Source organism: Augochlora pura, chromosome 6 (assembly GCF_028453695.1).
Source record: "Augochlora pura isolate Apur16 chromosome 6, APUR_v2.2.1, whole genome shotgun sequence".
NCBI lineage: Eukaryota > Metazoa > Arthropoda > Insecta > Hymenoptera > Halictidae > Augochlora > Augochlora pura.
The window spans coordinates 9,242,580-9,314,668 of record NC_135777.1 but is presented as its reverse complement, the minus strand read 5'-3'; the positions used below and the strand labels follow the sequence as shown (position 1 = coordinate 9,314,668).

At 36.7% G+C, this 72,089-nt stretch overlaps 5 protein-coding genes across 12 annotated transcripts; 1 reads left to right on the top strand and 4 right to left on the bottom strand.

Moving 5' to 3' along the window:
* Positions 1-26,073: 26,073 nt before the first annotated feature.
* Positions 26,074-36,301, bottom strand: LOC144470858 (ubiquitin-conjugating enzyme E2 Q2). Of its 2 annotated transcripts, XR_013494197.1 has the most exons (7): positions 36,023-36,301; positions 33,855-34,202; positions 33,575-33,734; positions 33,338-33,489; positions 32,918-33,215; positions 32,689-32,781; positions 26,074-29,052 (listed from the first exon to the last, which is right to left on the bottom strand). XR_013494197.1 is itself a non-coding variant. In XM_078182428.1 (6 exons), the coding sequence occupies exons 1-6, from the start codon at positions 36,182-36,184 to the stop codon at positions 32,750-32,752; spliced, it is 1,152 nt and encodes a 383-aa protein (XP_078038554.1). In that variant the 5' UTR covers positions 36,185-36,301; the 3' UTR covers positions 26,074-32,749. The 2 variants fall into 2 exon arrangements, 1 of the variants encoding a protein (XP_078038554.1); XM_078182428.1 differs by having other exon boundaries at positions 26,074-32,781.
* A 421-nt stretch (positions 36,302-36,722) lies between these two features.
* Positions 36,723-52,893, bottom strand: LOC144470829 (uncharacterized). 4 transcript variants are annotated; one of them, XM_078182378.1, is made up of 7 exons: positions 52,304-52,893; positions 42,953-44,325; positions 42,089-42,267; positions 41,490-41,516; positions 40,534-40,764; positions 40,198-40,455; positions 36,723-40,123 (listed from the first exon to the last, which is right to left on the bottom strand). In XM_078182378.1, the coding sequence occupies exons 1-7, from the start codon at positions 52,398-52,400 to the stop codon at positions 39,925-39,927; spliced, it is 2,364 nt and encodes a 787-aa protein (XP_078038504.1). In that variant the 5' UTR covers positions 52,401-52,893; the 3' UTR covers positions 36,723-39,924. The 4 variants fall into 4 exon arrangements, with proteins under 4 accessions (XP_078038504.1, XP_078038506.1, XP_078038503.1 ...); XM_078182380.1 differs by lacking the exon at positions 52,304-52,893 and adding an exon at positions 46,183-46,758; XM_078182377.1 differs by lacking the exon at positions 52,304-52,893 and adding an exon at positions 45,717-46,212.
* Positions 52,894-54,279: 1,386 nt separating this feature from the next.
* Aduk (unc-51 like kinase 3 homolog Aduk) lies at positions 54,280-62,500 on the bottom strand. Its single transcript, XM_078182544.1, is given in 11 exon segments — positions 54,280-55,825; positions 57,033-57,263; positions 58,059-58,158; positions 58,161-58,329; positions 59,581-59,660; positions 59,663-59,764; positions 59,836-59,913; positions 59,916-60,031; positions 60,246-60,333; positions 60,336-60,396; positions 61,846-62,500. Coding segments are annotated over 11 exon segments (1,137 nt in total). The 5' UTR covers positions 61,933-62,500; the 3' UTR covers positions 54,280-55,800.
* A 210-nt stretch (positions 62,501-62,710) lies between these two features.
* Ari-1 (E3 ubiquitin-protein ligase ariadne-1) lies at positions 62,711-66,651 on the top strand. 4 transcript variants are annotated; one of them, XM_078184133.1, is made up of 8 exons: positions 62,711-62,843; positions 64,315-64,587; positions 64,675-64,848; positions 64,924-64,989; positions 65,093-65,308; positions 65,400-65,957; positions 66,040-66,266; positions 66,353-66,651. In XM_078184133.1, exons 2-8 carry the CDS (start codon positions 64,381-64,383, stop codon positions 66,432-66,434), a joined length of 1,530 nt encoding a protein of 509 aa, XP_078040259.1. In that variant the 5' UTR covers positions 62,711-62,843; positions 64,315-64,380; the 3' UTR covers positions 66,435-66,651. The 4 variants fall into 4 exon arrangements, with proteins under 4 accessions (XP_078040259.1, XP_078040260.1, XP_078040258.1 ...); XM_078184134.1 differs by lacking the exon at positions 62,711-62,843 and adding an exon at positions 63,582-63,923; XM_078184132.1 differs by lacking the exon at positions 62,711-62,843 and adding an exon at positions 63,582-64,072.
* Positions 66,652-69,084: 2,433 nt separating this feature from the next.
* Positions 69,085-71,701, bottom strand: LOC144471760 (uncharacterized). The gene is made up of 3 exons (XM_078184135.1): positions 71,106-71,701; positions 70,190-70,654; positions 69,085-69,908 (listed from the first exon to the last, which is right to left on the bottom strand). The coding sequence occupies exons 1-3, from the start codon at positions 71,427-71,429 to the stop codon at positions 69,789-69,791; spliced, it is 909 nt and encodes a 302-aa protein (XP_078040261.1). The 5' UTR covers positions 71,430-71,701; the 3' UTR covers positions 69,085-69,788.
* Positions 71,702-72,089: the final 388 nt, after the last annotated feature.

Here is a 72,089-nt window from a genome sequence, read left to right as displayed (position 1 = left end):
TCTAGTCTCATCAGTCTTCATTTATGTCCAACGATATGTTCAATAGTCGCTTCATTTTACACAGCTTTCTAAAATGAATGAAGCAGGTAAGGCGAACACGCGTATCTCCAACAGTATATAAATAATAATCGTGTTATATTGCGAAGATTCTGACGAAGTCTGAAAGGAACCAGATGAGCACGAGAACATCGAATGAGATGTTAAATAATATATTTTTGAGATTTTGGCGAAGGAAGAAGAACATAAGGTAAGCACGCGTATATTGAATAATACGTTGCATAATCGCTTTATGTGTTATGAAATTTCCAAGATAAAATCGAACAAATGGGAATGAACACGAGTATACCAGATAATATGTAGAAAGATCACTGGATATCGTGAAAATGTCGAGAAAGAGTCAAACAAATAAGATGAACAAGAGCGCATCAAATATCTGTAATAATTCCATCATGTTACATCGATTTCAAAAGAGTATGAAGCAAATAGGATAAACATAGGTACATCGAACAAAATCTACAACAATCCTATCACATTACAGAGACTTCGGGAAAACCCGTAGCAAATAAAATGATCACATTTCACGGAAGAATAAATACAAATAAGACGATCGCGACAGCATCCAACAGTGCTCCCAACCAGATCGCCATAGGAAAATCTTCAAAAAGAAGCAAGCGAACCGAGAAAATGTCCGAAACTACCATGGTCATGAAAACAACGCCGAATCTCCGAAAAACCGTGTCGATCTCGACAAAGTCACCGAGAAATGTCACAGCGAACCTAAACAACGAGCCCGCAAAAAGAGCGTTCTCCATTAATTTCTCCTCTCCGCGAAATCTCCGGCTCGCCGTGCCGGGAACCACGTAAACTGGGAAACATCTGGTTGTTTACAAAGTACACCTAGGACCGCTAAATTGAACGACCTCTCCGCTCGGCCCTGTCTCGCCCCGTGCACCACCGTTAGCCACCACGAAAAATTGCAGAAATTGCATTCGCATGATCCGCGACGCCGTGAGACTTACACGTATACAGTTGACTTCGATCCCCGTTCAATCACTTCCGCGGGACGATAAATCACAGAAACGAAAACAATTCATCGCACACACTTCCGTCGACGGAGGGGAGGAGCAACGGCGGATCCGTGGCATGTGAACGCACCACAAACCAAAGCGTGTTATATGTATATGTCACCACGACGGCTAAGATCGTCGGAGTAACTTTCGAGCCGAGGTACGGTTACAAGTATGTATCTCCGAAAGGGATAGGCGTATATCGGTTCACGGCTTCCGCACTGGTTCCCGAGATTTATGATCGACGCACGATCGACACCCTCCCGTCACATGTCTCCGCACTGGTTTCCGGAGAAGGTTCGCGGATGGATCACGGTAACCAGCACTGCTGTCAGAATCCTGGGGATCGATTTACGGACACTTCTAGGTCGTCGCGGCTCGCGCTTTAGACTGATCTTTGATCGCACCTAAAATCGAATCTTCTCGAGTGATCGTCCGCGGCTCGCGGTCGCGCGACGCGGAAGAAAAAAGAAAATGTTGAAAGATCGGTAGATATCGCGTCTGGTGATCGAGGAGACGGAGATCGGTGACGCGCGCGGAGGCACACACTTGTTAAAGATCGACTGGATCGCGAGCGAGGAGCGAGGTTTCACCGAAGACGCGGCTCGCACGCCGGCTGCTCGTTAGGACTTCGCCTATGGACTGGCGGGCGCCGCGGCAAAAGCTACGGCGCAACACGCCGACGCATCTACCCCCTTAGAACCCCTTGGCCCCTTTATCAACGGGTGATACCAACCAATACCAATACGAACCGACCGCGCTCCCCGACGCGGCGCGACGCGACGCGACGCTTCCAGCTTTCCTTTCGCGCCCCCGTGAAACGTGCTCCGCGGAACCCCCCCGGTGCAACGCGGGGCTACCCCTCCTCTCATCGAAATTACGAGATGCACCTTCGTGCCTGCACCCGGCTCCCCTGAGTTTTATTGGCATTCCGATGCTCTCCCGCGACGGACCCATTGTCTCGTATAATCCGAAAGGTTTTTCGGAAATTATCGCTCTCGCAACGAGAAGATCCGCGGTCAACGGACATCGTTGTAATTGTTCCACCATACTCGAACCTTTAACACCGTTTTAACTGTTTTAACTGTTTTAACTGTTTTAACGAACGAGAGCCGTATTGTTTCACACATTAAGCGTCGAGTCTGTCTTCTCTTTCTTTCCGTTTAGCCCTTTTTACAACATTCCGTGAAATCTTTGAATACCGTGGTTTAATAGTACTCGTTAACCTGTTCTTTTAATAACAATTAATAGTTGGGTGTGCTCTTCTATGATCGTCGAGTTATTTAAAATTTATTTGCGTGCAAGAATATAATATTTTAAATTTCATATCAGCGACTGACGACGCTATACTTTCCGTCCGAAATACGTCAGTCGCCGGTGACTGACGGTATTATGGACCAAGATGTGTATTTGAATATTTTAAAGGATAATTTGGACCATAGTGCAAGAAAATTGGGACTGGATAGGAGATTTATCTTTCAGCAGGATAACGATCCGAAGCATACCGCACGACGAGTTAAAGAATGGCTTCTGTATAATACGCCAAAACAGTTGCACACACCACCTCAATCGCCGGATACTAACCCGATAGAACACTTATGGGACGAAATAAAAAGGCGTTCACAGAAACATAATATTAAAAACAAAACAGAACTGAAAAATGCGATATTACTAGAATGGAATAGTATTACGAGTGATGTGACAGAAAAATTAATTAATAGTATGCAAAAACGAATGTTTGCCATACATAAAGCTAAAGGCGGTCCAACTACTTATTAATGTTGCGAAAAAAAAAGGAAACATTCTATTATTCTATATTTCTGTCTTTTTTTAGATTCCTGTACGGAGACTTTTTTTACTCTGAACTGGTTGTGTTTGCATATATGTTTAATTTTCTTGTTAAATAATAATCGTATGACAATAGCTTTTGCCACACGAATAAAAAAGACAATTAGAAAAATAATTGCAGAAGAATTATTCATTTACTACCACGTAAAATAAAATTATTAACCATTTAAATAGTATGAGTTAGGTGTACGGAGACTTATTTTACTGAGTGTATACGCATATCTCATGGTGCTACTAAAGATTGTATCGACAGCTATTAATAATTCTGTAAACTACTGGATACTGTCGAAAACTATGAGTTTGAATAAATATTTCACGAGATAAGAGTTAATGACTCGCTAACGTCTGGCATAAACTGCTGTGCTTAACAATAGATTTACGAAGCATTGAAAGAACATTCATATTATTGTATGTTGTTATTATATAATGTTTCATATTATTATATGAAAGTAAGAACAAGACATTTATTCTGACTTTTAAATAATAATGTTTCATATTATTATACGAAAGTAAGAACAAGACGTTTATTCTGACTTTTAACTGGTACTGTAGTATTTGCCGCATATTGGCGCATACATCGGATAAACAACACGCAAATGCATCTTTACGATCCGAATAATCGTGAGTTCAAAAATTAGTGACCCGAAATTTCGACGGTTTCCGTAAACCTAGCGTTAACTCGAACACAGTTCATCGATTCGGACTGCGCGATATTGTCACCCGATCTCTCTGAATTAAAAATGATAATGAACAGGCGAAAAAGCGGTGCGAAGGGAGAACATAGCGAAGTCGATGGCGAACAAACGTCCAAAGTAAACGGAGGGCTTTCAACTTCGTTGATGCCTTTAAAGAGATCAAACAAACGATGCTAGTACAGTAAGAAAAGGGATAAGTCGTTTATTTTCAATTAGGCACAATGAAAACGTTCGCGTACAATCGAAATCGATTTAAATCCTGTAATTGCATTAATGCGCACACGCGACGAGAGGAACGTTTAATGAGGAAAATTGGAAACTTTCTTACTAAACAAGAAGATTTTCAACAGTTTCTTTTCATTTTTTTAGCAGGGTTTCGTAAATCCCGGGTAACATAATATCTTCAACGAAATACGTTTAAGCGGAAACATATTTGAAAACATTGCACAACTACGATATATCGCTTGAATCGTTCGGCTTCATGATATTTTTTAATAGTGAGACTTAAAAATTATAGAATGTTAGTGGTTCATTTTCCGTTCTCGATTATTAAAACGATTTAAATAAAGAAATTACAGAAATTCATATTTTACATTGCTAGATATATTATAGCACATCTCGTCTAAAGAACTATCACGCGAAGAATCGAAGCCCAGTGTTTCAGTTTTGAAGCATGTATTACGATGGACAACATCAACCGCGCGTGTCACTGTCATTTACAACGACACCGTCAACGTAAACATCGCCGATCATTATTGTTGTCGATAAAATAGAAGCTGTTGTCGGTGAAGTTCGGTATCGACCGAGTCCGGTGTCTATGAAATCTTGTCGCTGTACAAACAGCGTCGTCCGGTGTCATCCAGCGTCGTTCAGCGTCGGTCGAATGATACGAATCAGATACGTAATACAAATACGTAATTACAACACTTCAAAAAACATCGAAAAAGCTCAACACAACAGCCAACACGGCGCATTTGCCCCGCGATCCGCAAGTCCTGGAAAACAGGTACGCGTTTGAACATTCCGCGAAATCAACTTCACAGTATTCCATACGCGCATTAAATGAATCAATTATGACCCCGCAATCGAGAATCGAATGAAATCAATTCGCTTCCGTTTCGGTACATTAAACGTTTGAATGAAACATGGGCGAACGTTATACGGGAATCCAGTGTTCCTCAAATGAAAACGCATCGGGGCGACTTGATGCATACAGGGTCCTGCGCAATCGTCGCGAAACTAAATCTGTAACGCCATCAATGGATCGTAAATTATTGCATTAAATATTATACAAAAGGTCTTAGGATAATAGACCGTTTACTATCGCTGCTCGTTTCAAATGTACAAGTCGTGCTTTATTCGCAGCGTCGCATTTTAAGAAATATACATTTGCAGTACGAACGAAATGAAATTCATTTTCATTAGGCCGAAAGACCGTGTTGAAAATGACTATCGCGAAATAAGATTACAATGTGAAACTAACAAACCTTCTTTTACTAAAATTAATGTTGGTCAAGATTTTCATGCGACAATTTCATCCGGTTGTAGAACTATGTTGAAAATGAATTGTTGTTTTGTTTCTGGTCCAAGGTATAATTGAATCGAACGCGCCGCTCAAAACGAATTGCATTTCCTTCATGAGGACCACATTTGTACGAGTAGGAAATCTTTTGTGCGCATACGTAATACAACTCTGAAAGCATGCCCATCGTCGTTGGAATTTATTTGGAAGCACAACAGGAATATTCGTTTGAAAATTCGGTAATTTCGCAGGCAAAATGATGACACACGGCCTGACGCTGTACGTCGGGGTCCCTCACGAAATGAGGAACACGGACTTGCCGGACCAGTTATTAGACACGGCCCGTAGCGAGAGCGTTTCGATAATTTGTAGGATGTATAAAGCCTTGTGTTTGATCCTCATGGACGCAATAAGCGACGGAGCATGCTAGTATTCGGGGAGCAGAAGCGAGAGATCTGGCCCAGGACAAACCGGCGAGACCGGGGTAATAGATACCGTACCTGCAGAGTGTCCACGGATTCCCATAGGAAATTAAAGTTCACCGTCAAAGGGGAACATTAAAGAGAAAGACGAACCAAAATGATATCATTGTACGAGTCCTCGCTTTCATCTTCGCACCTCTACCTGATACGAGATCTACTTCGTTTCTTCCGAAACCCTGCCGAAACGTGTAAATGATGAATAGGGCGATGGTGCTGCGTCGGTACAGCGAAACTAAAGAAAGCCGTATCTTTCTAAAACCAGGAAAATGACAAGCATTAGGGTGTATTGAGGATCAATGATTTCATCTATCTACGGACCTAGATCGAATTTAGTAATATTTTATAGAATATATAACAATACACAATATTTTAGAAAATGTATAATAATACGCAATATTTTATAAAATACATAAAAACTGACGTAGCAGTATTACCTCTATTTACGCAGTTTTCGTCGATATTTATCACTTAAAGTGCTGTTATCATTTTTTCTACTAAAATAATAGAAAGTAAATATTTCATTGAATTGTCGAAATGAAAAGATTTGATTCATAAAGGCGAATAACATCAAAGGATAAAATAGAACTAGCGAGCTCGAGTAAATACATAAACAATAAAATAAATTTACGGCCTCGATAGAATAAAGAAATAGTAGAATGAAATTCATGGACTCGAGATGATAAATAAATGGTAAAATAAAATGAACTTAAGATACAAATACCTCGAAAGAGTGATAAGGGTGAAGTCATTTCGACTTTTCGAAACTTGTATGTAACGTTACAATTCCTTTTTATTACAATGTACGCTCGAATTGAGAAAGACAGTTAATCATTCTCTATAAAAGAGTTTTAACTCTTAAGAAATTATACTTTGACCATCCCGGTAATTTTTCGTGTCCAGAATGAATCTCGCTCAAGAAATCTGCTGATGAAGGATTGCTAAATAAAATATAATAGTAGATCGTTCTTACCAATCACGATTATATTTTTACCGAAAATAAAATAACAAGCACAATTACTGTGTAAGTTTTTACGAACGCCAAAAGACCCTGTCACGCGCGTAGCCTGAACTGCTTCTGCCTCGAAGAACCGCATGCACCGTGTACTCGATCTGACAGAAAATCGTCGTGCGGAACAAAATGAACGCGAAACAGCCTACCGGTTTCTTCTCAAACAAGGTCTAGATCGGAATCCTTTTACTAGATAATGAAAAGAGCGGGGATGAACACGAATCAGCGCCGGTCATAGAAATCCTGGAATGTAGGGGGATGGTTATCAGCGAAGATCATCGTAAAATCTCGGCGATAGGCAGCCGGGGGTTGCTCGGGGATAAAGCGTAACCGCAAAGAGCAGTCGTGTGTTCGTCGTTTCAGGGGACATAACCCGAACGGCCGGTGGGTCGTTGGGAAAGGGCATGGTCGTGTATAAAACGGAAAGAGAGAAAACCCCTAGGAAACTGTGTAGGCGCGTTGCATGCTCGCAGGGCGCGCGTTCCCTGTTTAATTAGCGGACAAATTAAACGTCGGGACAGCCACATCCGACATGGCCACGTAATTAGAGGTATTATAAATTAATTATAACGCCGAGGCGCAGCCAGTTTTGTGGGATTCAATCTCGGAATGGGCTCCGCATGGCACGCCAAATGAATGCCAAACAACTTATGCCTGGCACCGGGCTTCTTCCGCCGGCCCATTGGCTCCTGGCCTCTCCACTCTACTTTCTCCTGACTTTCTTTTATCGTTTCTCCGCTGTTACCGCCCTCCTACGATCGTCTCTCTCCCTTTCTCCATCTCTCCTTCTTTCTCCACGCGTCGCCCAATGATTGACGGCTCTGACTCGATTACGCGCCGCAGATAGGATATCAAACCGGAAGGATCAAGTAGACAATAGAGTCAGAGGTGTCGCGGGCGTATCCGTGATACGTCTGTTGTTATACGGGGGGCAAACCGAGCAGGATGTTTTCTTATTGTCCGAGATATATGTATATTCGGGAATTAATTTTCCGTGCTGATACGATTCCAGTCTGGCCAATTGTCGCGACCCGCGTAAAACGAATCGCAAATTACTATTCTCAAATTATCAACGTCGAATGCTCTTGCGAGGGAACCTTTGAAATCGTGGATTTCACCCGGCGGTCGGTCGACTTGCGCGAATCAATTCGTAGGTGTTTGCACTTTGCTTAATTAATGAAGCTTTTAATTGAAAAATTCCTCGGTGCAATTAATAAAGCCGTTTTTAAATAGTTGAAGACAAATAAAGGAAATTACATTCGGGACTCTATGAAATGTATAGGATATTTTTAACTTTGCTTAAAAGTTAAAGGGTATGTGATGGTCCAAATATTTTGAAATGTTCCGAAAAGTGGCAAATTAGTAGATAAGACAATTTAAACATTCTTTTACTAAATACGATTTTTCCAGTCATCGTTAAATAATTTCTATTGAAATGTATGAACATACAATTGCGTTCCTATAATTACATTTCCATAATTAAAATTGCATAAAGTTTATTCTAAGTAGTATAAATATAAATATTTATTTTAAATAGTATAAATAATAGTGTAAAATTTATTTTAACCAATATACCCTAAAATGAACCAAGATTTTAATATATTCCGCAGTGTCATCTTGTGTTGAACACAGTATGAAAATTAATAATGCAAGCTCAATAATGTACGTTTCTATAGAACTATCACGGAACACGCAGATATAATGTTCGAACAAAATATAGTACATTGTAACAATTATTCAGTTTCTTTCTATCGAATAATTTCGTACGCGTCAAATATTAAGATCGAGTGTTTCAACGAAATCAATGTTAATACCTGCATCTTGTAACTTGATTATATATGCATGATTGTATATGAATTTAAGAAACGCGAGGATTGCATATAATCAAACGAACAAAGACAAAACTCGATCTCCTTCCACCAGAAAAATTTCGAGGATCCACTGTGAACAAGTAGAAGCAAATAAAATAAAACAATGCGCAAAAAGTGAATCGAGTTTCGAGGTATGTACATTCGAAACTAGGGAATTCCGTGGCAATTTCCCTAGTCTCAGAATCCGTGATATCGGTACGAAGACGGGGTCTCGGCTTCATTTTCAATCAGCGCGACCGCACGTTCTGAACGATTCCAAAAGGCGCTCGGATAATCATACCTGGTCGAAGACACCGGAATCGCATCGGCCGGATTCTCTCGAGGGTTATCGCGAATTACAGGGCGGAGCTTAGAAGTCTCGGTCACAGAATAGGAACCGATTAAGCGAAACAACCGACTGACTGCACCTGTTGATATTTCACTAGCCACCGTATACTCGTGTGCCGGCGTGTGTGCACGCGGTCTATCCGTGTGACCACCAACACCTTTGCTGCACACGATCATGAGTACAGAACGGCTGAAAATTGTGCTCCACGGATTAGTGCACGCCGCGCCGTTGCGCGACTTTCGTACGACGATCGTAAACTCGTCTTCGTTCAGATTGGTAAGATCTGGTCCGGGGATGGGGTCGGATTATCGGAGACGCCGTGGGCAAAATTCACCCACGACTTAGATCTTGTTCCTGATTTTACAACTGCACAATGACGAACACTTTTTACAGATGAATTTTGTAAGCCGAGTTTTACTGTCGACACTGCTTGGGAACTTTGTAGCTTTATTTACGTAGTTATATAAAGCTATTCTGTTTTAAAGGATGTTCAAATATTAATTCGAGTCACTCTATATAGACGACGTATGGCACTAATTTTTAACTAGATTTTTAAGTTAATGTTTGCTGTAATACACTGACCAAAATGAATATTACATAGATTTGTAAAATGCGAATGAGTTAAACTACTGTTTCCTATTTTCCACTTTCTAGTATCGATTACATTAATTAAATGGCTACGAGGTTGTTGAAATTTTTGAAGTCGATATTATCGTTAAAGTTGATGTTAAATAATCCATGAAACACCAGTTTTCTCACAAATCTCCGTCCGATAATGTTCCATTTTTCTTACTGCACAAATGGAGCCATCTAATCGACAAGTTCGCTAAGAATTTTAATATAAAATGGACATTTTCTAGTCGAGTTATTAAAAATAGAAGCGAGTTAATGATATATTCCTTCTATTGGCAGTTTCAGCAAGAGAAAAATAATATAGAAAAATAATAATATAGTAATACAGATTTCATGCAAGAGCTACTAAATATAAGCATTATTAATTTCGTCTATATCGCAATAAAGATAAATTCTTCTCTTATCAAAGTCTAGAAACAAAAGTACATAAAGACGATAAAAGAAACAAAAATCGTCTGGTCCTATTATTAAAAATATTGAGGAGAAATACAGTCAGTCCCATAAGTATTCGCACCCTTATTGCTTATAAGAGAAATTTGTTGAAATGAAGGGACGCATGTAAGATTTTGCAATAAACTTTTTATTATCTTAATTAATATTTTTGGATGTGACGGAAGAGGAAAAGTATGGAGAAAGCCTAATACAGAACTAGAATTAAAAAATTTACAACCAACTGTAGTTCACGATGGAGGCTGCGTGAAGGTGTGGGCTGTATGGCGGCATCCGGAGTGGGCAAACTTGTCTTTATCGATGGAATTTTGGATAAGATAAAGTATAAAAATATACTCGAAGAAAATCTGCACTCAACTGCGATTAAGCTTGGTCTGGAAGATGACTACTATTTTCAACACGACAACGACCCGAAGCATACTGCTCAGATTGTTCGTCAGTGGATACTTTACCATGTTCCCCATTTTTTACATACACCTTCTCAGAGTCCAGATACAAATTTAATAGAAAATTTATAGGCGGAAATAGATAAAAGATTACACGAGCATGAATTTTCAATAAACAAATGCTAAAAAACAAAATTTTGAAAGTTTAGAATAGTATTGAACCAAATATCACGGTAAAACTGGTGGAAAGTATGTCAAATTGATTAAACGATATAATAAGGCATAAAGGTGGACCCACTAAATACTAGAAAATTAATATAGAGTATAAAAGCTACTTTAATATGCGATTTTTTAAAAAAATCTACACTGGTACGAATGCTTTTGTGGACTATTATTACGTACTACGAGGAGTCGAATCAATATATTTTTGTTATTAGTTAATCAGTTTTGTTATAATTTGGTATAAATAAACTTTATACATGTGTTCATTCATAATAAAAAATTTGTTACAAAATCTTACATGCATCCCTTGATTTCAACAAATATCTCTTATAAGCAATGAGGGTACGAATACTTATGGGACTGACTGTAAGTGGTAATCAACGCAGCGCAAAAGAAATGGTAGTGCAATGGGTTAAAATACATGTTGCAGCAGTCAATTGAAGGAAGAACGAGGTCGATATCTTAGTTATTGTGTTACGAGAAGCTTGTAGCACTGTTGATTCGACACATCCTGTATATTTACGAATAATCAATATATTGGTTTTACATCCCGGTGACTGACAAGAAAGGCACAGCCAATTCTTGATTGTTACATGCAAATTATGAGACTACAAAGGCGCGTTCGCTCCGACAGAGTGATCAATCAAGATTACGTGACAGTAATTGCTTAACACGTTAACCTACGACTTTCGCTGTTAGTGTATAGTGTCGCGGTATAACATGTTGCTAAGGTGTTTTACATGTCTCGGAGCATTAGTTAGCTTCGAGAACTAGTTTCATTTATTCATGTACGATTTATACTTTTCCATTTATATTTCTAATATGATGCTTTTCATAAAAAGAACTTCGTGAAGCCGTAGGCTCGAACTGTCTTAGAAACAATCGAAAAAATAATTATGTTAAATAATTTAATTGCCGTTCAAAACTTTCGTTGCGAATATTTCCATACCGAAGCAGCCACTTGTGACAGTTACACTTTATCTTCAAACACAATTGACACTTTATCGACCGGTCATTCAGCCGTGAACTTTTTTATATTTTCATAATATTAGCATTAATTAACATTTATTTATATTATCTATTTTATTTATTTTATTTATCGCGAAAGGTGCCTAATATTTTTAAAGTTATACAATAATATCTCCGTAATATTTGGTTGGGAAATAAGTTCGTAGCGTTTTTATATTTTCTTTTATTTTACAACGATTTGTTGCTGTTTGACGAAGTGTATAATATAAATTCGATAGAGCTGTTTCTGCTCTACAAAACTGTGCTAATCTTTTTTTTTAAGTCATTTAATTTGTTATAACTTTCGAGGCTGTCGCGGCACACGGTCGGCGACCACGGTAATAACCATTCGAGCTATCCGCTTGCAGATTCCAAGGATTTGACGAAAAAAAAACATTCCTTGACGTTTGCAAGGACGGAAATTACATTATTCCTTTATTTTTTTTATTACTTTCACGTAGTAAAAAAAGTATTGACTGTTAAGATTAAGTATTGACTAATAAGACTGATTTATAGACTACCGGTCGGTAAAGTGTTAAGAAACATATACTACGCACACTATTCGCAAACAAAAATAACAAATCCGAATTTCCGTGGCAAGCTCTCGCGACTCTTTAAATATATTTCCGAAGCATGAACGGAATCCACGATGCCGAACGCGCTTTCATTCGTAAAAGAAACTCGAATATAATTAATCACTCGATCGGCTCTTATGCAAATGACAGAAGTAGACGCCGGGAGAGTAAAATTACATTCCGGCGTGTAATCGACGTTCGCGCGATCAGGAAACTCTTATTTAAATGTAAATTACGTCGTCGGTTTTTTCATCGCCGCGCTACATTTCGTCTTTCGCGGGCCCGTTATCCTCCCGCGAAAGGACGACCCCCATAGCTCCGATTTTGTTAGGCGGAACGAATTCGCAACGTGTGTACCCAGGTTTTCATCGTTGTTCGGCCGGGTACGTTTATCTGGCCGCGTTATTACTCCCGCATTACAGATAATCAGGGTCACCGGAAGATTTTCAATAATCGGATCCGCCGCTGTAATTTTACTTTATGCACCGCGAGCCCCTCCCAGCGCTCCTCGTTGCCGCGGGGATATACATTTTATATTACGAAATACTATAGGTACATATTACAACATGGATATTGCCGAAGCAACGGTGCATAACGTTTCACCGCTAACAATGCTGTACGATTAACGCCCGTTGGCTTTCCGATGACAGCGTGAAATAAGAGAACTCGATGCGTACCGCGCGCGCGCACCCCACCCTGTGTTCCAGACCAGTCCCCATAATGCGCTTGGAAAATTATACAGGGCGCGCCGTGAGGAAAAGAAAAGGATACCCGCTGAAATAAATAATGTTGAAATCATTATCGAACGAAACTGCAGAACCAGATTCGTCCTGCTCGGCTGATGTTTCTTCCGGGCTGTTTGAACTCCCTCCTCCCATTTTCGGAATTACGTGGTCGGATCTGCGAACAAATGAAAATAATTAACGAGATGGATGCGCTCGAAGCGTTAATCTCGGGGAAAAACAATGCGTGGAAAATTTGCCGGTACAAGTGAAATAGATAGCGCTGTGGTGGGAAGCAAATTGAAACGGGAAAATAGCGATGACGAAACAGCGACTACGAAATGCCTGTGAAAATCGAGCTGCCAACTTTCCGATTGTGATTACGCTTGCCGCACCTAATAGTCAATTTATCGACCGTTCTGACCCAATAGTTTCTCCATAGAGACGTGTATCCGTAAAAGGGTGGCCATGAAACTGAGTATTCCACGGGTATCTGTAACATAAACAAATAATACGCGTCTAAAGGATGAAATTGAAATTTTTGATATCAACACACCTGTATAACAATATTCCTTCCGAAATAAAGTACTGATTCGAAACAATGTTTATTCATTTTTAATATACGTCAAATTGACGCATGCCGTAGAGATAGGTATATATTGTTGAATAATATCAGAACAGGGCATCTTTTACGCCTCGTAGATGTTGAGAAAGTTTAGATAACTTAACGGATCTTAATAAAAATGAGCATTCGAGTTTGACAAAGAAAATTATATCAGTCGTACAAGACCAAACCGTATTCAACATGCTAATTAAATGGTTGAGAACGTGACCCGAAACTGAGCAATGAAATATTAAAAAGTAGTTACAAAATCCGTGGAGCTACAAGGGAGCTAATTAAACAATAAGCCAAACAAGTGTTGTGTAAATTAAACCCAGCAACCTGGGATCCTTCTCTCATTGTTTCCGGCTGCTGCGAGCTCGAAGAGCTCCAGTGAGATATGCAATAGCTATACGAAAAGTTCACTCGCGTAAAACGGCGTACTCAGTCTTCGAACTAAATACGAAAAACAATCGGAAATCCGCTCGCATCAGTAATCATCGAACCGCATAATTCAATGAACGTGTAAGCTAACTTTCCACTTGTTTGTCCATCTAATCTCAGTAAACACTTGGCTAATTAATAATTTGTTACCTGTTACTAAGGACAAATGTATTAGATTGTACTCCAGCAAGCTTCCATATTATTATATATATTTTTTAAATGATAGATACCTTTCGCGAAGAATACAATAAATAAAATGACATAAAACACATCAAATAAATATTGTTTAATGCCAATTTTATGGGAATGTAAAAATGTTTAGGGCCGAACAACCGGTCGATAAAGTGTTCAAGAAGCGCTTGATTTTTGGACCACCACTGTGGCGTCACCCCTTTAAGGGGGCATTCACGGTGAAAATCAACTGTCGTTAATTTTTCAGAAAAAAAACTTTAAGACACGTATTTTGCCAGTATTTTTCACGCTGATTCAAATTGTGTACAAATAATTCGGTCAACTGATTTTTTTCAATAATATTAAAATATTTCTGTTTTACGAAAAGATTTATGTAAAGATCATTTTCGCTTGAATGTCACGTACAGAAACTTCAGTAAAAATATCGGCCCGAATACTTTATTACTGTTCGAGTGACTTAAATTTTAGTAATAATTATTACTGGGATAATAGAGTATAAACTGAATGAACTATCCCTAATTTATTATAAACGAAACAACACTAACTACTGAATATTATATACAATGGAGAAAAAAAACTGGATACGCGAGCGTTTTGATGTTTTCTATGCCGTTTCTGACTCGAGGCTGTGGTACGCAGTTACGACCTGCATATTTTTCGGGTTCAGGGTCGTTTACTGTTTTACTTGTTTTTTTTTCTCCTTTCTAGGGGTTATATCCCCCTCCAAGCGTAAATCATAAAAATCACCGAGAGTGAGAGGCTATAGAAACGCCGTTTCAGCGCCACTCGGTTTAACGCTTAAACATTTAAGAGATGTAGAGTTTAGCAAACAACAATTAAAGAAGCCTTATCTCCTTCTTGTATTTATATTATATTAATCATATTATACTAATTTCAATAAAGAGGCATAATAAATATATTAATATATTATGTAATATATTATGTCAAACGCAAAACTGTGGTGAGATTTAAAAAAATTAAGACTGTTCTTACATTATTCTCAACTTATTATTAGGGTGTCATTTATTGTTAGTATGTTATATATGAACCGTTCTGTTCTATAACCTTCTTCCATCTCTCAGGAAGCCTCATTATGCCCTCTTTCTAAAATTGTTCAAGCTTATTTGCAAAATATTCATCTAGGTGCATTTTTATTTCGCTCATGGATTTGAAAGATTTACCACGCAGAGAATTTTTTAAGGAGAGGAACAAGTGATAATCGGATGGAGCAAGGTGTGGGGAGTACGGAGGATGAGGTAGAACGTCCCAATCAAACTGTAATAATTTTTGCCTTACGGCCAACGCAACATGCCGTCTTGCGTTGTCGTGACGGGAAACGACGCCATCGTCAGCTCGCCAATTCTGGCCGTTTTTCTGTTATGGCGACTATCAATTTGATCCAGTTGATTGCAATATTTGTCAGCATTGATCGTAGCACCTGGAGGAAGGTGCTCGTAGTACACTACACCTTTCCAGTCCCACCAAACGCACAAAAGAACCTTCTTCGGATGAAGTCCAGGCTTCGCAACAGTTGAAGGTCTATTTTCCTTAGACCAAGTGCGTTTTCGATGCACAATTTGGTATAGAATCCAAGTCTCATTTCCAGTGACAAGCCTCTTTAAGAAATGATCCCTTTCGTGTCGCTGGAGAAGCAAATCGCACGTTGAAACGCGGTTCATAAGGCCGGTCTCCGTCAATAGGTGTGGAACCCAAACTTCATATCGATTCGCATATCCCATCTTGATTAAATGATTATGTACCGTTATTTTGGGAATATTAGTGGCATCCACTATCTCACGCACACTATATCGCGGATTTTCAGTGACCACAGTCTTGACAATGCCCGTATCCGTCGTTGCTGGGCGGCCGCTGCGGTCTCTATCCTTCAACTCGAAATTGCCAGCTCTAAATATTTTAAACCAATTGCGGATGGTCCTAATAGTTGTAGTACCGCCCCTGTAAACGATGCAAATCTCGTCTGCAGTGTTCTTCGCACTATTGCCTTTTTTAAAGCAATGAAGCATAACATGCCGCAAATGCTTCTTCTGGCTCTCCATATTGAACGGTGCAGAACAAATTTTAAAAGAGACTTTGTCACCTACGAAACGTACTTCGAAAGAGCTCTGGGACGACTGAAACCGATGCCATAAACGGCTAAGAGATAAGCCTGCATGTTTATATAAAAACAGTCACTTAAAGTCACTCATAGCGTGGAGCGGAAGAAACTGATGGGACAACCTAATACAAGTGCTAAAAAACGAATCTCTTAGTTTTCGTTATCAATAAATTTTACTTCTTACTTTGGGTGTCCATAAGCGCGCCACGTGGCTTGTCCTTGTTTCAGAAGTTCGCGCGCGTGTACCGCCAAGTTAATGGAATAAAGAAAAAGGATAACGAAAATGTACCTATTGCATTCTTCAAAACATATATTAGAAAGCGCGACGTGTAAATTTTCCAATTATCGATCGATCTCTGTTTCGGCGCGAACGAAAATAGAAGTTGCTCTGAGGCAACTTAATTGAAAGATGCTTTCAGTTATCGCTCGACTTCACGTTGGGAAATTAATCACAAGTGAATGTTTAAATAAATCAGTCAAGTTTACAATAAATCACTTTAATATTAATGTTGGACTAGCGAGGTAATGTTTCGAGAGACAGCGGTTCTGCGTTGTATGGTTGTAGTTGATTGAATGTGGCCTTTTATTTTTTGTCGGACCTTTTATACTAATTTAGTGGCCCAAGAGCGCACCAATCAGGGCTTAGCATTACTTTAGAATTTTGACTACGTGCAGCCGACAAAGGGTCGCATGGTCGCGCCTACGGTCGGAGTTTGCAACTTTGTTGCGCCGTAGCATGTGGTACTTTTTACCTGACATTCGAATTCATTGTTACGCCGTAACAATCTCTTCACGGCGAATACTAGAAGAAGCGCGACCGTTTCTACAGCGTCGCTTCTTAAGACGCGATACAAATTTTTCTGCTACGTCCAGCGTCCGATGCGGAAACCATGAATTTCGCGGACAAACCGGACCGATAAGACTGCAAGAGTGCCGCGCTCCACACCGATTTGCCCTGCTATTAAATTACCGCGCGCCTCGGTGACACGCGAATATCAGCGGCGATCGAACGAATTAGTCAACGGAATGGGGAGCCGGTGATAGCTGAGATTCAGCCACGAGAAAATCACTGGTTTGTTGTTGGCACGGGGTTTCAACCCCAACCCCTCGAGCACCCCCCACCCCCTCTCCTTGCCGCCCCTGCATGTCTATACGTCCGCGATAACGCGGCGTCATAAACAGCGAACGCAATGTAGCACGGTTCCGGTGAATTCTGGCGAAACTAACGCGCGAGCAAAATGTGCCCGTCGTTCCTCGAGTCCCTTTATGTGGCCACGCACCTGCATCCCCGTCCGCCACCCCCCCCTCCCCTCCCCCTTTTGTCCAATTGCATCGAAACTCGTCCGTGACAGTGGCTTCCGTTACAAATTCCGGGCCCGGCCAATTTAGCAAGTTCCAACAGCACGGATTCGAACCCGTCGCGTCGCGTCGCGTCGCGTCTCGTCGGACAAATAAGGAGCGAGTTCGGAGCCTTCGATGGGCCACCTCGCAAGCCGGTTACCATCGCGTCCTGGAATCGACTTCGCAGAAACTTTCGTCGAAATGGTATTGGTGTTATCGAGGGGTAAGCAGAGCGTGATCGATTTCGATTTTTCAGGAACGGATACGGATGCCCGGCGAACTCGATCGACAACAACGATCCGAGAACAATTTCATACACTTATGCGGCGACTTTTCTTTTAACACGCATCGTGCCTTCATTTTGGCCAAACGACGCCTTAAAAATCAATATATTATGTGTATTTATTAATTGGACCGTTTATTTTGAAAGCGATGTAAGTCCATTTTCTCTTGTTTCGAGAAAATTAAAAATCAACATATCTTTTTTTTTTTTTATATAGTATTTTACGTCGCATTTGCCACTATCTCAATTGACGCTCTACGAACTCCAAACGAAGCTACATTTATACTCCACAAAAGGCGCCACTATCTTTCGACATTGCTACTACTACAACTGCATCGATTACTACGGCGAAATTCTCTTTATTTCCAAGAATAAATAAACTCTTTTCGCGCAATACAAATGCAGGAGAGTCTTTCGAACACTTCCGTATCTCCAGAATATTTTCAAGTTATTAAATCTTCCAGATGATACGGTTTCAACTAGAACAGAGTATCGTATATCCGGCACGAACTGATTCATTATTGATACCGATTGAATATTGACCAACGGAGGAATTAAGCTACAGTTAGATCATTTAATCGACCAGCGCCGAATATTCTAAACGGTATCTTACATTGATGATATGGACCGTTTATTTTGAAAGTGGTGCAATTCCATTTTCTCTTGTTTTGAGAAAATTAAAGGTCAACATATCTGTTAATTAAAAAATTTAGGCAAATTATATAAAGTATAGCAATGTTTCTGCTGTTTTATCAATATGTAATTTGGTTATATAAATTTGTTTTATTCGTATTTTACTAAACTGATGTATACTTACGGGCCGCAAATGAACTTGCATCACTTTCAAAATTAGACAATTGTAAATATCGTTTAATTTCAATTTTGAAAAATCAAATATCACTTAAAATATGCTTCATATTAATCCAATTTTCTTTACAAATAATGACGCGACATAAAATAGAAGTAGTATTTTTAATTTTGGACGCTAATTACATTGTTAAAATTATTATATTGATAGTATTTACTTGTGCCTCGCATGTGGCAGTGTTTCGATATATACGTGATGCACCGGAGGTATATAAGATAATAACTGCTTGATGTTCTTATATTTTTCAGTATATAACTATAATAGTATAATAAATAGTAATAGGCCTGGCATCTTGGTACAAAGGCGCCAGGGCAATCTTTTCAAATTTTAGCGGTCTTCCAAGACGTGTAAGTAATAAATTTATAGTTTTAAATTCTTTGTCCTTCATCAATGTTTTATATAAAATAGTGTATGGCGCATAAGTGTATTTTAAAATAGTGTATAAGTGTATTTTATATAAAATAGTGGTGGTGTATGGTAAAATAGTGGAGGTTTTGAGAAACCTCATCCAACATATTTGCAACCAATTAGTGTTTTCTTTCTAGTGTTCTCCATTTGTGTTTTTTTTTTGTTGAAAAAACTCCATTTTTTTATTGTTTTTTTTTACTGATCGGCAAGCATCTGATAAACCACCTACCTCTGTCAATTGGACTTACACCACTTTCATAATAAACGGTCCAACTATTGTCAACATAACTATGTAACAGACTTATTATAGTTCCATTCCTTTGGTGGAAATTATTTCTTCGATTCTAACTTGTCATAAAATATCTTTTTAACGCATTACAATAGACATTTAAGCGTGTACCACCTGTGGTACACGTTGCACGGACTGTATTAATGATAATCATAATAATAACAATAAAAATAATAATAATAATAATATTTATTTAATTGAGGAGAGCATGTCCCCATGTTACAATGGTGTGACATTAAGCGGCGCAAGTAGCAAATTCAAAAAAATAACGAGAAAAAGAAAAGAGAATGATGCGATAAAAGGAAAGATACAATAGAAGATATAAAAAATGGTAACGTAGAGGATCAAAAGGAGTTTGTATGTTGCAATGATAACAGTTTCAGAGGGACCAAATTTTATTTTATTTACCTTATTAATCGCGAAAGGTATTTAATACTTATAGTACATACTTAGACGTTTATTTCGTTTATTTATTTTTATAAACGAACGAATAAGGAGCTATCAGGGGAAAGAAACCGACATATACGTATAGGCTACCGGTCAGCGAAGTATTTAACTATTGAGCTCAACAACCCTGAAGTTACAGTAGAATGAAAGTACAATATAAAATGTAGTGAAAATTAAGCGGCTTCGCAATTTGTATTTTAAACTCGTAGGAAACGATTGAGCGAATGTCTTAACCCCTTGCACTATAATAACGAGTTAGACTCGTAATAAATATTTCGTGCAACATCTGCTAAATATAAATATCATTTATTTCTTCTAAATTGAAATCAAATTGAATTATTCTGTCATCAAAGTCTAGGAACGGAAGTAAATAAAGACAATAGAAGAAACAAAAATAATCTGGTCGTATTAAGAAATATATTGAAAACAACTAAGTGCTAATCAACACATCGTGAAGTGCAAGGAGTCGCAGTGCAAGGGGTTAACGGAAACACGCATTATAATGAACACGGCAAAGTGCCCGCCTACATTCGTCTCTCCAGTCACTACCAGTGCTCGATTAAAAAGTTAAAATGACGAATAACTCGATTGATAAAGAGTTACCAATCATCCTGCGCAGCACTCTTGGCACTGCGGAACATCCATCGAAACCAATTTTCGCTAAACTCATCACTTACGGAGTTATCGAAGCGATTACAGTTATGCGCCGCAGTTATACTCGGTCCGGAAACCTCGAAACTAGTCGGTTCTTGTTCCCGCAAATTCTAGCAACTATTACACCGAAAGCCGTCTGTGGCCTCCAACGTGACGAGCGATAATACGATATCGAGGTACGAGAAAGAGACACGCCCGACGTTACGGCTCCCTTTTGTTTCTCGACCGTGATTACGGAGCGCGCCGTAAACGCCGCGAACGATTCGGTTCCGCGCGTAGACATAATTTTTTCGCGGAGAGAGCTAGAAGGAACTCGGCCGGTACATAGCACCGACAACTTTTTATGGACGATATATGCGAAGGAAACGGGAGCAATAGATTTCGTTCTGTCTGCTCTGTTCGTACCGCGAGCCGTTCCGCGAGCGTGGAAAACAAACGGCGCCGACTCGAAGACTGTAACAGACCGTTTTACTTTTACATCGAATAAACTGAATCGGGCGCGCGAAGATTCGAGTCAGAGATTCGAGCTAGATGTTTCTCGAACGAGATTAACCTCTTAGGCACGACTGGATTTTGCGCAAGTTAAGTTTTTCATTACTAAATTGCCATTTCTCTTAATCTATATTTTTTTCCGTATAGCTATGTATAGTTTTATATGTATAGTATTACATGTATTCTTTTCTTAGTATATTGTATATACACACTTTCACTTTAATCGTTTACTTTTATAATTAATAAAACAATTGAGTAAAGCACGAAACACTCACGAAAGCCACTATAGTGGCGCGTCGTGCCTAAGAGGTGTTAACCCACTCACTGTTGTGTGTAGAGAAGTTATCAATTAGCGTTGGGCTATGAATTGACTGGTTATTATTTCTTGTACGCGTAATACCGTTTTTTTTTTGTGTCCTCCAAATTGAACTGAATTCTGTCGAATATCTCAGTTTCGTCACAGTTTCGTTCGCTTTACCTTTTGCAAAGCTTCCTCCTCGAGTCCGCGTAGTTATTTAAACGAGATTGAAATTATCTGTATTAATTCCGGAACGTAAGAGCTGTTGGGGCGTCACGGCGTCGTCAGTAATAGCGACGAATTGTGACGTTATATGTGTGGACTGTATTAAAAGTAGGACCGGAATTTAGTGGTGAAAAACTTATGTATTTAGTCTCGTACTATATACACCTTTCCTTTTGAGGTCTAAGGTCCTCGAATTCTGTTCTAACACTAAGAGGTCTGTTTTCCTCGAATGCTATTCCAACTCTAGTTTCTCTAAAAAATGTTTTTTGTCGAGGTAAACTCCTCTCACGCATTTCTAACACTCGCTGGTTGGTTTTCCATGATTTTAACAATAACCAACCAGCGAGTCTGTTTCGAGAAAGCACCCTTCCCCTGCGCCTTAGCGCGCCCTTTTGGGAAGTTGCTGGTATATGGAAGGTGGGGGGGGGGGGGGGGGGGCGACAGCGATATTTCAACAAAGATTCTTTTAACAAAGCTTTCCAACGGGAAGTTCCTCCAGGTGTAATTCCGGCTGGTCACCGTTGTAAACTAACATGGGACTTACCCTTCGGAACTTTCCTTTTTTATGACACGTCTTGGCTATTGAGGCCGAGAGAAGCGAAATCCTAAAACTAGCAATAAAGTATGCGTTCTCTCGGCAGGAATATTATTTTAAATCTAGATTGCTTACCAGCCGTTAGCGAAAAATCCTAAACTCAAAAATAGCCGGCCAGGTACATCCGTGTCATAAAGAATATTAGTGCTGGGCACTAACAAGAGCCAAGTGCAATTTTTATTTTTCATAAAACAATTTTAATGAGCTCCCAATCATTTTCGATACAAGTTTTAGCTACATATACAGGGTGTCGCAAAATTATGTTACAAGCGAGAAATGAAAGGGCCGTAAGGTCATTTAAAGGAACTTTTTCCTTAGCGAAAATGCAAACCGTGGTTTTGTTTACGAGTTGTTAACGGAACACAGTGGACAATGTGAGGTGAGCGCGGATAACTGCAAAGTGGTCGATCGACCGAGCGCAATAGCTTCGAGCCGCGTTCGAATTAATGAATTGAGTCACAAGAACGTGATTTTTCAGAATTTCTTTTACTACAAGACAGTGATCATTTGAAAAAATACGTGATTCATCCTTATTTCAGAATGTTTCACGAATTTTTAGTAATTTTTCGGATCGTAAACATGTAATAAGTAGCTTAACCGTGACAGTTGTTTTAATTATTAATCGAGCCGTTCACAACGAAGATTAACAATAAGGATCCCCGTCAAACGCAAAAAATATTTTCATTTCAATAACTCCACGTCCAAACAAAATTTAAAATAATCGCGTTAAAAACAGAAAGGGAATATGTTTGTTTAAGAATTGTTAAGAATATCATGAATAATAAACTGACTCATTTAACTGGGGTTGTATTTGCTGCTTGAAAATGGAGAAGTTTACCGCTAATGATATTCTTTACAATTCTTAAACAGAATAATCCTTCCTGTTTTATAACACAATTATGTATTATTAAATTAGCTTCATAAATCGTTCGGTGAATTCTGTTTAAATAAGGAATTATTAAAACAAAAATATCTTGTGCGTAGCTTGGCGGGGTTCTTTATTGTTAATCTTCGCTGTGAACGGTTCAATTAATAATTAAAACGGTTGTCACGACTAAGCAACTTATTATTACGAAAAAGTACTAAATGTTTTTCAAACATTCTGAAATAAGGATAAACAGTGTTTTTGTTAAAATTGTCACAGTGTTATCATATAATTATCATATTATTATTATATTGTCATGTAGTAAAAAAGTTCAGAAAAATTTACACCCAGTGACTTGTTCGTTGCTTCGAGCGTGGCTCGAAGCCGTCGCGATCCGAAGTCGAAGCACGTTGCGCTCGGTCGATCGACCATTTTGCAGTTCCCGCGCTCGCCACTCATTGGCCACTGTTTTTCAAAGCCGCGGATTGCATTTTCGCTAAGAAACAAATTTCTTCAAATAACCCGCTTGTATGATAATTTTGGATCATCCTGTAGATAGCAGTCAATTGTGCCCATAATTATGAAAGTGGTCTACGTCATATATTTCTCTTTTAATTAGAATAAATCTTTTTATTTAGAATTTGATTAATCTTGATTAATCTTGATTAATGGAAATTTATTATGAATATGAGATTTTATGTGAATTTCATACGAAAATGTTGTTTTTAAAGTTTGAATTGACTTAGACCATTTTCAAAATTAACTGAATGAATGAATAATGATTCTAAAAAAGTAATGCATTTCTATCATTTCGAGTTTTTCAGATGTTTAAATTGTTCCTGAAAAAACTGGAGGAATGTATGGTAGTAAACACATAATATCTTTATGTTTTTCTTCCGATGCTGGTCTAGTGGTGGTGTATAAAGGAAGTAGCTTAATATTTCCGTATATTTTGGGTCTTCCTCTTTTAGGTGAAAGATCCAAAAAAGAGACAGATTCGCCCGCGGTATTTTTTCCTCTTCTTGTTGTTGACTCTTCTAGTGATTTCGTTGATACAAAATCCGGCTGCGACATTCGTTTTATCGAAAATGTATTCCTTCTTCTACACTTTTCTATCAGTTCATAATAGTGCTCAGGGTTGTATAAGTAATTTGCTTTTTTTATTTCCATTTCTATCAACCCAAAATCACGGTCATTCGATAAAAAGAAACGCATCAAAGAGGGCCACGCGCCGTTTTCAATTTATATTTATATAATTTCTTTAAATTTTTTACTTAGACCACTTTCATGATTATAGGCACAATTATGAACAAGAATTGATCCGTCCTTGTTAAATTAGCCTAATGTTTCACAGGGAGGCCATTTCGCAAAATGATTGCGAACGCGGTGCTATTACCGAACGAATTACTGATTCGTAATTAGACTAATAGAGTGACCGCGTTAATCCGCGGCGCGTCCAATGTTGCAAGAAAAGTGTTCGCTGTGATCGTAAAATTGACCTTGTAGGATATACAAGCGTGGATAACAGCGCGGAAAAGCTATTCGACGATAAAAAAAGGCGCATAGATAAGTTTCGATTGGAGGTTTGATGCACGGTGGACCAGAGTCATGTTATCTCGAAACTGCATGCAATAGGACGCAGTGAACATTCCCGTGGGAAATCGGTACAGATAGTAACAAACGTATAAGGCGTATTATTCCGTGCCATATACAAAGCTGATTATTAAGGCAAATAGCTCGCGCTAAGTTGCTCTAAAATGAAATTATACCGTCTGTTGATTTATCAAGCGAGCGATCCATTGTTCAACGACAATTCGCCATTGTCTTTTCTGTTTGCTCTACTGTAGAGCATTAATGAACTCATGTGCGTCGTTATGCGAGCATTAGTATTTGCCAAGGACGAATTAGAAACTTCCTACCACTTGCTGCTCTTATCGAGATATTGTCGCGAACCCAACCGTCGTTATTTATATATTCGGTCGAACAATTAATGACCGACTGTTGGAGTTCTGTTAAATTAAAAGTGAACTTATCTGGTGTTTAACTTCAAGCAGCAGCAATTAACTTATTTAACCGCGCTAAAAAGATTGCAGATTACTGTCCGAATAATTGTTTCTGCGACGATTAAAACGCGTTTTAATCATGGGATAGGAAGAATTTTCGGTGTCGATAAACTTTCGTGCAAGACTAGGGTCAAAAAAAAGAAATTGTACATAACAGAGGAATAAAAGTTTGTAAATATAAATGGGAATTCCACTTAGCAAAATACGCTGAACATTACTGAAACGTCACTGTCAAAGTTCAAAGATCATTGAATAATAAGTCTAGAAATGTAAATAGTTGTCAAATAAATTCATACCATTAGTAACTATGTCGCAATTAGCAATATCAAACTAACTTTATTTGCAACGAAACAATTGGAAAAATTGAATCAAAGTTTTGTTCAACGGAAAACATAAACTACAAAGTCCCTGATCCTTCGAAACGACTTCGTTCAAGTTTGAAGAACGGGGAGAGACAAATGACGTCGGGGATGCCTGTTTTCTATTAAAATCTTTATTTTCTGTTTTTTTTCGTAGCGTTCATCTAAATAATAATTAAACGTAACTTAATAAAAAAAATCGCGGCATGCGAGAGAGAGAAAGAGAGAGAGCGATAGAGAGGAAGAGATAGAGATAGAAAAAGACAGAGCAAGCAAGAAAGACAGAGAGGAAGAGTATAAATGTTGTTACGCTAGAATCATTCGAAAGTCACTCAAATCGCGTAAACGGTACGACGTACTATGCATGGTCAGATTTAAGACACGTAGAATCACCTTAAGATTAATAGATTGACGATAATTGGAACGAAGCAATCAGCCAATCGATCGATTAGCGATCTCGGTTAATTAACTGGTCGGATACATAGGTAAATACAGCGGATTAGGTGAGCCGAGTTTACAAATTTCGACTCGAAGAACGTCGCTTGTATAAAAAATGGACAGAAGCCGTGCCGGTAACGTTGCCGGACACGGAAAGAAAAACATATGTACGCAAACAGAGAGAAGTCGTGGGCGTGATTTCTCTCTCTCTCTCTCTCTCTCTCTCTCCCTCCCTCTGTCCGAGGCGAGAGAAATCGATGGAACAATAACAGTGGCGTAGGGTTCAATCCATGATATTTATTCCATTATTACAATTAATTGAAAAGTGTGAAAAAAAAAATGAAACGAAAGTCACTCGAAACTTAATATTTCGACTTTATTTCGAACGAGATCAGCTGTCAATGATTCTACAAAAAGGTTTTTTCACCGCTTTTAGTCGTCACTCGATACTTCTTATCTAGATAAGAGATCCCGTCCATCTCCGACTAAAAGGATCATTCGTCTCGATGCCATTTTCGATAGAAACGACGCTCTCTCCCTGAAAGTCTTCGTCAAAAAAGAAAGTATTACAATAAGAGACTTAAGTGATGTCGTAATACATAACATGATGCACAAAGTTCGTTTCAACTATATTCACTGACTGGATGGATAATCGAAGACGGGCGCGGCGGTCGCAAACGGAACCGTAACAATCGATCTTACGACGGCGATACAATAAAAAAAAAAGCTACCCGCGAGCTCCGTGTATAAATTCATTGATCCGTTACCCTCCTATCGATTACACGCTTCCCGAGCCGCTTATGTTACACGGGTAATTAAATGATGTCCGATCGACAACGATTGGATTGATTAATTCAAGTAAACCGTGCCGTAGCGCACTTCGCTTCGATCGATCCAGCAAATATCTTTTGGTTAGAACGACAGATTCTACACGGTTGCCGAGAATTATCATTCGTAGACTTCGGAACAGACTCCGAGCATTCTATCGAAATTTTTACGCCGAGGTGTTTCATCCCGTTCCATTCTTCGTTAATCATTTGTCGAATCACGCTGAAATTTCTCAGAAAAAAACTGCCCTGACACTAAAACGGTCTCATATTTGAAAACTACTAAAACTATTAATAAATTTATATCATCAATAAATATTAATAAATCTACTCATCCAAGCATCCGTTATTAAGAGGGAACAGTGAAAATCTAAATAAATAAGATTTTGTCATTTTTACAAGCGAGACAAGTTTCAGGGAACGCTAGGCTCGATGCTAATTGGCACAGATTCGCTTCCTCGATGTCAACTGAATGCAAGCATTGCGTAACACCGGATCGATAAAATTGTCGTGGGAATGAACATTTCTAGGAAAATGAAACAATATTGTTTGTCATTGCTTTATTTTCACCCGAATCGGATCGTTGTCGATTAGATTTTTTCTCGTTGACCTCCGTCCCACGACACGTGTAAAATCGTTCTGTATAAATGGTCCGCAGTCTAATTGATTCGAAGTGCCGCCGATATACTTGAAGGATCGATCGAGAATGAATCACCTTGCGGGGTCTTACCGCGGTGGAGGGCCTCGCAAGGTGCTGACTGAAAACACTCTAAACGAACTCGCAGCTATTTTTGCCACAAATACATTCGGAAAAGTCTGAGCATGTTGTTTCGGCGTATGTCCACCCGCCGCGATCAGTCGCGCGATTCCGGGGCCGACGTCCTATTCTCTGAGTCGTGTTTCAACGCCGTCTCATCGCATCGATAAGAAAAACGGTGAGCTTGAATGGCGTGTACCAGGCCGATTGCGTTCGCATCGCTCCGTTTGAAATCAGAATGGGGAGACCAGCGATGTCGCGTCTCTATTGACGATCGCGCGAAGGCGAGAAGAATTTATTAGAATTAATTAGCGACACGGAAGAGGGAACGCGGCCCGTTCCTACGTTTTTTTTTTTTTTTTTTTTTAATCAGTCTTGAAACATCGAGAGTCCATTGTAAATCACCGTGAAAAGTCGAAAGTTCGTTTAGCATATCGCGCGCAAATCTATGTTCGTCGTCAATCAAAAGCGAACTAATCGGAATGATTCGGTTGTTCCTCGGAGAAGTCAGCGATCGACCGAATCTCTCACTTGCCGTCGTTCTTTTCTTTCGGATGCTCGGTCTTTTCTTTCTTCCTTTTTTTTTTTTCATTTTTCTTTTTTACAATTGTCGCGGATCGAGAGAGATTCCTCGATCCGTTATGGAATGAACGGGACGCGCGCAATTTTCCCCTAGTTCCCTCGAAAGTTCACCCGCGGATGCAAAGAGTGGGGGGAATTTCTGTCGCGCCCGTCGCTGAGACAAATGAAAACTACCGACGCCCAGATATTGGTTGAATGTTCTTTATTGAATTGTCGACATAGCATTGGATAAAAAATACTCGATCGTTCGAATTTCCACGCGAGAAATTCCCGTTACTTTTGCATCTACGTATGTATATCATTCTTTCGTTCAACAGCTGAGAAATACGTGTTTCACATTCACTTTGTTTGCCTGTCCTCGCCTTCTCTTTCAGTGCGTCGAATTGAAATCGAATGGAGAATGGAAACGAAAGAAGAAAAAAAACAATTCTGACGGAGAGAAGAAAGTGAAACAGAGGGAACGTTCGAACGTTTTTCATTTTGTAAAACGGGGTACTACTAACGATATTTGTAGCAAAAATATACAGGCCACACGGCTGCTTACAATATTAGTCGCTTCGCGAGTCTTCGAAAAAGGAAAGATGAAAAACTTAACGTGTACACGAGAGATAACGAAAGCTTCCGATCTTTTCTTCTCTTTTTCATCCGTTGCGCGCAGTTTGACAAAGAACATAACGGTTAACGACGTCGAACAACCAGCACTTCGTCAGTGTCAGTCGGACGGGGCTGTACAAATCATCGATGTCCGCTGACAATGAGTTCTCGTTGATTGTATACCTACGCTTAAGAATCTAGACAATTGTTTTTCGTCGTCTCATTACGATAATAATGCTCGCACGAATCGCGCAAGAAAAAGAAACGATTTGTCGTTCTCAAATTGTTGTTTCCTTCGTAATGACACCGCGAATAAAAACTAGACCCATGCTGCTCCGCTCGGTTCGTTTCGATAATTAGAATTACGGATGCATCGTACAAACGTTACCGCCGATAACATATGTATCGATTCAACCTCGTACGCTTGGTTGCCAATGTTCTTCGCTCCTTGACCTCGATATTCACGATTGAACTTCGGTTTCTATTTCTTCATATTCTGTGCAACGAGAAAATCAAAAATTGTAAAACGGACCGTGCTTCTCCGACTCACCATTCTTCGGCGAAACTCGGTTCAAGCATGACCAATTAAGCTGCTCGGGGATTCATGCTCGCCGATCGTTTACGTTGCCCACTTTGTAGTTACGGTTCCGTTGACGACGACGAAAATGCTGTAGCTAGGGTAATCTCTCTCTCAAAGTGGGCGACAAGATCTGCCCAAAGGCAGCCCCGAGGAACCTAATCAGTCTGAAGTTAAACAACATTTTGCGAGAATGACGAGCTTCTGATATACGGTCCTCTTTAAGCTTTCCCTCCTTTCGTCTAATAGACTACATAGAAATGCAAACGAAAATTGAATTCCAAGCGACCAGTTTCGCTCTGTAAAGTCACGGTGGCTCGCGGAGCATACAGCGATTTCCAAGTATCAATAGGAAGCTTTCCTCGTCATCGATCCGACGTTTAATCCCTTCATTAGATTATCATCTACTCGCGCGAACAGGCCCGCGTACTCGCAACTCACAATAAGAAGTCTTTTGATTTAACATAATATCAAACACAGCATTACTCGGCACTTAAAAAACAGAACACAATTTTGGTTTAACTTTTCTTCGTCGAAACAATGTGGTCTAGGAATCTACCATAGGAGATACACATGGCATCTGTTTTCCACGTTCTATATAACATAGTTGAAAAAGAAAAACAAAACAAATATAGTAGCCGTTTCAGACCCGTCGCTTATATCCCATTTGACGTTACCAATGATACGCTTCAATTTCGTGACGAAAACTTTCCAAAGATACGATCGAATTACCGCGTCTTCTCGCGTCGGAGACACATGTTCTCTAAGAGCAAATATAGTCGTTCATCAACTGTGGTTTTTCTACTAATACTTTATGGTTCACCGATGTTTAACGGTTTCACATTCGCGTACGAAGACGAAACCACAAGAAACGAAATATGTATAATATATACAAGAATCGGACCATGTATATGAATGCATATATGCATAGATGTGTGTATGACGAATAAATTTTCCTCACGTATGCATGTGTGTGCTTGCGTGCGTGCGTGCGCGCGCGCGCGCGTGTATATATGTATGTATGCACGAAACAAGTCGTATAAACATTCTGGACGTGAAGACTAACGATTCCTCCCAGTCGATCAACTGAAGATCGTTATAAAAACTTAGAAATTCGTTCGTTTCCTCTTTTCGAACACACAAGCGACAAGTTAAGCCATCGACATTGCGGAAATCAATCTCTATTACCAACTAAGGCAAAGACATTGAGTAAAAAAGAAAGGTCAACAAGGTTCGCAAGACCGAAACAAAAACGGAAAACAAAAGTCGTTCGTAGAAGACAAGAAACGTATAGTAAGTGGAACAAATAGTATAGCGACTTTTTTATCACCCATTCAAATTTGCCGTCAAACGATACTCTTCACTTTATTTGTGAACTATCAACATACGACTTGGCATTTTATAGCATTTAACAAAGTCGCCATAATTGTTCCAATAAATACAGAGATGTGCAATTCCTAGACCCTAAATAGTTTTCCACATTTATCGGATCTTATAAAAGTAGCTAAAACATTTTCATAAGAAAAGTCTACTAGTCAGACTTAAATCTATAATGTGGACATTTAATTAAATTGTAAATTATGAAGAAATGGAGTATTTTATTTTCTACTTTCTTCACTCAAAACGTTTTCGATAATCACCAACTGTGTCATTTTTATATTTAGATATTTCCATAGAATTTTACTGTGAACTGATCTGAGCAAGTTCCAAAACTGCATGTTAAATGTTGCATCAACGTACAAATATAATAAATTTAACGTAAATGATTAAAAAAAAGTACTTAAAATACTTATACGTTTCTGGCTTCAGTCTAGATATATACAGATCTCTGTATACATAAATAATCGTTCGAACATCAAAAATATATGTGCAACGATAATACGCATAATACTAATTTGTTAAAAGGACTTGTCTTGTGAACCTAATTCTTTTGCTAATCTTAGAATTGTCCCCTTATCTCGCGTTTACTTAACTGGCCAACTAACTCCAGTTGAATTCAATTTTCTTGACATTTCAATGTTGAGACACACGTATAAATAAAATCAAATTGCAAATATATATTTGCGTATATAGAGCACTACAAAAATTTCACTTTGAGCATATACCCAACATACAGACTAAACATTTTTTCATGTTGATCATCTGCGCATCAATCACTCGACAAAACGATACAACAAAATAGTGGATCGTGCTAAACGAGTCACACAACCAAAACTAACTTCGTTCTTTTATCTTTTCATCTTAAACTTGTAAGACTCATTGGACTCTAAAGAGCACTTTTTTGAAACGTCGATATACGTACGCGTGTATGTACAACTATACAATCCTTATCTATCTCCTTCAGTTACGTTAGGGAAATATATACTACCTAATATTGCTATATGACTCCTATATGTATAAATACGATCGAAATAGTTGAAGCGGGTCCTTTGGAAAGCTGTTCGAATGTAATTGAAGTCAACTGCTCGCGATTACACACAAATAAATTACGGTATAGATTGTAAACGTGCTTATTGATTATCATAATTAAGACTGCAATAATAGTTACTTAATGAAAAAATATGTTTTTTTACAAAAGAAAATGTAGAACATCTTTGATTAGCTAAAAAAAATTTGTATGGAGTTAAGGTACTTCAGATGTTTGTGTGGTGCATAGACTTTTAAGAAGGTTAGCTACCAATATTTTTATACCCTCTAGAGCCTCTTAATTATATACTGCAAGATTAACATTCGGGGAATTATGTCTTATATCAAGGTACTTGTTGAATGACTGTTTGGTTGTGTGCTCGTTCACATGGCCGAATAATGTTCGTCAATGAGTAGAATCATGGTCGATTAATACAAAAGATGATAACAAAGTTCGCAAATTTACCTCGAGAAAAATCTCTATTCTCGCAGTTCATATTTTCTTTTTTCTCTAATCCGCTTTACTAGTTATCGTTTAACAAATGTATATACCGAACAACTTACGTTCACGAATTGCACGATGAATGAATAAAAATTAAAATTATAATAAAGATAGAATATGGGAACGAATGAAAGCTCACAATGATAAAAAACATTTAGAAAAATTCTCAATACAACTATCTAAGATGCTAACCGTCGTGTCCCCCCTGTTGAAAAGACAGGAAGCACAGATTGCGCAAACGCATCTCACAGAATGTTTCGTTCATTTTTAACACTGTTTCGTACGTACGTACAGCATATAATGTGTACTCTCGCGTAAAAAGAAAGGAAAACAAGAACTAAGATTAAATGTTATTTGGAATAATCACGATTCTTAGTTAATTCCGAACGTAGGAATCAATTCCAGATAAAAAAAAAGAGAAAAAGAAACGATCATTGCCTCACATTCACAAATGCGATTGACGATCTAATCACTAATTACTGAAAAATCTATGCATATGGAACCAAACACTTCACTGTTTGCTCGTCAGCCTTCTCAGCCATCAAAGGAATTATGCGTTAGATTAATTCAGTATCTTAAGTTACCTAGTTAATGTTGTGTTTTGTGTATTAAATCATTATCGTAACAATTATTTGTTGGGCACACACCGAATTAAAGTCTCAGCTGTAAGCACGCGACAAACTTTTCTTTTTTCATGATTCCTGTTCATTAGCCATCCTCTTTTGGAGGGGTAAACCAACCTATAACAAATATTTTATTACAATACGACTTAAAGTTTCGAGAAACTACGTTTCACTGAAGTTTCAGAAAGATTTTCACTGGAGGTTCTACTAGAATAAGAATTTAAATATATTGTCATTTAAATTACAAACTTACCATTTTTTTCGTGTATTTGTACAAGAGACTTAAATGATTGTTGTGCACGAGCTAGACTGTACTGGCCTTGACCACCACAAACTTTGCCAGCACCTCCAGATCCTTGAAACTGTATACGTGCTTTTCCCTTTACCAATGTTGCCGAAATTTGCATGATGACGGCTTCTACTGTATACGCTGAACTCCAACCTTGTTTTGTTAAAAGTTCCATGCATATAGCGCCTCCTATAAGGACATATCCACCAGAGATCATGGGATGAACAACTCTGACAAATGGGGGCTCAAATGGATAAGTTTCCTGTAACAATAAAAACTGGAAATGAGCTTTTACATCCCAAATATTTAGAATCTACTAGCATTAAAATCTAATCATTTAATATTGAAACAGAACGTAACAGTAACTTCTAATAAATGAGGTACCTTGAAAAGCATGTTGAGAAGAATACTATCTTTGCCTTCTTTTTCTTTTAATAGTATGAGATCACTGTGTAATGGTGAGTCAGGATCAACACACATCAGCCTGATATTCCATTCATACAAACTGTCATTTACTAATTCTATGCTGTACATTCCTGGAAACAGTTGGAAGAATATATTTAAATAAATAAAACCATACATCGAATATATACAGAAGAAAAATTAATTATAAAGTGATACCTTTCTTGAAACTGTCACTTCTGTAAATGTCACGTAACTCTTTCATGAGTCTATCTGTGGCTTGTACGCTTCCACACGGTGAACCTTTTAAGTAGTCTTGTCTTTGATTTTGTCTCAACCTTTCTAATGTCGCCAAATGTTCCAGATCCATTTCTTCACCCTATAAAGTTTCAATAAATGCATATGCAAACAAATCAATAAAATAAAACGTAAATTTAATAGAACCACTGAATATAGATATAGAAACAACAATTGCATTTAGTATTCTCCTAGTGTTTACCTTACTCTTGGCATTTGCATCTCCCTCATCCATATCTAAATGAAGGTCTTCTTCAGTCTCACTTTCTTCATCTTCATCAATGTCTTCGACATCGTCAGCTTCCATCCTTTGCGCAACTGTTTCATTTGTTCCTCCCAAACGCAATGGATCCAAAGCTGTTCTTAATCGTTCAACATCAGGTGGTTCCGGTAATGAATGAAGTCTACATAATTCTTTCAAGAGAATCCCAACTTGATTAATGACATGGTTGTCACGGCCAGTTGTATTACTTAAAATTTGTACCGCATTTGTGACACTAGTCTCCTCTGATTCTGCAAACCAGACTGGTGGTGTAGATGGGTAGGTTTCCTGTAAAACATTGATCAAAACATTTGTAATCGTTTTAAAATATAAGATATATAATTTAATACTGTAATTCAGAATGTTATTATTTCATATGTACATAAGACAACAATTACAGTTTAAGATTTCAAATATATTCTAAAATCAATAACATTAAACACATAGTAGATTTTCTTATAGTCACTTATAGCTAGTATAATTCATTACTCACAGTTTTCTGATAGTCATAATTGCTATTCAGTCACAACCTAACACACTGATTTTTTGTTCAATACATTTATCAGATACATATGCATTTTACACTATCACTTCTTACTAATAATTAATATTGTAATTTTATAGTAATTGCAATATTGAAGATAAAATTCCTGTACAATTAGGATTGCACACACATGTGAGAAAAAGAGCATTTGTTGAAATTTAAAAAAGTAAAATATAAAAACCTCGATTAATGCTTGAAACGATTGTTGCTGAATATAAACAATTTGAAAACGATTATCTAAATATTAAAAAATTCATGTTGGATACAAATTATGCAATGAATGTTTATCTATTTATAAAGAATGCTTATATTATGCTTACATGTAGTTTTTATCAATAACCACAGTTTATCTTAATGTCAATGACACTGACCGGATCATAAATTAATTCGTAATATGAAGCAGTCACTTAATATTATAGAAGGCAAAAATCGGATAAAGATTATCGATTTTGCTAACAGTCGAATAAACAAAATGTAAATAGTAACACAAGCAATCAATATCCGCGAATTAAGCCCACGCGATCAGTCTTTGTTCCGCTTCATATTATACGAAAAAGGCAATAATTTTGGTAACCTTCATATTAAGTTTTCGCCTGATCGCGTAATCAGCACCAACAGAAATCGAATTTAAAACAGAACTATAGTTACTATATTATACTTCAATGTGTATGCAACTTTGTGTCACACTGTATGCAACAAAATAAACAAAATAAACCTGGAAAGCAATTTTTCATAGACATGAAGTATTTCTGTGCTACGATTTCATAATAAATTTTAAGCTCTGATACGATCAATATTTCAAATTATTAATTGCATAGCAAGTATAGGAAATCAACAATATACAAGTACCGTTTAATTTTGTAATAATATAATATATGAATACATATATTTACATATTTAATCTATAATAAATATGTATGTATATGTTTATTTCGTTTCACTATTTAAAGAACAAGCAAAGGCCATGACAATCGACGATAATTTCGCATTGAATGCAACGGTAATGGCAACGGTAAGAACAACGCAAATGGATATTGTTCATTGGAATCTAGTTTATCTATCAAAATTATCTTGTGTACACGAAACAAATAATTTCGCGCAAATATAATAGAATTGTCTAAATGGTTTGCGAAATGTAAACGGACAAAGTTTTTTTCTTAGTCTGTAAGTACAAATGCAGAGAACAGGTACTATTATGAGGGACTTACCCTCTATTTGTGGCATACATTGACCTCTACCGCAATATTAATTCGTCTGAAAATCTCATCGGAAACAAACTGATTGAAGTGTAAAAGAATCGATAGTATCTAGAACGAGATCCACTAAACGACACCGAAAAACTGTGATGGGAAAAGCGTGCATGGTGGGTACACGGTGTACGTGCTGCCCGGGCATGGCTCTTGTCAAAAGGCCCAAATAATAACACGAGTGTTATTGTTTCTTTGTCCGATCGGACGCAGACAGCGATGAGGAGTTAACGTGGTCCCATGCGAACAGAAAAACGCTGGCGATGGTTTCGAATCGATTCATCGTCTCAAATCGTTACCATGCGTGTTACACTTACTGTAATATTGGCGTGTATTTCGTATTTCTTCCCATTTTTACCGACGAACCTGCAGCTGAGTTCGTCCACACTCGCAGACATTATCTGAAATCTCTCATGGCTCTTAGGGAAGACGGACTCAAGAGTTTTGATCTCCTGTTTAAGGGTGTTCAGACAAGCCATTTGGGGGAGCGTACGAGTATGCCGTACCCCAAATTTTTCGGCGGTGCTTGCCCCAAAAAACACAGCGACCCGAAAGAAACACGACGTACCCGATGACTACCCGAGAAAATGGCGACCGCGACTGATTGCTTCGGCCAGTCTCGTGAAATTTCGTTCACCACCGTCACAGATGCCAGCACTGAACAATTCAAATATACATGACGTCCTTCCGGTCCAGCTGAGTGCGGTTGAATATCTCAAAGCATTTAAAAACTGAATTCCCAAATCTTATTTTAACTCTTTACGATCGAAATCCGGATCATGTCTAGTAATGCTAACTCCAACTTGTTATCAAAAAGCATTTAGAAAGGTAACAAGTAAACAGCATTATATTTACTTATGGATAAATCATCTAGTCCAATCAATTACAGCTTAATTGTTAGTCGTCAAATCTTGCTTTCAATTTAACAAAATAAATGCTGCCTTAAACTGGAATATTTATTGCTTGATAGCATAGTGTATTCGAAAATTCTGAAAATCTTCAATTAAAAGACCGTCATACAAAATAATCAACACTTTATTAATTATATCATGAATTTATTTGAAATGTCTAGTACTTCTAACTCTTATGATCTATATGTACAGATGATAATGTGGTAAAGTATAATACACGCATTATTTTAACATGTGTTAACAAATAAATGCTCTAATCTAACATACTAAAAATAATTAAGTTTTAATTTTTTGGACTGGGCCCACAGATCACCATGTCTCTCTTTTTTTCTTTTACTTTGAGACACACTACGAGCAATACATTATTCTACTTGCTCTTGTATTATTAGAGCGTAATTAGTAATGTACAGTATCGTGTGTACTGGAATTATTACTGAAATAATTCAAGAAATTCTTCGAACTTGAATATTCATTGATGTACTCATATTTGTGTATCTTCACATAGCACGCTATTCTATGTTTTACAATACACTTCCTCCGTTTCTCACTCATAAAAATATTGTATTTACCTATTTATAACAACGCATATGCAATGCAATACAAGAACAACATCAACGCAATAAACTTCGGTGATAATTTATTTTGTTTATTAAACAAAGTAAAATATCTACAATAATATACCTACGCCTGTGAAACCAAGCGATTATCATTAAGCGATTATCGTTAAATGATTATCGGTTCGTATATTTCGATAATTGATTCGACCAAAGTATAAGAAACTATAATTTGGCAGGTTGTTTAAATGCAAAACTTTAAATATTATTTTAATATTTTTGCACAAATTCCCTCATTGAATACTTTTCGCGTAGGAATTTCTTGTGTTATTTTTTCCGCTTTTTTTTTGTTTCCCTCTATTAACATAGGAAAAGGGTAGACACCAGTCCATGGTATATAGAGTCTTTTCAATGGCAATAGAATCTTTGAAAGTTATGATATGACTAAATGTAATGTATAAATAACAAAATATACCATTTCCACCGTAACAGGATGCCTAAGCCTTTCTTATATATGGAAAATCCATGATGGTCAACATTAATTTATCATTATAATTATTTCCATACATATATACATACAGACCTTTTCTTGCATATACACACTTAGCTTCTTTTATGTAATAGTAATAGCGAATGTGAAAGTTAATCAGTCAGTAATACTAATTTAAGCCTCTTTTCTGAGGGCAGGACCAGTTGAAACCGTGTACTTATACGTCGTATTGGATTTCACTTTTATTAATTAGTCGTACCCTACTTGTTTATTTTCCCCCGAGATGAATATACAAAAATTATATTAAATAATCACTTCCAAATGATTTCACATTTTAAGATAAAAAAGATCCAAATTTTTTTCTCATATAAAAAAGACTATTCAATATGATAATACCAGGGACGTCCACAGCGTGCGCGAAAAATCAGAGGATAGAATTCGCTTTACAATGTATAAATTCGAGGTCGTGAATAAACAATTTCTTGCCAACATCGAACTCGGATATGATATGTCCTAACTTTGACGCGGCTGTAAATTCATACGAGATGGCAAGTTTACGCATCTGTTCAAGACCAGGCTACAAGTGATCACGCTGTTAGAGGAAGCTTTATCTAAAACGTTCAATTCCACACTGAGAGATGCGAACCAATGAATATGACATTCAAAGCCGTTAAATTAATTAAAGTCACTTTACCATTCGCAAATAGGAAAAAATAATGTAGTGAAGTAGTGATAAGTGAAAAAAGGTGAGAGAAGGCAAATTCTGAATTAGTTCTTAGTCTTAACTGGAAAGTTAGAAAGACCGATAAAAAGTTAAGAGATATTTACAAATTTGTCGTAGCAGACGAGATTCCTCCAATAGCGAAATTGTTGTTGAAAGATTTAAACGGAAGACCATCTAGGCGGTTTTATAAATTCTACGATCTGACAGTTTTGCAGACTTACAAGTAGTTTTCCGCCATTTTCTATTTCGAGAAATTCACGAATAATTACAGATTTTTTTGTGCAAATGAGTCTTTTAGATCAATATTAAAAATTAACATTCATGAGATATGTTTGCTGTTAATAAATACTTAGCAAGTATGGAATCCGTTAATATTAATTGAACTATGAACAGTTTTTAAATCTGTATAAACAAATCTTCAACTGCGAATTTGTTAAAAAATTAACAATACTTTGTTAAGCGTAATGTAAAGGAACAGTATGATCTAATAAAAGTAAAACAAAATTAATTAATCGCTGACGTTTTCTGGAATGATTGTACTCGTAATACATATCTCATTGATTGTTAATATGTGTCATGTTCTTAACGGTATCCTAAGCTGCGTTTTTATGCTTACAATATTTACACGCTGACAATATCAGAACAGAATTAGCTGCATCGCTGTGTACGGTGATCTCGATAATTGAACTTTAGAAAATAGAATTTTCCAACATTCAAAATGGATAATGTTTTAACTACTAAGTTCAGCTAAATTTGCGTCAAACATTACGTCAATTAAATCAATGTTGTGAATTAGTAACATTTTTTAACTTATTCTGCAGCTAGTTATCAGGATACATATTAGCAATAGCTAGGAACTTGAAGAAGCATTACTTCCATTTCGTTAAATATACAAATGCCAAATTTCTTTTGATATCCGTTCAACATGGAAAGTAGGTGAATTTTAAACAATACACCTACTCCACTTTATCTCCATCAATGAATCGCATATCAGCACTTTCTTTCTCCGAAACACATATTAAGATTAAAACCTTCATTTTATTTACAAAGAAATACTAAATGTAAGTTACTCTGCAGCAGAGGTAGAAAAATTAATTGAAATTAGAAAATGAGGAATGATTTTCTCGACAGTTACGATATATCCTGTTTTTGCCTTCGTTCTGCTTTGAAACACTGAATTTCAAACGAAATATCAAAGAAATGTGTTATTAATTTTAATATAAAAACATGTTCGAATTGCCAACTGTGCAGCACTAGTTTTATACATCTCAGTTTTATTTACAAGCAGACTTTCGTCTCAATAGATACACTTTGGAGAAAGAAGTAGCTCACAGTGTGTCACAGATTCCTTGCATATAAAAGGTAATCCTTCGGTTTCGTGCACTCTTTCTGGCACATGACGTCAATATAGATTCATCTGTGTTTTATGTTTCTTCAAAGCAGGTAATGCTGTTTTGTTACACATGAGTCAAAGTAATCGGCTTTATTAAAATGCCGAATGATAATAGTCATAAGTAGGCCAGTAAGGCTGTAGCCAGTCCTAGCTGGTGCGTTGCCGCTTTTTGGCTGGGTGTTCCTCTGAAGAATGTGCTGGTGCCGGCATTGCCATGTCTCCTCTATTGATGAACATATACTTCAACTGGGGCATATACTTCATTATACTTTTTACTTGTATTAATGGTACTTCGTCACGAAAAGATGAACATTTTCCTGCTACCATTAACATTTTCATTTGTAACCTTCGATGAAAAGATTTAAAATTAATAAATATCATCTTTCACGATATAATATAATAATAATAAAATAATCTTACCTATTTCCTTGATATAAATCTATATGTAAGACATCCGTAAGAACTTGCCGGCAACTATCGATGTCACAGGCGGGAAAATAATGGGCGACGAAGTCAGAAAGCGTCATCAACAATTCAGAGTAGATATATGGTTTGAAATTAATACATGGTACCATTTTATCTTCGACAAGTGCTTTCTGAATTTTATAAGGTTGAACTTGACAGGGAGATATATGTGTTTCTGGGATTGGTATTAATGGTTTTCTACCCCTAGAATCTCTGTAAATATATATTTAAAAAAGATATACTCGAACATATGAATTATATGCTTATTAATAGAGGTATGTAATAACATACCTGGCACTATTATTGCTACCATTAACTGGTATTAATGGTGGTGGATACTTTGCATGAGATGTGTTATGTACAGATGGTGTATGACTTTGTGGATGTAATAATGTGGATGCTGATGTAGGTGATGGCATTAGAGCTTGTACTTGTTCACTTAGACCAAGCATTTGGGGGTATGTACTTGCAGTGACAGCATTAGGTACACCTAAAGAAGGTGTGGTATACGTAGACGTGACCCTAAAATAGAAAATTTTTTTGTTAAGACGTATAAAAATGTAAAAAATAATTCTAGATAAACTAATTTGTCATACTTGGGAAACATGAAATACGTAATAATAATAATTACTGCCGTATATATTTCGTTGTAATATATATATTTTTAAAAAGAATATATAGAAGCAAAAAAGATACATACACAAATATATACATTAAGTATTCAATTCTAAATACATTAGAGACTCCCTACAAAATGTATACATTGATCTATGTAATAGTACTAATAACGTAATAGTATTACTTTATATAGTTCTCTATAAACTCTAGTAATTTTATAATTTAGAATTATACTTCTCTATTTTTAAACGATTTAAAGAAAGAGTAATTTATATTAACATCGAAATTAAGATACTAAAAATAATACTTTTATTTACATTTCCCATGTATATCAACATCTAATTTAGTGAAATATGCGAGACGAAGAAGTTGACTACAATCTGAATTGTGAATAAATAAATAAAAAAAAAGGCTACATTCCCAAAGGGAATATATATGTTTAGTGAATTAAAGGAATAAAAATATTAACATAGAGTAAATACTTAAGTAAAGTTTAACGAGGCAATACAGGCAATATGTAGTTATTGCGTTTTGCAGAAATAAAAAGATTGTTAATCATAGTATTCTTGTGCATGCTATCTTACTTTTATGTAGTAATCATGACTATAGTACATTTTACAGGGACTCACCAGTCATCCTTCCCATAGGTTGGATAACTATACAAAAAAATCATATGTTGTATGTACAAATGCAAAAAGCTATAGTGCAGGTTCACCACATAATAAAGAATAAAATTTTACAAAGACAAACTGTGTATGTTCAAATAAAAGAACCCTAAAATTTGATACTGCATGCTCATCTTACTCTAATATTGTATTAACAGTGTCTATTTTTAAATAATGTTTTTGTAAATAACACAATGAAAAGTTTGAATGTTAAACAATATATCTACTTGTTTAATGAACAATATATTGCATCTTATGCAATGTATTTTAAGTAATGTTTAACAAAAAATTAATAAGAACTAGATGTGAACAATATCAAGTATGAACAGGTTTTAACAATGTTTCACTGCGTGCTGCTTAACATTGAACTCACACCTAGAATACAATATTACTGTATTCAATCACTAAATTGAAAGCAAGCATAAAGTATCAGTAATACTATGTAAGACGAGAAGAGATGCTAAACGTGAAACAACAAAGTTGTCCTGAATATCTTAAAGCTTGATTTATTTAAAAAACATATTAAGAGTCATAAATTTTCATGAATATAATTCATTACTTACCCAAGATTGGGTTGACTGGAATGGACTGTTGCTCTTACAAGAGGGGGTGGTTGGGCCTGAGCAACAGTCGGCATAGTTGTAACTGGGTATACGCCAGGGTACTGAGCTGCTGCATTGCCGCCACCCCCTCTACTCCTACTTGATTGTTGTGAATAAGTTTTTGGTTGTGCAGGTATTTGCTGCAACATAAAGTTCATATTTATGTATGGTAAAAAATTGAATATAGTACTGACTATAATAATTTAATCAAATAAATGTGTATTTAAACTTGTAATTACAATGTAATGTAATAATCATGCTATTTTTATATTAAAATTTTGAATACTGATAATTAAATTGTAAATTTTTATGGAAAATCAGAATTTACCGCAAATTTTTTTAATGAAATTGATACAGATCGTATTTTTGAAACATTTTAAACTAACACAAAAGATAAATACGACTCGTATAATCTCTATATATGTTTCAAAGCATGAAATTTTATTATCTGTTTTTGAGAAAAAAACCAGAGATACACCAACAATTACATTAGTTGTCTTTGAATTGATTGTGATGGCATTGACAACTATTACAACTGACAATGTAGATCAGGATTTTTTCCACTGAATAACAGATAGTACTTGTATCATTAATCTTGTATTCTGTGATATACATGTTGAGTTTTTTTAACACCTTGGGGATGGTTATAACAAACTTGTGTTGAGCCTCAAGATTAAAAAAATCTTTTAAGAATTGGCACGCATATATCTTTCTTCTTTCTTACCCTTAGTTCAAATGTATTGGTGTAAGAGTCCTTACATAATTGTTAGAACCACAAATTAATATAAAGCCAGAAGAACAATGAAAATTTTGAAAGGAGCTCACATTGTGCATGTTTAAGGATGACGGCATTCGTATAATGGAATTTGCCTGAGAAACAAGTGCCGTTTGGAAAGTAGGTTGTCCACCAACAAGTCCAGTCCATCCATTAACATTTTGCACTGTATTCAACATTGGTTGCGTTACAATGTTCGATCTTCCAGAAGGAAGCACTGTTGGTGAAGAATGTGCAGGATGTGTAGTTGTAACAGGCCTCGGTTGGCTGACACTACGTTGCACTTGAGACGCATTGGCAACTGATCCACATGGTAACATATTATGCATAGGAGTTGCACGTGCATCAATTGCTGGTTTGTTCACATTAGTTTGCACAGAAACAGGCTTTGTCGCTGGTGGTGTTGGAGGTTGTTTTGTCCAGCCACCACCGCCACCACCACCTTTGCTATTCACTAACAACTGAGAGTCCATAACTTTGGTTGGCCAATAGTCCTCGAAACCAGTGCCAGGAGGGAAATAACTTTTAATGTCATTCAAACTAATCACTGAGCATGTCTCACTCGCAAACAGTTCGTTGCGTATACCCTGTACTTTGCAACAAAACTTCAAATACGATAAGTCCCACCCTTCGAGTTTTTCTGCTTTCAGCTTTAGATTCTCAGTCTCTCCCTCGAAATAAAACAAGGGAACATATTGAAGGCCATCTTTCACAGTGTAAGGAACAACGGATTCCTTATTTATTCGGATGAAACCGCACTTGTCCGCTTTATGGTTGCTAGATACGTTCGGATTCGTACCTGCTGTCAATTTCGTGTAGCACACATCCAAGAAAGTGTAAAACTCCCTGGCATCTGATAGACGTACCACTAAGTCTTTACAAGTGAATTGTTCTCTACCGAATTGATTCTCACAATGTTTCACATTGATCTCAGTAAACAGTTTGCTCTCAGCTTCCGTGATGTAGTAACTTCTAATACACGTGCAGCTGTAGATGTCCGAGTGTAGGTAGCTCAGGTACTTGTTCAGTAACTTAGATTCTAAGATTCGTACTGCACAATATTTCTCGCCAGAGCGAAATATATACGGTATATGACAATCATCGAAACTCGTCCATCCGAATCTGCCTCTTTGACTCTCATCATCGGGCGGTACTTTTCCTTCGGCCGGAAGAGGTTTCGTCGCGACGCCAGTTGATGAATCGGCGGGCCTTTTATCAAAAAATCTCAAGATTCTTGGAAAATTCGTTAGAAAAGTCTGTGCTCCAGGCCGTTGCTGTTGCTGCTGTTGTTGTTGTTGTTGTTGCTGTTGTGCCACTGGCACGTTCACCATTTTCGCCTTGTTTGCTTCCACCATTTTGGCAGCCAATTCTCGGATTTCCGCTTCATCGGGATGTTCTTGTTTAACAATAACTTTTTCAAAATCTGAAACAAATAAAAGAAAATATGACGATTAAATTCGATCTTCCAGAAGTTGTTGATTTAATGCGTTCAACCTATTCGGAAGAAACAATGTACAGTATTTGCAACGGCTGATTTAAGTCCAAAGATATAATCTGTAAGTTCGAATCAATCGTGAAATGTTACGAAAAAGTTTTGATTTTATAATGAACTATTTTGTACTTTATAAACGGAAGAAGTACATTACTAAAAACTTAATGAAAATGGTTAGTATATTATATTGTATTCTTATGAGCTACATTTTGAGAGACATTAACTTTGTTTACTTATCCAATAGAAGCAAATAGACAATAGAAATGTAACTACTAGATAGTAACGAGAAACACATAACCACTTTTTATAACAAATCAATGCAAGATTTCATCGTTACGAAATGATTCTAAATTATTATCTAATATGATTGTAGATATTGGTCGATGGAAAAGAGCGCGGGAAAACTGGTATTCGCGTGTAAATACACGATTACGATGTGTAATCGTTAATGAACATGGTCAAATTAACTCTTATCATCATGCCGTACATGCACTGTACAAAAATGATAACCCTTATTATCTTAAACACTATTTAGTGCAACTCAGATTTAGAAAGTGTTTATAAACAGACTTTCACAGTGTGAAAGATTTTTTGACGGTGTAATACACGTGTATGTAACAGTGCGCATGTCAGACGTGGCGTTTACACGAAAATAATTCATATAATAAACGGAAGACTGTAACGATTCCTTCACTGTTTAATTACAAGTTATATAACATTCAAACATTAATGTTTCAATGACTAGTATGTGATTGGATTAATCACGGTGGACAAATGTTCAGTTCTATATCAATTCAAATTATGCAAAAGAATAATTAATTGAATCGATATATTTAATTTAACTGATACTGATTATTATTATTTTTCATTCTCACATACAGAAGCTTAAAAATAAGCTGTTTTCTGAAATGACAGAATAAAATCGAATCTACGAACAATCAATTATCACAATGCTGACAAAATGAAATTCGACGTGAGACGCATTCCCAATTTAACAAAACACGTAAATGGCACGTTCCTTAATCAATCTTCGCGTTCACATTTAAGCAAACAATTCAGATATGCTAACTACCGATTGCCATTGTAAAATATGACGTATAAAGTTTCACTGTAGGTCTCGTTTCTATTCGTGAATTGAACGGAGGAGAGAAAAAAGCACATCCTCGCGCTCTTTTCTACCAGCATCGATTTTTAACGAAATGAAGAAATCAATGTAAAATAGGCAGGAGTGTACTGTAAAGAGATGATTAACAGAATCTATATACTAATTTTGCAAAGTACAACGTCTTTCCTTGATTCGGAAAGATGTATTTAGGACGTACTGAATGACACTTGATCGGGCGCCGTCTGTGACGGACTCCTTTTCTCGAGCCATATGGCGTCCGTGCTGCTATCAGCGGTCGCAGTATGCATGTCCGTAATGTCGTTCCTCATCTTCAATGGTGTTTGCGTGTTGTCTTATTTAAACGGAAATCACATTTCGGTGGACGCGAACCAGCAAAGAGGTTATACGCGAGTGCGTCCGTCTACCGATGTGCACTGTCGATGAGACGACACACGACCATGTTACACGACAAGGAGAAGAACCAGGCTCAGATGAAGGAAAAGTTCGTCCTGTTTCGACTCTCTCGGCTTCTAGTTTTCACGCTTTCCCTCGACGTTTCACTTTGTCCGCTGACTACAATTATAGCAGGTAGCGTGAAATAGTTCACCACGCTCAGCTCTCGAGGGATACATCGAGGGTAGATAAACATACGTAGACGGTACCCGTTGACACTGACTACGTACATGTTCTTTGATCAGGCGTATCTCTGGACCCCGGCGAAGCTTTGCCGTGGATTAAGGTGCTCTCGATCGAGGGTAGCGCCATTTTACGCGAACTTGGCGTCTGTAAATCTTCGATTCCAGGCCGACCAGTAGGCCATGCCGTTGCATCGAGCTGTCTGGCTGCAGCTGCACGGGACACTAGGCATTCCGTGGTCTAACCGACCGCGAATCCTATGAGCCAGAGCGGCACGCTCAGTTTTCAGCTTGGACTGTACTGCTAGGTATGTGCCAGTATCGTCCTCCGCGCACACACGACCACACCGCTTTAACTTTCCATTTTTAGGAATCCACCTGACGTTTCTAATACATACATTCAGCACTTTTGAAAAATTATCCCCTCGAATGTCCAGATTTTATTCCATCGTGTTCATTCTTCCAGTAATCTTGAAGTTCACTCCAATGTATAATGTATATATTAAGTAGTACAGAATAGCAAGTCACTCAGTATTTGTATGTAGTTTCAAAAATGCACTGTATGTGTGATGTACACGGGACACTTTCCTCCATTCAGTAACATCGATTCTATGCGCATTACTGTTTTCATTACTACAGATAGCTGAAATTTTAAAATCGGGTTTCTATAGACGAAATTACAGATTCGATGTTTCACAAATTTGTAATACTTTTTCATTCAGTGAACGCAGAGTTAAATAAGCATATTCTCGAAATTTCGTTATTGTTCAGGCTAAAAAGGGACTAGGAAACTACCCGATAACTGTCGCCATCTATCTGCTACAACTAATATTATTAATTATATAGAGTCTAATTTCTTCGTATAAAGGGAGTGTGATGCATGTACGAGCAATTTGCGTTAAGTAAACGCAAATGAAATCATATGTGAGGTTTGACAACAACTAATAACGTGTGTTCCGATGTCTAGATATTAAAGTGACCAGAGAATGAATAATTCAATGTAAAAATTAGTTCATTGAATATTAAGAAATAAAAGAGATATAGAATATGGAGTGATTCTCTTTATCCTAATAACGATATAGACGCGAACTTTGATGTTCGATACACAGTGGTATATAAGAGCGTTGCGTGGCGGCAGTACTTTAGTCGATGCCGAACAGTGACAAGAGAAGGGTGTACACAATTTCGCAGCAGGAAGTTAATAAGATATCGAAACTAATTATTCGAATAAGTTCTCCTGTTGTGTTTACACGTGTGTATATATAATGTTCAATACACTAACACACTAAAATATTAGAACATCATCACATATTAACATACACTATTAACTGCGTTGACTTGTAATAATCGAAGACACAAGTGCCGATGAAAATGAGAAAAAATTGGAAAATCTTTATGTCCTTGGTTAATACGCATGTCTGTCCTGTGCCATGTGACCGACGATCAACTCCCTAGCAATAAAACTTGTCTCACACTTTGTTATTATATGAACGAAAAATATGTGTATGTTTACTGAAATTAATCCGCTAATCGTATCTAGTTAGAAGACAGTGTACGAATTAAAAAATTTACACAACGAATCGTGTTTCCGCAACGATTTGAAGCTGACTGTACGCACATTGTCGAGAACGAATAAGAACTGTAGGGAAGAGCGGAGCAGAAACGGGTGGCAAACCTTATAGTACATAACTCGTATATATTGTATTTACTCGAAGCACTGCGTTTTCGAAACATGCCGCGACTACAAATAGCGTTCCTGTGTGCATCATATACTTACACAGAGTCATTTATTAAGTAATGTCACCTACGTTCGATAGCCATACAAAATAATTATATTATAACACAACCATCGAGTGTTTTACGTCTGTATTATATTACGTTATAGAATCATATTTGAATTTGTTTACTAGGATCGATAAAAAATGTATATGTACAAAATATGATTATTACCATTTATCTTTCATGTAAAGACAATTATAGCGAGTCATAAAAGAGTAACTTTAATATAACATATATTTTAAAAAGATGATACCGTTTTGTGATTTGAATTATCATTTCTCCCACATTATTAACCCATCTGCATTCTATGGTTTCTGCATTTCGATATAGGCATATCATCTTTTGCACGAGGCACCTCACTGAATCATATAAATAGGTGAACCATATATCGTTTGATCGGATTTCGCATCGTGTGTCAGGGATCGGCTGCAGCAGCTAGGTACATACCGTTCAAAGAGTGGCCAGGGCCAGCGCGTAAGATCGCGCAGACGATGTGACAACGTCGCACGGTCGATATGCTCTTTCAGGCAAAGTGCCAAGATTGGTAAACGCACGCGGGGGTATATAGTCGTGGTTTCAGGTGCCCTTCTCTCCTCTAACACCCGCGTTTTACCCCCCACTGCCACTCCTGGAACTTACCCGTGGGATTCTGCGTGATAGTGGGGGACGAATAACAAAAGTGGGGGAACCGAAGCTGCGCAGAACCCAGCCAGACGAACATTGCTATTTGTGCCTCTGCGCAGCTCTTACATACATATACCCGCCGGCCTCCTATGTACTACATATGTATTATACTTATTATTTTAATCATGATTTACGTCCGCGGCGTTGCCGATTCTCGCCGCAGGCACGCCCACTTCGTTTCTTTTTTCACTTTTCAGTAATATATACGAATGCATAGAAGACGTATGCGGAGAAAAGCAACGTCGCATGATCGATACCTGAAAGAGACATGCAATAAAAAAAGCATGCCAAATGAGCTTATCATTATCATATATAACGCGATATAAATTCCGCAAGGAATGTAAACACATATATTATATGCTTCCTCAAATGAATTTGCTCGTTTAACCTGTTCAAATTATAAAGGGTATATATACTTATACATATATACACATATATATGAAAAGCAATTATATACGAAGAAAATATGAAATTTGCGCTCATTCGTCCAGCATTATCATGATGCGACGTTGCCATCTGAAAATGGTGGACGCGGCCTTGATTGGCTCGATTTCTTCTACGCCTCACGTTGGGCCAGTCGTTTTGGCAACACTGGAAGGTTGTGGCGATCTATTTATAGGAGTCCTCTATTGCTGCTGTTGCTATGCCGAGTGAAGGCACGATAAATACGCGGGAGGGGAGGCAGTTGGAAATGGAGGGGGAAGAGATTACTAAAGAACAATATGGCGGTGAACCGGATGTGCCCTCTTCCAATCTAGCCATTCTCTTTGCCATAACTACGTTGCCTTTCCCTATCTCGCCAATGTTTCCGGTTTCTTTACTAGTAATCTCATTTTTTCCGTTTTAATAATGATAAGTTACATACATTGTTTTATTCAATTATGAAATCCTTCGAACGAACGTTACATAACATGGTGAAATATTGTACATCTAAGCATGTATAAATGAAACATGCTACCTTCCATCATGATAAGACAGACGACGCGAAGGTTAACGCCTTGCTTATTTCATGGCGGTAGAGAGAATAAAGTTGTACGAAAGAAGAGGTGAACGTTCGATTGCTATGATGGAAAAGGGTCGTCCAAGCATGCTCTATCATTTTTGTAGACGTAATTTTTTGCGCAACTCCGTAGAATTGCACATGGCGGCGTACACTCGCAGCAGCTGACAAGTCTCATTGTGTGTGCCTCCATGCGTAGTACACAAGCACGCATGCGACTTGCACGAAGCCGTCGCCTCGGGAGTGCTCGGCAAACTTCGTGAAACTGCCTCTTTGTTACATCATTCTTCGGTTCTTATGTAGTACATAGGGAGCGGGTACATTATGTACTGCGCCAGCACATACATATCTCCCCCAGCTCTCGCTCTCGTATATACAGTATATATAGTTGCCTTTGCATATATGTGATGGCGAGCAAACGGGCGGGCGGGCGGACGGTTGGAGAAGCGAACTGCGATCCGTGTTACACGAGGCATAGAGATCTGAACAACTAGAACGGACCCAAGAATCTGAAATACGTACTTCTAACTCAAACTTTACTGTTACTGTCTACAATAAAGTTTCGAAATTTCGATTTGACGTTAAAATTATACGAAGCTATTAAACTGATGTGTTGAAATATTGTTAATACTACTTCCTGATAACTTTCGCATATAATGGACATCTTTCATATGAATAAAACATATTTTGTAGACAACAAAAGTCCTTTATTGCAATAAATTGCAAACACGATAAAAAAATGTAAAAAATGTTAGGAGTAGCTACCACACTGTCAGACTTTAGATAGGATTATGTATTGTTAAATTTGGGTATGTGTATATGTATATAGGGAAGGTTTGATGCATCATCTTTGTATATTTTAAAATGAAACTTATTGTCATAACAGTTGGCGTAACAATTATATCGATTAGATGAACATTACATACGCGATGTCAAAATGTTTATAATATTACTTTGCATATAAAGTGAAAATATTACCATTTTGTTTGGTCATAAATGCAAAGACAGCTGCCATACTATCCCCTGTCGATGTCAATGCTCGATACGCTTTTGATCTTCTTCGACTTTTATAGTGTACAAATTAAATACGTCTTCACCTATCGATAGTGGAATGATGCATTGATCTTACGAATCACACTTGCTTGTGATGTTTACGTGCATATAGAAACACAACTCTCTTTTGAACAAATTAGATTCTAACCGCACATGGAAATAGTTGAAGGATAGTATGATATTGAATTGACTGAAGAACAACTCACAATCGCGTTTAACAATGGAAAAAATATACATACTACACTCATATAGATTACATTGTACGTTAATATTGACGTCGAATCAATACATAAACTAATACATTAACCTCAATGTACAAAAATTCAAAATTTAAATTGAAAATTATTGTATACACGATGATTACTATTATATACACGATGATTACTATTATATAAAATATTTTCCTATAGGTAAACAACAAGCCCCATTTGCATAAAGATTGTTAATTAATGCTGGTATGTTTCAAACTCCGTACAATATTTTATCTTTGTAAAAGCTACACGATTCTCTAATAAGTATTCGTTACACAGCTTCTTTCTAAAAAACATCTACGATATTACCAGGATCATCTTACAGTTTGCTTTAAATAAACCGTGACGTCATCTTCAGCAAGCACACGCGGGTAAAATGAAATGAGAATTAACATCCTTTTATTGATCCGACTTCTTTGTTCTATTAAAATTTAACATTGGTATTGCTCATCGTAAACAATCAAAGTAAATGTGGCAGTAAGTAAGAAATGGTTTTTAACGAACGTATACACCTAAATGATCACAAAACTGGCACTTACATTAAAGCTGAAATATTAAGACGTAATACAATTTCGAATCAACAAGGGATTGTATTTTTCGATTGATTTTTGTATGCACCCTGCGTAGTCACGTGATTCTCACGTCAAGAATAATGTTTTGTCGCATAACTTTCTTCATTCATTTATAGTGTTATCATGTATTGTTTAATTAAATACCCCAAATCGTCAGAGATTAACAGTGCGATGAAAACTAATTGACATGCAGAAAATGTAAGGTTAGATTCGTTGCATGACGGATAGGTTTCGCTGAATAATCTGTGACAATTATTTCACACAACTATGAACTCGTTGTCGTATTTAAAACACAAAGGACGTATGTGCATATGAGATGTAATGTTTACAAACGTAAGGATCATTAACGAAATATCAGTAACACTAGACGAACACTTGGAACTCGAGAAATCGATGGAAAACGTATAACAATCTTTTCCGGAGCGATAAGAATAGTTTCTCGAAACTCCACGTGTAAATGTTACAACGGTAAATGGTTTAACGCGAATGTGTCACAGGCGTTGACAGGTAGTCGCATCGTGGGGGATCCACGTTTCGCCGGGTCTGCACGAGGCGCAGCTCACAGAAAACAGAAAGCATGATGAGTACTTGGAGGGACTGGGCACTGATACACAACACCGAGAGTAACGTGATTGGATGTGGTCGAAAATCGAGTGAGAAACAGAATGGGAGAAGAAAAAGGACAGAAATATCTAACTACCGAGAGAGGAATACAGACCAGAACAGAATGAAGGGAGACAGAGAGCAGCAAGACGAGAGAAGGAGGGGGAAACGATACGCGCGAGTCTGATGCCGCCGCCGTTGCCGCCACCCATAACCTCAAAGCTTACCTTTGTTGATTCGGGCCTCGACGATTTGTACGTCCTCGTCGACACTCTTGTCGCTCATCTTCTTCTTCTTCTCGTTAACCTGAATGTCCATACACATAATTCCACGACACGAAATCACACTTCCGCCACACGGTCACGCTACCCCTACGTTCCCGTGACATTTACATGAAACTAGATGCGCGCGCGCGAAATTTACATTTACTTACTGGGAGGGAAAAGCGAAAGGGTCGTCACACGAGGGCGCCGCGAAATGTGTTTCTCCGCACTCGGAATTCGGTTTGGTTGCTCGTACTTGACAATGAATAGACACCAAAGATGTGTACACGTTCCACAGAATCCTTGATTTTGTCACGCAATACGCTTGTCGCCTGTCCGCTACAAATTTACACGCGATTCTATCGCGACCCGCGTTTTCTGCTGTTTAGTGCAGAGGTGAGCCGAGAGGCCGACCGGGTTCCGTCCAGATTTGAATGTGGTACACGTTGCCAGTTCTTTCTTGTACCCCCCTATCGTCCCCCCTTCCACTCGTCCTTATGTACTTAACGGTTGCGACGTTGCCGCACATCCGGTACCAATGGCTCGTGGTGGGGGAAGGAGATTTTGCCGAGGAGTGGGGGTTATACAAGTACCTGACAACGCCATAGTGGGGACTCGGTTGGGGTGGGGGCGAGCAGGGGGTATGTACATAGTGAAGGGGGGGAGGGTTGTTGCTCGGGAATGGGAATTTTCCATGACGCTTCAGGGCAACACCGACCGTTAGCTGGGTCACGTGGCTTTACCGGAAGTTCTAAGGGCGACGCGCCACGACGCGCGCGCCCTCGTCTTCCGGTCCAGGTCCCAATTCCTCACCTGGAATAAAACCCTTTGGTTTCGTTTCAAAAACTGCTGTTTTTCACTGTCACCGTAAGTAGATCATAACATTTTTCGTAGTTTTCTTGTGCCATTACTCAATCTGTCTATATTTATAAATCGATTTTGCAATAGTATTTTCTTTTGAAGCGTCAAGGTCGCGTTGAACTATCCTCAATCGCTATACGTATACATTGTATACATAGTTGTATGCCATAACAAAAACATTACGTACAAACATCCTTGGAAAGTACATTGTTTGTTGACCATCGGAAATATCAGAACCAATAATGTATAATTTAGACAAGGAAGTGTGTAACATTGATTGTGAGGAGTAAAGATTGATAATGGGGAAATAATGATAGCTTTTGGTGTAGTCCTAAAAGATCCTTTGGAATCAGATGATCCTGAGTAAATACATGTGGTTGTGAGGAAACACGGCTCAAGTGTCTTGTATAAAAAGTTTTTTGAAAAAGTACCATAGGAAGATAATGTTTTGTTAAGTTTATATTAATTCATTGTAAGTTATATTAAATCATGTATGTATATTAAACATACTATCACAGTATATTACACAGTGAAATTGTAATTAGGTTTCTGAAATTTTTGCATTGCTTTTTCGTTACTAACATATATTGCATAATATTAATATGCCTATGAAAAACAATCTACTAAATAAAATGGTACAGTTTCATATTTCATTTTACATACTGATAACACAACTGAAAGTAACGATATATTTCAATTGTTATACGTATATAGTGTGGAAAGTTTTTCAGACTTTTACGTGAACATTATACGTGAAACGAATATTTATATATATCTATTTACAAGAATTTTATAATAATATCATGTTTTATGGAATGCTATTGGAACATATTAATTTAATTATTTAGCGCAGAATAAAAACCATTTATATCTTATATACTAATAATCAAAAATATGTTTTTAAATTGGAAACATTTTTTGAATGTGTACGACGCGACATGTTTCGATGTATGAAAAGTGGTAAAAAGACATAAAAAGCCACGACCTATCCAGATTTAAAGAATTAGTCTAAAATACTTTCTAATATAATAAAAATTTATGAAATAGTCGAAGAATCGATTTTGTAAACATTTAGTTGTTTTAATATTTAGAGGCTTGAGCAAAAGTCGAAGATAATGTTATTAAAAGTGTTATAGTAAATCAAGGTTTTGAAATCTTCCTTTATTTTGTAATGTATAACACAAATAAGAAGAATAAACAAATACTAAATATTCGAATACTTGTGTACGTCTTTATTGATAATAAGTATTTTTGGTGAGTTATTGTGTAACTTAAATTATTGAGTAAAGTGAATAATTTATATACATACATCAACGCAATGTAGACTATAAATAGTTCGTGTTAGATTCGTTACCTGTGCTAACCAGGACAGTGTTTTTATTAAGAGGACCCTTCACTTAAAAGACTCAAAAATAGGTTATTTTTGCGAATCCTTTAAAGAGAGAGTTCTAAAACATTGTGAAAAGTTTGTGAGGTCTTTATTAATACATTCTTTATTACAGTAACATGAGTTTAGTTAAAATTTTAAACGGTGGACATGGAATTCAATCACTGAATCATTTGGATTGAAACATTAGAAATGTTACAGAAAAAATTTTAATCGTTAACATATTATTTCTAACCGCAAGGGAAAACTGAAATTAAAAAATACTAATGTAGAAAATAAACTACATTTTATATATACAGGGTGTTCCACGTCAAACAGGTCACCCAATTATCTTATGAAAATAATTCGGTGATTTCTTACAGATGAAACGCCCTGTATACATACCATGTTTATAGACACGATAGTAAAGCTACTTGCGAATCGCATGAAAATAAAATATTCTTAATCAGTTCATTAGATTTTACGTAATCATGCCCAGCGTTTATAAAATCGTTCAGCGCTTTTAATAATTTTTTTGTAATAATCGAAATTTCTGTTTATTTTGCGAGACATATAAACAAGTTTCCCGTGATTGTGTCTATAATGCTCATATATTTAAGAGTGTTATGTATTATATATGTTACATATTATATATTTAAGAGCTATATTTAAGAGTGTTAACTAAAATCCTCCATTAGAAATATAAATTTCTAGTTAAGCTGCCATTTTTACTAAACGTACTTTAACTGAAAATATTTGGAATTAATTTAAAAGTTGACGCCTCTTTAAAATTAAGTTTAACAAATTTTACATAGGCGAAATTCTTTAAATTTAAATTACCAATGTGCGTGGCAAATAAAAACACAAGTTTCAAGTTAATTTTTAAAACTCTGTGATGTGCGTATTTTAAATAAGTTAGTAAAATATTGTGGCATAACCTTGACTGAGCTCATAAAAAGTTTTAAAATTACTGTATTATGCATTGTCCGAACGAATCGAAAGTTAGCTAATAAGGCTCTTCGATGTCCCTTGTTGTCAGCAGATCTTAAATGCTTCTGACTTCTTTCAACCAGCTATCAACCTATGCAAAAATATTACGCAATATACAGCAACATTACATATGCAATTATATATTTATAGGGGTAGCTAGGAAATGATGCGCTCACAGCTTTCTGTCTGATTATTTTGAAGTCTTACTACTTCCATAATATTTGATTAGTTTCGATAAGTCCTGTTAATCATACTTATTGGACAAAATCCTGTGAAATGCAAAACGATATAAATTACACTTGCTTTGCTCCAACAGAGAAATTGTGAAACAGATGCAATATAGAAAACAGAAATCGATGCTCAAAAGTAGACATCGGGATATTTCGAAATAGAAAACATGTTGTTTATAGCAATTTATCTTATTAAAATAACATCGAAACTGCAATTTCTACAGTTGGATCATAAAATTATTAACCTAGATCCTTAAAACTGCATCGTTATTAGAATGGGAACAGACCGCTGCAAGAGACCTAATTCGAGAATAGAAATTTATTTAATTAAATAGTATCTTGCAACTTTTATGGCATTCGGCTACAACTATATCGATGAAATAAAAAATATAACGTAAGCAAAAATATAACAATTCAAAGTTATGTTAGAACATGCAGTCATTTACTTTGTACTTAGTTTTTTCAAAAAACGCAATTACATCTGCAAACGAGTTTTAATTTGAAATCCCCAATGTTTCGTCTCGTTATTGATGTTTTAATTGTCTATCTTCAGTAATTGTCTTAAAAAAATCAACTATTATAAAAATAATTTAACACGTTGAGTGCTACGTCAGTCCCCAAGGACTGACAGTGAACTTTCCGTTCAGGCGGCATCAGTCCCTAGGGACTGACAATCGGCTTTTCGTTTGGACGATATGGACTCTAAAGACTGTGTCATATAATGACATCTTTTTAGTTTATTGGTTTATATATTTTAAGGAGATATTGATTTTTAATATCAATATAAATTTATCAGTATTAATTTAGTTGGTTTTACTCCTTTACAATAAAACTATAAATATGGTAAAATTCTATACCCTATGGAATCATTAAATGTTTTAAATTTAGCTTATTACAAGCTATCAATTAAGAACTAGCTGTACCATTTCGACAGTCCAAACGAAATTGAATACAGTGTAACAAAGTTATCGTTCGTTTATACTTTTCAGTCGAGCGTTCGGCATCAAGTTCTCACGAAACATCGCACGAAGCATCGCTTCTCTGAGCGAAAAGTATAGCAAGATCAGCGTAGCACTCGTGTTAAACAGGATACTTACCCTTGAAAGAAATCTTTAAACATTGTATTAAATTGTAATGTTGAACCATTGTAAAAAAAAAAAACAATTGATAAATCAATATGGGTTAAGGCATTAACAGGAAAAAATTATTATAAACCAACGTCATCTGCTTAAAATGATTTAATCACCTGATTGACCAACAAAACTTTTCTTCCACCCGCTGGCTCCTTCTTAACAGCGGTGCCAGTACCTCCACATAGGAGATCAACTTTTGAAACCCGAGTTTGTAATTTCCTACGGCAAGATACTGCCCGACTATTTCTCCTATTTCCAATGAATCTAGTATTTCGGCTGTACTTTTGCTAAGTGTCCTTAACCACAAGCAACAACGGACAATGTAGTCCGACGTCCAACCCTTTCACTGAAAGCCTAAAGCTACAATTTATATTGTAATTTCGCTGCACAAGCATAAAGTAATATTTCTTCCTACCAAACAATGTATCGGTAGAACGCTGAACAAGCCGGTTCTATCAATTACGACTTGTTTTTCGATGAAAAGTCCCACCACGGAACGACGTTCGTTTTTGCTATCGAGTATGACCGAGCAAAGACTTCGTTCCATTCCAGCGGATTTCGTCTTTTGCAGAATTCTACTTGCATTGAATTCCATCGAAACACTTCGCCGTCCTCGTAATACGGTAACAAATGACGGGAAAAAGGGAACGCGTTTAAAACTTTCTTACTCCTAATTAGAATTATGTAGAACGCCGCGTAACTATCTTATCAGAGTTTTTATTAATTTTGAAACTGTTTAAAACTTCGTCGGAAAATTACTTCCTCCATTAGTTGTGCAGCGTGACGAAGAAGAAGAAATATTGTTTTATGCACTTTCGCCGTTACCAAATATCGAGTTTTAGTAAAAGGATTAGTAAAAGTGTTTGATACAAACATAGTTCGGGATACGCAAACGATGATTCGTCGTCAATCCGCCATCGTATAGATCAACTGGGAGTTTCCTTTATGCTTTCGTTGCCAATCTCGCCAGACTTCCAATGTTCTAACCCTCTTCGTGCAATTCGTTGCGTGTGACATTAAAATCTCTGCCCGTTTTAATTTAGTCTCACCTAATAAAATGCCGTGTATTTTTACGTCGTTTGTTCACCATGCCGATTTGTTTACGACCGCGTAAATTTATTTATACCACAATCGATTACATCTTCTTACATGCTACAATAGGAATGAGGTAAAGAAGCGCATCCAGATAAAGATGACACGCCTCCTCTGAGTTCTTTTCCGTCTCCATTTTTACCGCTGTTGGGTCAATTCTAGCGCCTTTTCGTAATTCTTCTTTGACGGCGCATGCGCCAGATCCAAAAAGTCATGGGCGAAGAAATCATCGAACGTTATCCTCTCGCCAGGATTGCACTTCAACAAGGACAGCAATAAGTCCTTGCACCCGCGTGACATCTGGCACCCTTTTGGTAACTAATCAACAACATCATTATTAACGGACGAACTCGAATTTATGTTGAATCTTATTTTTTCACTTGGAATTAATAAATACAAGGTGGAACGTTTAAATGTTTCTAATATTTGTATATTCAATATAACATATTCATATCGTTAAAGAGAGTATTGAGCTCCTAAAAGTTATAAAAATGCATTTCTCGAGAACAGCCAAAACCTAGAACCCAATGCACGTATTCGTCAACAACTTACTTTATTTAATTACTGTAAAACCGTTAAAATAGTTAAAACGTTAATTATGTCATGTATTTAAAAGTTAAGATGTCCCACCCTGTTTATGTACTATACATACTACATGCATGAATCATATACTTATTAGCTATGTACTTATAAATATACATATATACTTTAAATACGCATATACAACCTCAAGTATATGTTACGTATAAGTTATAATTATAGTTAATTACGCAACTGTCTTTGCGTATATACATTTCTATATTTAGACAGGGTGTTTTCAAGTTGAGCGGTAAATTGCGTCACTACGTTGTATAACCAGAAATTTTTAAAAATGTTACAACGTGTAATTAGCGGATGTCATCGTTCCAGAAACGCGTTATTAATGAGTCGAAAAAACAAAAATACATTCTGTATTCAAATTAAAAAGTATGCAATTCTCGCGCATATAATATACAAGTAATAAATAATTCACCGATGTACTTGTGATAATTAAATTATAACGAATGCTTAATCCGAATTATAAATAAATCGTACTTGTTCGCGTCCCCTAATTAATCTTGCAATTTGGAAGTATTTAATTTTGACGCGAAACATTTGTAAAGGCGAAATGAAAATGTTATAAAAAAAGATACGATTTCAAGTGTACAACGAATTGGCATTTTTTCATGATGACCAACATAGCTCCTAGGGAGAATTCATAGTTGTTGGGCAGAGAATTTCTCTTCCTGCAGTTCCGCATTCGAGGAAAAGTTAATAGAGCTGCGCATCAAATCTTCATAATTTACGGAACCAGTTTTCTCAAAAAGAACAGGAACGACAAACATCCAAATACGCAATGAAAGTTCAATGAAACATAGCCAGCCTGAGGCGAATGTACGGTACGGAGCATACGTGGCCGGTATCACAATGAACGTAGTAAGTAGTAACGTAGGAACACCCTGTACGTATAACTTGTATGCGTGTAGTGGTATACCGAGGAATATGTATTTTGTTTTTGGTCTCACGAAGGAGATTCGATATCGTAATCACCTCTAGTCGAGCGCTGATCACCGTGTAGGGTGCATTGTCGAAAAGGCACTCACACATGATCACGCCAATGGTCCATAGTTGACGCGAGCGACGTACTTTTGTTTCGATAACATTTCAGATGTCATATAGATGGCAGTGCTCGGAATTTCCTCGAATTTGTAGAAGTATTGAGTGTAACTGAAGTCTGAAATAAAAAGAGTCCAATGGCGATGGGACTTGACGGGGCTGAAAGATCGTTTGGATGCGCGAACGAACCTCCGACTTTTAACACCAAATGCGGTCGTCTCATTAATAGGTTCTGCGGCTTCAGGTCCATGTAGGAAACGTTCTGAATGCCAGCCCGAGCTGTTGCAGAAACCTCCGACAAATTCGTTCGGGTAGCTTGTGCTTCTTCTTTAGAAAACTCGGTAAGTTGCCGGCGTCGCAGTACTCCATTACGATGTATACATGCCTAAGTTACGCTAGGTGATAGTGTTGTCTTTACGTACAATTCAGAACAGGTGAACGATCAACTGTGCTAGGCCTGATTTCGTTTTGACTCGAAGGTGTTAAATGATACAAAGACGAGGAAATCAAAAAATGACTGCGCATGATACGTTTTAGCGGCTCCGGGAAAATGCTTGTTTTAGGTCTATCGGTTAGTGGTTTTTGGGGCTCTTACTAACCTGTTGTCCCAGAAAAAGTCCCCCATCTCGACGATGTGCTCGTACTTGAGCATTTTCAGAAAATTGATCTCCGTGACGAGATCATCGAAGCCGACTTGGACAGGAACAACCTGTCTACACGTTTGATTGCGACTACATCTCGGCATCCATCCTACAAACGACCAACAATAGAGTTACGTTATATCGCCTTGAGATAACTTACTTCTTTCAAGCTTCAATGCAACCATCTTTACTGGCTACCTCTCAAATCAACGCAGCCACTCGACTGATAGAGACCACTCTGATTGGAATACATTAAAGCGAGTCGCATCGTAATCCGGGACACGCGGGACAAACACTGATATTTTCTGCTCTGCGTTATGACAGAAAATAAAAAGTAGCGCAAAGGTTAGTGTATTCGTATAAACTTTGTCCAGTATCATTACGTCCAGGTAGCGATGGACGCGAGACACCTCTGGTCGTTGTGTACGCTACGGGCTATTTCCGAAGTTTTTGAATATTAGGTTTTAAACGCAAGCGAATCTGGTTACTGATCGTGAGCTCGATAAGTATAGCAAGAAATTTATCTGTAGAATGTTATCAGCTTGTCATGTACGACTTTGGAATACTAGCGTCCGTTGTGTTTTGATAAAAAAATAATATTACTGCAAGTATAATCAGTTTAAAGTCCGTGATATAAATTTATGTAAAATAAAGCGCATTTTAAGTGGAATTAATTTCAGTGGCAATGAACGTGATTTTCAAATGGTTTTGTGTGAATGAAATAATCAACAGTTGCAGTAGTTGAATGTAACATTAACAATTTTATAAATAAAGTGTGTAAATGATCAAAATGTGTAATTGATAAACTTGTGATTCATTGAATAATGTTTTAATCACAACAATTCTTACCTGCTTCATGAAATTTGATTTGTTTAAAGATACTACTAAAGATCGAACATTTTAATTTCTACAATAAAAAGAGTCGAGTATTCATATTCTTGAAAATTACATTTCCGGTTCTTGATTACGAGAATTTAATTATACCGCGGATAATCGTAGTCAAAGTACTGATAATGATATCTCGTTAATTTCAAATCTACATTTAATTATCCTGGTAGACGAATAATTGGAAACTATCAAAATTATATCGACATCAATGTGAGTAGTATTATTAACTAATTAAATTGTGCAGTAATATTTTTAATTATTTAGATCGTGAACGATATATGTTTGACACCGAGTAACCCGTACTGCATTACAGTGTCTTGCTCGTAATAAAGACATGTCAAATATAAGTCACTATTTGATACTCCAATACTTTTATTTTATAATTAACACGAAAACTTTGTACAATTTTCTATTTTTGCTATCATACTAACAAGCTTTAATACTTAACATTAAGCTCGATTATCTTAAATGGAAGAGGTCAGTAATTTTTTTTAACCTTCTGCGATTTAAATACACATACATTTATTTAATGTTAAATTAGAAAGAGTTAAAGTCTACTTCATACTTACGAATGAAAAAAATACGAAAAATGAACTTGTGATTCCCGATCCGTTTCGTCACTACTATCATATGTTTCGATTGCTTCGTTTGAACATCAAAATGTACATACCTTTTTGATAGCTTTGTAGACGGTCCCGTGACACCCTGCACCGAGTATCTGTAGTAAAGAATAATCACTCACACTGGATAAATTCATCTCGCCCGAGAACTAAGTGATTTACAGCGATACCTATTCCGAATACTACGTTCCGATAGGATTAAGTTCACTTTACTGAACGTTGTGAAGTGAGCTTCATTTCTCCGTTCATCTTCCTACACCCATCGGCGTAGCGACGTTAAAACCCCTATATAAACAGATGGCTCCGAATCATAAATAACCCTGATGTATTTATGTACGTACATTACCATAGCATAAAACATAAATTGTATTCTTCTGCGGGTTTACACTGCTTTCAAATTTGATTATATAATGCAAATTCATTGCTGGCAATTAGTGTTGCCTATTGAAATAAGCATGACTTCACCAAACACATTTCATTTTGTGATAATAAAATTTCCTTGTTATTTTTAACGTTGCACGTGACACTTGCAAACTTCTCACTCAATCCTCAGAGTAGTTTATGTCAAATATTTTTATGAACTCCGATATGAGCATTAGAAACAATACAATAGACGGTATTTAAATAATTATGTCAAAATTGTGCCCTCCATGTAGACGCCTATGTGCGTCAGCTGTGCGCTGCGACGAAGCAAACTTCAAGTAGTTGACTCGAGTTAGTGAAACGCCACTTGGTGACGAGACGTTTCGTTGTCCTGTCACTATTACCCGATTCTCAATTTCTTGACTAATCTTACGCGAAATTTTGTGTTTGTTCCTGTTCGCTCATTAGTTAGCCTTGGCTTCGACCAGTGAAAAAACGTAACACTTTCCAAGTTAATCGAAGAGAAGTTATGGTAGTGGACGTGACTGTAGTGTTCGAGCTATAAGCTCGTCCATTCTTTCTCATGGCAAACAGTGCATTTTAGATTAATTTATGGTTTTATCTGATTAGCCTGCTAATTTGATAACTTGATTGGGTGCAATGGCTGAAAACAATATCGTACATGGTAATACATCTTGTCAATTTTTTAAGTTTTTTGACGTCAATCAAATGTCAAGATATCGCATTAAGTGTATTTAGTGTTTTTCATGTTTGTTGATAAAAATCGGTTAATTTTCGTCGAAAAGGCATATTCTAAAAAAATCAATTGAACTAAATTTACTTAAGTTATTTTTCGCTTCTTAATTTTCGAAATATTTTCTAGGTTTGACGATTACAAGTATGTTTTCACGAAACTGTTTCCTTGAAAAAAATTTAAAACTCTGCTTGTTGTCAAGTAATATAAATTTTCGGTTTTATTTTTCGTGAATTATTTGTACAAATGTAGGTGTACATTTAATTATAACCGTACACGTATCTATACCCATATGTACATACATTCCTTCAATACATGTGTGTATATTATATATATATACACACACACTTGAATATACTAATCTATATACATTTGCTCTGTTTAGCTATACATATACATATGTATACCTATAAGCTTTCTACAATGTGAAATGGATATAAAGAATTTATTGTATTAGTATTTCATTGGTTCGATTGGAAATATTGTTTATCATGTGAGTCTGTTTTTAAGATAGGTCTAACCAAAATCAAGGAATATCAGTTCCATAAACACGAGACGCCATTATGTACGATGAAATTCCCCCGCTATAACTTTGGCTTACCTTCCATACTATAAGCTCGTGATGTCCTATTTATGTGGACTCCTAGTAAATGGTTATTATTCTCATTTACATTTTACCTTTGCGTTCCCTGTTTGTTATTTTAAAAAGAAAAACAGTGTCTTTGAAGATTCTTTCGTTTGAAATTTATAGTAATTTTGAGCTTATAGCGAAGAAATATTATACACAGATTGTCTAGGTTCACGGTAGCCCATTCATCGTTCCTCCCGTGACTATAGCATTAGATATATCAGCTACCGGAGTTCAACTCTGATGTTTTGGCAGCTGATTTTATTCTTGCTTACGAGCATTGTAAGATTATTGGAAAAAATTTTTCATCGTCCATGTTAGTAGAAGGTTCACAAAGTGTAGTGACGGTAGATTTCACGCGATATTGTTGGCAGAAACTAAAGGTAAACTGACGATAAAGTTTCTGGCTTTATTCGGGAAGTACCTAACGATGACGTCATGTGCTGAAACATAAGCTGTTTTCACCTTGTTCCGCCACAACAATATTTCGCGTGTACAGGTGTGATACATTTTCTTGTGATACATTAATTTGGTGCGTGCTTATTCCTAAAGCAATAAAACAATACTCGCGTTCGCGGTGAAGTCTGTATTAGTTTCGATTGTTACATGATAGTCTGTAAATCTGAATGTAAATTTGTACTGTTTTCATTTTACCATGCATACACTTGTTTATAATCTTACTGTGTTGTGGAACGGATGGAGTACAGTGCATAGATGATGAAGTATGGTGTAAAAATTGTTAAAATTATATGATTTGCATGATTTTATGTGCAGGTGGAAATTATATAAAATAAAAAAGTATTTGTTGGAATCTTGATCACTTAATAACTTGATAACAAAATGGATTCTGAAGAGGAGATGTACGATGATGTGGACTCTGGTAATGAGTCCAGTGGCGATGATGTAGATTTTGCTATGGAAATTGAAGCAGAGAATCCAAGAGAACGAACCACAGATGTTGATGATTATCCTTTTGATGTCTTATCAACGGAAGAGATAGTACAACATATGATCGATTGTATAAAAGAAGTCAACACAGTTGTAGAAGTATATTATAAAATAAATCATCATTCCTTGTAGTAATATCAATAGTGAAGTAAATATAATTGGATTACTATATAATTTTGATTGTAGATACCAGCAACAACAACACGTATTTTGTTAAATCATTTCAAATGGGACAAAGAGAAATTAATGGAACGTTTTTATGATGGTGATCAAGAAAAATTGTTTACAGAAGCACGCGTTATTAATCCATTTAGAAAGGGTTCATTAATAAATAGAAGTCAATCTTCGCAGAGTGCTCTGGTAAGTTTTAGTATTCTTCTCTTTTACACACATTGAAAATAAATATGACGTTACATATATATGACTTTTTTTTAGTCAACAAAAATGATGACAAATGGTACAGAAGAATGTGGTATTTGTTTCATGGTTCAACCATCTGCAGTATGTACAATTATGTATAAAATTATTGAATAATAACATAATGATCATTTTATTGATAAGCATAAAATATATTCAAAATATGTCCTTCTTAAATTTTTATTAGATGATGACTGGACTTGAATGTGGTCATCGCTTTTGTACTGGTTGTTGGGGAGAATATCTTACAACCAAGATTATGGAGGAAGGAGTTGGTCAAACAATTGCATGTGCAGCTCATGCTTGTGACATTTTAGTTGATGATGCTAGTGTCATGCGTCTTGTCAAAGATTCTAAAGTCAAGCTGAAATATCAACATTTAATAACTAATAGTTTTGTTGAAGTAACTATCATTTTATTGCATTTTTTTGTATTGTTCTAATTTCTGGAAAATAATACTCACAACATACGTTAATTGATGTTTGGTTTTTTAGTGTAATAGGCTACTAAGGTGGTGTCCATCTCCAGACTGTAATAATGCTATAAAAGTGCAGTACATTGAAGCTAGACCAGTAACTTGTAAATGTGGACATACATTCTGTTTCCATTGCGGTGAAAATTGGCATGACCCGGTAAAATGTCATTTACTACGTAAATGGATAAAAAAATGCGATGACGACTCGGAAACATCAAACTGGATTGCCGCAAATACGAAAGAATGCCCTAAATGTAATGTCACGATTGAGAAGGACGGTGGTTGTAATCATATGGTGTGCAAAAATCAGAATTGTAAGACTGATTTTTGTTGGGTATGTCTTGGACCTTGGGAACCACATGGTTCTAGTTGGTACAATTGTAATCGTTATGATGAAGAGGAGGCCAAAGCTGCTAGAGATGCTCAAGAGAAGAAAAGATCTGCATTGCAAAGATACTTATTTTATTGTAATAGATATATGAATCACATGCAGTCATTGAAATTTGAAAGTAAACTTTATGCAAGTGTAAAAGAAAAAATGGAAGAAATGCAACAACACAATATGTCCTGGATTGAGGTAGAAATAATATAATTAAGTGAAAGAAACTCATGCCATGCACGCTTATCATTAACATTAAATTTTATGTTAAAATTTTTAGGTACAATTTTTGAAAAAAGCCGTAGATATTTTGTGTTCCTGTAGACAGACTCTTATGTATACTTATGTTTTTGCTTACTATTTGAAAAAAAATAACCAATCTGTGATTTTTGAAGACAACCAAAAAGATCTAGAGGGAACGACAGAACGTCTCTCAGAATATCTTGAAAGAGATATTACAAGTGAAAACCTTGCTGATATTAAGCAAAAAGTTCAAGATAAATATAGGTAAGTGAATCAAGAAATAATAATTTAAATAATTTCTATGTCATGATGAAAGCAGAAAAATATATTACTATTATTAACTTTTTAAGATACTGCGATAGTCGGAGGAAAGTGCTTTTAGAACATGTACACGAAGGGTATGAAAAGGATTGGTGGGATTATGTGGAATAGAGGACTGTACCAATTTTGTGTTTCGGGGATGTACAACAAGTTTTTTATCTTGTTACTGTTGCCCCAGCTGTGATAAATCAAGAAAGCTGATAAAGAGACAAAAAATAGAACATGTCACCAAGTGATTCACGTGTTACATATACTTTAAACACAATATCTATGGCAACACATATATCGTTATGAATTATGAATTTATTAAAATTGAATCCTACTATTATCAGGCTGCATGTAAAATTCTTTTATATTGATTACGGGTTCTAATTTGCGCTAGAGGTGTGCTATTTGTTGTCGTAATGTCTTTATCCTTCATAAATATGGGTTGCAATTATATGTCTTGAATTTCGAATCGATTTTATACATGTCGATTTTTAAAACATTGATAGATGAAACAAATCGAAACAGTGCGTTGCAGTACTGAAAGAAAGTTTCAATGAAATTCGCTTAATATATTTTATTGCTATAGTATAACAAGCGTACCCTTTAAGATTACTATAAAATTCTCTAGAAAGATAATTAAGTAAATATGGAAGAACAGAGAACTTCTCGAGAATTTGTTAAGCAGTACATGAAAATGTTAATTATAAGACTAGAATACCTTTATCTGTATCGTATTCTCAGATCTGTGCATTCGATTTATGAAGGGGTAATTGAACATGACAGAATATTGGTGCAAATAAGATTCACGAGGTAATTTATCATTTTCATTCTATTTTGGACTTCGTCCAGGCTAATAATTGCCAATTTTTGTGTAAGCTGAATTAAAGTGACCATATCGTCAATATCGTATGTAACTTTGATATTAAATGAAAGTCTTCTTTTGTTTTCATTCTATTTTATTATGTTTGGACAAATTATTGAAATTACCGAAGGGTCCAATGTTTTTCTTTTTTTTTTAATTTTCTAATCTAAATTACCTTAGTTTCGTAAAAAGATTAATATTCAATGATATGCATTATCTATTTTGTAATCTTCAATTATTTGAAATGTGAAAAACTTGCCGAATTAATGTTTTTGTTCAAATTTGTTTGATTAAGTATTCTATTATACTGACGATATGTTTTATATAATATTATCCAATTACTTTACCGTTTATGACCATGACAAAATGATCACTTATTGTTGTGTAAGTGGGGAACGAAATAACAGTTCCGTTTGTACAGTTATATAGTTATATATTCACACATAAATGCATAATACATACTTATATATAGTTGTAATATCAATATTAGCGAAATTAAAGTAGAAACATTTGAAGGTTTATTAAAGAAAAAAATGAAGAAATTGTTGATTCTTACTATTATCCACGTTAGGAAGTAATAAAAAAAAATAAAATGCAGTTGTTTTCTGTACAGTCACAAAATTTGAGTAGAATTACGAAAACTGTTAGATATATTCAAAGGAAATTATTCTCTAGTTTATTGTATATTCGTGTAATACGTGAAATTATATATAGCTATCAAGGAATCACGGTTTTTTTTATATTCGAACATAGATATTTAAAGAAACGATTTTTATGTAATTTGTGTAACGATTACTTGTTTTTAAAAATCATCATACATTTATTAAGACTTATACGATGATTTTCAGTAGTTGACCTTAGACTTTTTAAATTTTTAAACATATCCGAAACATGAACTGAAATAGTGCTAAAAATTTGTCAACGAAATATCAAGAGTTTGATATTCAACGGTGACAATATTCACTAGAGAAAAAGTGTTCTCCAGTAATACGATTATGGTACCTCATTGACAATGTGTATTCAAAAGCTACATAAAGTATTTTAACAGTAAAATATAATTAGTTTAAATCATCCGTTCAATTCTGCAATCAAGTGATTAATGCTGCACACTAGTACTTGAAATAATATTATCTTATTTGTTCAGAAAATGAAACAGTCATATAATGCTACACCCACTAATATTCATGTACATTAGAAACGTTTTGGTTTTAGAATACGTGCATTCTGGTATCAATCAATAAATCAATATATTTTGAGTAGTACGTAGACTGTATTTATGTTTGAATAAGTATACTACTTCAAATAAAACTATACCAATAACTGAAAAATATATTTTTAATAATTCTAGCGCTGAAAATATTAGATCTCTTTTGCGAAAATGACTTCTTAATATTAATTTGTTTAGGAATAAGATCTTGTATCCCAAACTACTTTGTTTTTTTGCAAGACATTATTATTAAGATTAGTAATATTGACAGTGATCATTGTTTTATATTTACTTATTATTTTCGGATAGATATTAGAGTCCGATATTTTTCATTGAATATTTTACTTCGTCGATACTACTTGACATAATTATTATTAAATGTGATCATTAAGCGTAAATGAATGTATTGATCATCTTTAATGAAATTGACTGAACATTTTTCATAAAAATTAGTAACTTGAGTTTAATTTACTTACTCTACTCTATAGTTATAAAAACGCCACTTATAAAAATGAAAAAAACATTTAAATATTTTATTAATATAAAATGTTTAAATGTTCAAATAAATTGCAACATATATAGATCTTTTTTGTGTTTAATTTTGCAGATGACATGTTTTATTACAGGGTTAACAAAAACTGATACAAATAGAAAAACTGATATTTTGGAGAAGTGTTTATTATTTTCAAATACTTATATAAAAATTTTGTAATATTATTAGAAGCTACCACATATAATGTTCACTGGTGTTTATGATAATTATCATATATTTAACGAGCAACTATTACATCAATCACTTTTTATAAATTCTACACATCCATTTTGATGGTCTTTGATTGACAAGAGGAATTTATTATTTAATATATTTTCTACCTAAAATAAATTATAAATAAATACATTTAGATTGCTTCTACCTAAATTCAATAAAATTTTGAGAATCTTGTTTGGTATAAATATCTGAAAGATCAATTTTGAGTATCATATGAAATTATTTTGATATAAAATGCCTAGATTAACATTAAATAAGATTTCTGTATACTAATTTAACTACTCCGTCGAGCTGCAATTAGTACAAAATATGAATATAATAGGGAACTTGTATAGTTATCCTTCTCTTATGCTACATATTTGTTGTAGTTACATAAAAAGTAGGATGTTTCTAAACGATGTGACATTGATATGAAGATTGTGTGTGCTACAAGAAGAAGATGATAAGTTCATATCCTGCATCCGTTACAAAGACATAATACATTCAGCTTTCCAATCACACAATTCCATGTTCATTACCAATGCAAGAGCGTTTTACAAACTCTTGGAAATTGTTTCTCAGCGCATTTTGGTAGAATATAAGTACGCTAAACGGTCTTGTGGAAAACATACCCTGTAAGGCTTGATTTGTAAGGGTATATCAGGAAGTTACAGTTAAAATAGTTGCAACCAAGCCAAGAGTTGCACCAGTCATCAGAAGACTCCTCCATATAGCTCCACTAATCTCTTCTGCTACAGGATATTCTATACACAGCTGATCCTAAGGAATAATATAAATATTAGATAAAAAAGAATTATAATAAAATATAGACAAGAGATGATTAATCGTATAATATATCTATACGGATTATACTGGTATCAAAGGTAACAATGGAATGGTAAAACTTAAGAACAATACATCAATCATAACTAAGTTTACATGAATAACAATATAATCCACTAATAAAATGTAATAATATATAAATAAACATATAATTAGCAATTCTATACACAACAGGAGTATAGAATGTAAGATTAATTAGTGTCATAGACAATACATACCCATCCTCCATATCCTTTAATAAAATGTGCAACTTTCTCGCTAATAAATCTGGAGACAAACAGCGGTAATTTTTTCTTTAAGTTGTGCATTCGCCTGTCCCGAGCCCACAGTGCAAGTCTTCCCATAAACGCGTACAAGCAGACAATTCTCGGCCATGTAACGCCGCCGTGCAAAAACAGCTCATCTGCGACTCCCATGAATGCCTCGTACGCCGTGTCCGGCATAACATTCAAACGGTTCACCATGCTTGCGAATAAGATACTATGTTTGTTTAGCATTTGATATACATTATGTCTCATACTACGTGAGACGGGGTCTCGTGATATTAGATAAATATCTTCCTTGAGCAGATATCGTATCACGTCGTTGGCCAAACATTCCGCTGTCAGCTCGATGGAGTTCTCGCAGAGGCTGTATCGCTGAGAGGATGAAACTAATTGTGGGAAAAGATGTTGCAGTCGGATCTAAAAAAAAAAACAGAAAAAATATAGGTCAACCCTTACAACACTGCTGGAAATAAAAATCCATTGAAATAAATGCAAAAGAGAAAGCGTGGTAGTAATTGAACGATTAACGGTGCTTCGTTCTCATTACTTCAAACATCGAATAGCTTGACACACGATAATGGTTCCCAGGCATGGTCGCGATCGCTGTTCAATCGGAACCGCGTTACCGGCATTCAAGATGAAACCCGAATGAATGTATAATTTTGAAATTAGTTGTCTATCGATCTTCTCATCGGAAAGGCGGCTAAAGCTTTCACGTGAGCGCGACGAAGAGAGAGTGAGGGGCGATGAAACGCGCGCAAAGGAGATACCAAGCGGTAAGGTTGAAGCAAGAGGAGAACAGAGGACCCATTGACAGCCAGAGTCAGCAGAGATTAAAGCACGTAATACCGGCGATCCCGGTTATTACCTGGCAAACTTCGATGAAAGACATAGCGGTATTGGCGGTGCCGATAGCATATCGGCACAAGCCGCCGTTGTCGTCGGCAATTACGGTGGTTCCAACGGCTTCGGCGGTGTTGTTACAATCGTTGTTGGCAATCACAGTTTCACCGCTTCCGTCGTCGTGCTCGTTGCAGGCTCGCTCGCTTGGCGAATTCCTGTTACCGGGGGGATCGCATTCCAGGATGCCGCCCACTCTGGAATGCGGTTCCCCCCGCGCTGACGCACCCTGCCCCTCTCCGTCCGCACCGAGGATCTCATTGTTCGGTGGTGCACCGTCGTCGCCGGCCATCCTCGTGTACCGCCGCCCGCACTGGTCTCTTCCAGCCACTGGCTGTCCACCCGGACACCGACTGCACTGCCGGCTAGATCAGTCCTCCCTAGTCAGTCCAATCGAGTTTACTTAAAACATAGCAACCGTGGTCTTCGAGTCTCCCTGGTCTGGTGAATCGCACGCCCGAAGCGCCGGGTTAACGAGCGCTGCACTTGAAAAACTTTGGCTCGCCTGCCTGCCTGCCGGACGACGTAACGCTCTCTACTTTCCCGCGGCCATTTCCGAAGCCGAACCTCTACCCGCACCCCACCTCGCTGCCCGGCCGTATCCCTACCATCTCTTTGACGTTTCCCACCGTTCCACTACCATCCCGTTCCCTTCCATCGGTACATTACTCTCCATAGACCAACACACGCTACCGAAGACGATCACACAGGGACACAGCTTCTATGGATCATTCACGTTTCCTCCCCTCCATCGTGCACCGGCGTATCGTGGCACGCGGTCTACACCACTGCACAGTGTACGCTGCAACACCATACGGACTCGCCGGCTACACCTACAGCTTCTCTTACCTGGGTGAACTATCTCCTTTAGTTTTTCTCTTTCTTCAACGTCTCGGTTCTCTTTCCTCCTTTCTCTCTCGCTTCACTCTCTGAGGCGCCGTCGATAACCTTC

Bases quoted from the DNA above. Each gene is read 5' to 3' on its own strand.
- LOC144470858 (XM_078182428.1), bottom strand. From the start codon at position 36,184: ATGGCTTGTCTGAACACCCTTAAACAGGAGATCAAAACTCTTGAGTCC. The intron at 34,203-36,022 runs GTAAGTGTAACA...AATGTTTTACAG, and splicing joins AAATACACGCCAATATTACA to GAAACCTACCCATCTACACC. The intron at 33,735-33,854 runs GTAAACACTAGG...GAAACTTTATAG, and splicing joins ATGCAAATGCCAAGAGTAAG to GGTGAAGAAATGGATCTGGA.
- LOC144470829 (XM_078182377.1), bottom strand. From the start codon at position 45,828: ATGAGGAACGACATTACGGACATGCATACTGCGACCGCTGATAGCAGC. The intron at 40,456-40,533 runs GTATGTTATTAC...ATATATTTACAG, and splicing joins GGTAGCAATAATAGTGCCAG to AGATTCTAGGGGTAGAAAAC. The intron at 40,124-40,197 runs GTAAGATTATTT...TTTTCATCGAAG, and splicing joins GATTTATATCAAGGAAATAG to GTTACAAATGAAAATGTTAA.
- Ari-1 (XM_078184133.1), top strand. From the start codon at position 64,381: ATGGATTCTGAAGAGGAGATGTACGATGATGTGGACTCTGGTAATGAG. The intron at 64,849-64,923 runs GTAAGTTTTAGT...ACTTTTTTTTAG, and splicing joins AATCTTCGCAGAGTGCTCTG to TCAACAAAAATGATGACAAA. The intron at 64,990-65,092 runs GTATGTACAATT...AATTTTTATTAG, and splicing joins TCATGGTTCAACCATCTGCA to ATGATGACTGGACTTGAATG.
- LOC144471760 (XM_078184135.1), bottom strand. From the start codon at position 71,429: ATGGCCGGCGACGACGGTGCACCACCGAACAATGAGATCCTCGGTGCG. The intron at 70,655-71,105 runs GTAATAACCGGG...TTTTTTTTTTAG, and splicing joins CTTTCATCGAAGTTTGCCAG to ATCCGACTGCAACATCTTTT. The intron at 69,909-70,189 runs GTATGTATTGTC...ATTATTCCTTAG, and splicing joins TTAAAGGATATGGAGGATGG to GATCAGCTGTGTATAGAATA.